Below are 72,089 nucleotides of genomic sequence, written 5' to 3' on the forward strand. Positions count from 1 at the left end.
TGTGACTGAATTGTGCGATTGATTGGTAGAATTATGCCTTGAATGGCACTTTGTATGTGGTTGTGTGGCTCGTGATGGTTGGCTGGTTTGGTGTGTGTTTCGGGCTGAATGTGGCTTGGCCGTGTGCCTCGTGTGTGTGGCCGTGAGGTGTGTGAGTATGGGAGTGTGATTGTGCAATAAATTTGTGTACCAAGAGTGTGTGGTTATGTGTGCGTGTTCGTGTGATGAGAATGAGTAATCGTGAAATGTGTGTGAGGTGTGTATGTTTGACCATACATGGTGGATTGTGTGTAAGGCGTGAGGTTGTGTATGACCGTGAGTGTTGCTGGCCATGTGTAAGTGTGGTTTGAGTGGAACGAGGGTACGGAAATGTAGGATTGGTTGGAAAGGATCCGTCCTGAGGCGTGTACGTTTACGCGGGACGATGCCGTCCCTGACGAGGTGACGATGCCTGGCCCGACGGGGTGTCGATGCCTGACGTGGTCAGAAGACCATTGGCCTGATGCGTTTTACGAGGGCGCGATAGAAGGAAAGTGTGTGTAGGATTCCGTCCTGAGGCGTGTACGTTTACGCGGGACGATGCCGTCCCTGACGAGATGACGATGCCCGGCCCGACGGGGTGACGATGCCTGACGAGGTCAGAAGACTGTTGGCCTGATGCGTTTTACGCGGGCGCGGTAGTGGTGGAAAGGTTGAAAATGAGTGGGATTTGGCAAGACAAGCGAGAGGATTGTGGAAAGTGACGCATGGTGTGAGTAGCGTGCGAGTGTGTTTGTATCACGCGATGTGATGCTTAATTATGCGGTAGAAACTGCTAGGCACGGTATGGGACGTGCCCAAGTGGTTTCTGTCTTATAATTGAGGCACGCGCGCGTCTGTGATTCCTTGCTGTGATGTGTTGGCTGTGTTATTGTCTAACGAGCAGGAACGTGCGTGATGGATTCCAGGTAGGGTCGCATGTGATTGTTAGTTTGGCCGATCGTTGTGTGTTATGGGTGTTTTCGTCTGGCGGTACGTGAGTGCCTACGTGGGGTTTGGGGTTGTACACTTATTGAGATTCGTCTCACGGTTATATAACCGCCACTTTCAGACCCCCGGCCCTAAATTCGGGAAGTGTGCCTTTTCTTTTTGGAAGTCCGGGGAGCTACTGTTGGTGCCCAGTAGAGCTGCAGGTGAGTTCCAGAAATTCAAGCTAGAGATTCAGAAGCAGACTGGAGGAGGGCGATCCTTAGGTTTTTCCTTAAGGTTTTGGGGGTTGTGTAAATCGGGTTGACCCATAGGGAAGTTAAGTTAACCAGACCCTGATATTTTGCTGACGGTGATTTCGGATGCTAGTTTGTAAATTATGCCTGTAATATGATGTATGTATATTTGGTGTTGTATGAATATGTGGTTGCTGGATTATTCCGTTGTTCTACCCCGTTGTCGTCATTATTTGTCCGGGGTTTTATTATTCGCTTCCGCATGTGGCTCTGATGTTTGGGTTGGGTCGGCGACGTTCCTGGGACGTCGCATCATTTCGACCGGAGCAGGGGATGTCGCGAGCTCGATGGGGTTCAGGGCGTGACATCCCCGTTTGAATTGGTATCAGAGCAAGGTTAGCTCGATATCAGTAAGGTCGAGACCTGGAGTGATAAGGAGCGACGACTTCAGGGTAGCCAGTTAGGGAGCCCTTTGTAGATGCGTGTTTATGTTAATTGTGCGTGTTTTGTGAGTACGCGCCTGTAATTGCTGAGTGGTTTGTTGTAGTTATATTGATGGTTGAGACGAAGGTGCGGCAGGACTTGAGGAGAGTACGAGAACCCTGTTGAGTGTTTAGTGGTGTTGGCTTGATGTTAGGTGATCGGTTTGATGGTGGTTTGTTGGTTGTTGAATGCTAGTTGTCGAGTGTTGTGCCTAGGGTTTAGACTAGTGTAGTTGGCCTAGACCTCTGATACCCGTGTGGACTTATAGCAGGTAAGAGAGTAGTAGGAAGCTGATATAATGAGCAGCGAAGGAAGAGGTACAAGAAGGGGTGCAGGAATAGGAGTACGGGGTCGAGGTCGTGCTAGAGCTAGAGCCGTAGAGGATCTGGGTATGGATGCTAGGGTAGTAAGAAATCCTGGAGTGGGTGTTAGAGCTGCAAGGGACCCCAGAGCTGATGCTAGGCCTGCGGAAGATCCGCGAATGGAAGGAGTTCTCAGGGTATTAGAAAGGATTGGGAATATGTTGGATCGGCAAGCCCAAGAGCGAGATAATGCGACCGCCCAAGCTGCTGAGGCTGCAGCTGCTGCAGTTAATGAAAATGCTGGTATTGGAGGGAATCAAGCCCAGCAAGGGCAGGTTCAACCAGCCGGGGTTAGGCAAATGCCCCAGTTAGTAGAGCAATTTATGAAATTGAAGCCGCCTAAATTTCATGGTCGTGGTGACCCCGAGGCTGCGCCAAGGTGAGTAGAAGAACTGGAGAAAACTTTTAAGGTTTTGGGGTGCACCGAGGAGGAGAAAGTGACATTGGCGGTTTATCAGTTACAAGAGGGTGCAAATGATTGGTGGAATGCTGTGGAAGGTAGAGTGTTTCCTGTAGGAACGGCCCCGACTTGGGCTGTGTTTGTGGAGAATTTTTATGAAAAATATTTCTCGGAAAATGCGCAAGAGAAGAAGTTGATGGAATTTATGCGCTTGCACCAGGGACAAATGACTGTGGATCAGTATGAGGCCGAGTTCGCGAGATTGGCTAAGTTCGCACCGACCATGGTGGAGAACCCGAGAGATAGAGCGCGAAGATTCCGGGATGGACTGAAGCCGGATCTTCGGAGTCTGATATTATCGCATGACATTAAGGATTATGGAGAAATGTATAGGCGGGCTCAGATTATTGAGCAGGATATGATGGAAAGAACCGTCGCATCTGGATCACCACATATCTCAACCGGGGACGATCGTCAACTGGGGAAAAGGCCAATGATGGAAAACCGACGTTTTGTCCCTCCGGCAAGAAGGAATATTGGAAAGTCGGTATATTCGTCTAGTTCAGCCTATAGACGGTGTGGGAGATACCATGGGAATGGTCCCTGTCCAAGTGTGACTGGGGCATATTTTGGATGCGGTGGAATGGGACACCACATAAGGAATTGCCCGAATCTTCAAGTTCGACCACCCCCGTCAGTGCAGGCACCTCGGATTGGGAATCCGACTAGTGCAGCCCCGCCGGCTAATTCGAGCAGACCGCCGGCACAAGGACGTGTGTACGCCTTGACGCGAGAGGGAGTTGAGGATGCGCCAGGCGTAACCCCAGGTATGGTTTCTCTGTATAATCATGTGGCATTTGTTTTATAGATTCGGGGGCGTTGCACTTGGTTGCGTTTGTTTGATTTGTTATCGGGCTAGATTGAATGGTTTTCAGAAGTATCAGCGTGTGTGATTATGCCATTGATGAATAAGATGTGCATGCTGTTGGGATGTTCAGGCTGTGAAATGGTGTTTGGTGGTGTAGAAAGCGGAATAGATTTGGCTTTGTTAGTTATGTGTGATTTCGGTTTGATTGTGGGCTTGGATTGGTTAGTTAAACAGAATGCTGTAATGGATTGCAGCAATAGGGTGATTCAGTTTAGTCTGGCTGGACACCTTAGATTTGAGATTGCAAGGAGTCGAGAAGGAACCTTGATAGTTGCGCTGTTGATAGGATTTAAGTAAGAGATCTTATTGGATGACCAGTTTGGAAGGACTATACGGACTGTAGAGGATATGTTGGGAATATGTATATTGGATTTTAGAGGCAAATGGGAAGGAACAAGTTTTAAGGAATAAGACGGTCCCATTGATCAAAGATGTTTAAGATTATTACGGGACAGAAGGTACCATTTGGGAGAAAGGAATAATGAGACGTCATCACCCCCACCTGTTTGGATAGCAGGTATAGTTGTAAATTTCGAGGACGAAATTTTTATTAGTGGGGAAGAATTGTAACAGTCTGAATTTTCGATCCTTTTCCCGGGATTTAAGAAATGAATGTTTTGGCCAATGCACTTATAGTGAGATCTCACCCGGGACCCGCGCATTCTCGAGATGCTAACCTTAGGGGTAGGGCTATTACGGGATTGACTTCGCACGACCAAAGAACTCGACTTGAGTTCGATCTTCGACCATATGGATTGACGAGGGAATGTTTTGAGCCAACCGAGACCGGTCTACTTGATTGATCGTGTCCGAAGGGAACTAGCGACAGACCCTCGCAATTATATGACAACCGAGGTCGTCCCGGGTGGAGTAAACTTAAACGTGATTTGACTTAGTGTCGGTCACGGGTCGAGAGCGCGTAATTCCAGAGAGCCACCCGTTAGCCAGAGATAAGCTAAAGTCGCGATTATCCAATTTTAGTCATTTCTTGGAATTTGGGCCCGGGAATCGAGAATTTTTAAAGTGATAATTTTGAGCAACCGATGACGTTTTTGGCTTGGCCAACCTTGGGGCCACCCATTTCTGCAAAAAAATGGATTTCGGTCCGGGACCCGAAAAATGACGATTTTGCCCCTCTGGTCACCGATGGCGATTCTGAAGTCGTTTGAGGTTATTTTTCGAGGCTAGTGTCATTTTGGGGTGGCCACGCATACCAGGAGTCGTTTTGGCCAAAAATTGGAATTTCGACAAAAATTGGAAAAATAATATTATTTTATTCTCGAAACTTTGACGTGGATTTTCGAGGGCTTGCGCGATGAATTTCGCGATTCCGACGTCATATTATGTTGGCCACGCACATATGGAACGCGTATGTGCGAAAATTGAAATTTCGGTTCGGGATCGGAAAATTACGAAAATGCCCCTAAGACCATTTTATTTAATTCCGAAAATTGGTCAAAATTTTCGGGTTAACCAAGGTTAATTGGGACTAAACCAGGTCTGGTCAACCATGGTTAGGGACAAAAGACCATTTCACCCCTAAATTATTGGATTTGATCAAATCTTGTCCTTTGGATCAAGGGCAAAAGTGTCCAATGGGCTTAGATAATGACACTTGGACTCCACTTAAACCATCTTTGACCCATTTGACCAGATAGTCTTCTCTCTCTCTCTCTCTCGTGCAGACCCATTCGGCCATTTTCCCATTTTTTTCCTCTTCTTCCTCAACGTTTTCTCTACCGTGGGCACATTTCGCATTTCCTGGTAATCTGTTCACGCCGGAGCAGCACAAACTGAGCCGCCCCCGCCGAGCTAGCACCACCAAAGAACCATTTCCACCTCTGTGCAGTCACCACAGGCCCCGGTTTCAGTCCAGAAACAGCCCTCTCTCTCCTTTTTCCCTCTTTTCTCATTTTTCTGTTTTACAAACAAGATGCACGGAGCTTCGCCGGAGCTCCGATCGCTGTTCCGTCGACACCGGCCGTCGCCCAAAGACGCTCCATACGTCGTCGCCAAAGACCGTCCGTACTGTGTCCGTACTGTTACTGTTCATCGTCTGTACGGATCACTGTTCATGCCGGACCGCACGGACGCCGCGGCTGTCACCGGCACCTCGCCGGCCACCGTCCTAGCCCTGTCCGTACGGTGTCCGTACGAAAAGTACTGTTCACGCCGTCCGTACATCGCCGGCGACGCTGCTCACTGCTTTCTTGTCCCGGCCCGTTACTGCCCCGTTCTGTCTCGCCTTTTTGGGTAAGTGTTTTCCCCAAATGTCATTTAGGAGTTCGGGTATCGTAGGGCATGTTTAGGGTTTAGTTCGGGTAGTTTATGTGGCTATTTTAGGACTAAATTGAAGGCTAATTGTGTGGTTGTTGTGGGCTGAATCGGAGACTGAGTTGGCAAGGAAATTTGCGAGGTTTAGGAGGCTCGATGATGGCTGAGGTGTTGTGGATTGATTGTGACTGAATTGTGCGATTGATTGGTAGAATTATGCCTTGAATGGCACTTTGTATGTGGTTGTGTGGCTCGTGATGGTTGGCTGGTTTGGTGTGTGTTTCGGGCTGAATGTGGCTTGGCCGTGTGCCTCGTGTGTGTGGCCGTGAGGTGTGTGAGTATGGGAGTGTGATTGTGCAATAAATTTGTGTACCAAGAGTGTGTGGTTATGTGTGCGTGTTCGTGTGATGAGAATGAGTAATCGTGAAATGTGTGTGAGGTGTGTATGTTTGACCATACATGGTGGATTGTGTGTAAGGCGTGAGGTTGTGTATGACCGTGAGTGTTGCTGGCCATGTGTAAGTGTGGTTTGAGTGGAACGAGGGTACGGAAATGTAGGATTGGTTGGAAAGGATCCGTCCTGAGGCGTGTACGTTTACGCGGGACGATGCCGTCCCTGACGAGGTGACGATGCCTGGCCCGATGGGGTGTCGATGCCTGACGTGGTCAGAAGACCGTTGGCCTGATGCGTTTTACGCGGGCGCGATAGAAGGAAAGTGTGTGTAGGATTCCGTCCTGAGGCGTGTACGTTTACGCGGGACGATGCCGTCCCTGACGAGGTGACGATGCCCGGCCCGACGGGGTGACGATGCCTGACGAGGTCAGAAGACCGTTGGCCTGATGCGTTTTACGCGGGCGCGGTAGTGGTGGAAAGGTTGAAAATGAGTGGGATTTGGCAAGACAAGGGAGAGGATTGTGGAGAGTGACGCATGGTGTGAGTAGCGTGCGAGTGTGTTTGTATCGCGCGATGTGATGCTTAATTATGGGGTAGAAACCGCTAGGCACGGTATGGGACGTGCCCAAGTGGTTTCGTCTTATAATTGAGGCACGCGCGTCTGTGATTCCTTGCTGTGATGTGTTGGCTGTGTTATTGTCTAACGTGCAGGAACGTGCGTGATGGATTCCAGGTAGGGTCGCATGTGATTGTTAGTTTGGCTGATCGTTGTGTGTTATGGGTGTTTTCGTCTGGCGGTACGTGAGTGCCTACGTGGGGTTTGGGGTTGTACACTTATTGAGATTCGTCTCACGGTTGTATAACCGCCACTTTCAGACCTCCGGCCCTAAACCCGGGAAGTGTGCCTTTTCTTTTTGGAAGTCCGGGGAGCTACTGTTGGTGCCAAGTGGAGCTGCAGGTGAGTTCCAGAAATTCAAGCCAGAGATTCAGAAGCAGACTGGAGGAGAGCGATCCTTAGGTTTTTCCTTAAGGTTTTGGGGGTTGTGTAAATCGGGTTGATCCATAGGGAAGTTAAGTTAACCAGACCCTGATATTTTGTTGACGGTGATTTCGGATGCTAGTTTGTAAATTATGCCTGTAATATGATGTATGTATATTTGGTGTTGTATGAATATGTGGTTGCTGGATTGTTCTGTTGTTTTATCCCGTTGTCGTCATTATTTGTCTGGGGTTTTATTATTCGCTTCCGCATGTGGCTCTGATGTTTGGGTTGGGTCGGCGACGTTCCTGGGACGTCGCATCATTTCGATCGGAGCAAGGGATGTCGCGAGCTCGATGGGGTTCGGGGCGTGACACTAGGGATGAATACAACTTGGCGAAAAATGAATGCGCCATGGAGAAAGCCTAAGGGATACCCGACAGTCTTTTCTTGGTTGCCAAAGAAGAAGATTGAATTTTCTAAGAAATTTGATAAATCTTTCTCTGTGTATAGGAAATTGATAAACCGTTGATTTTATTTTATTTTAGTTTGGTTTTAGATATCCTAGGTGGATATTACTATTCATGTTGGTATTCATGTTTCTTTCCTATGATGGATTTGTTCCTCATGTAAATAGTTTTTTAATGAATAGATGTTGATGGATATTTTCTTTTATGAATAGTTTATGGTACTATTATATTATAATATCTGTCTTATTAATATCATGTGGTTGAGTGTGAGTTCTAAAAGTTTTAGTAACTTTAAAGAACGTAATTTTACCTTAATGATTATATTAACGATAATTTCACATTAGGATTTTAGATGATGATTGGGAACATACTGAACTTTCGAATCTAAAAACTATGTGAAATTACTCATTAATATAATCAATTTGTATACAATTGATGCATAAATGAATGGCATTAATAATTCATGCTATATGTATGAAATGTTCAGATACCATGGCTTTAGCAACTAAGAACATAGTGGCTGAATTGAACAAAGGAGAGAAATTGAATGGCAAAAATTATGAAATATGAAACATAAAAATCCAATATGTGCTAGAAGAACAAGAAGCACTAGAAGCTTTGAACCAACTTATGGAAGAACCTGAGGATGGGAACACTGCACAGCATAAGAGATATAGAGATGCATTTGCTGCATGGAAGAAGAAGAACTCGATTGCTCACATCACGTTGCTGAGTAGCATGAAGAATGATATCATGCGAGAGTTCAGGCATTTTGAGAATGCCGAGGAAATGTGGGAAGCATTAGCAGCAAGATTTGGTCATACATCGGTGACCAAGTTGAGACAGCTCACTATAAGGTTTGACTCGTATAAGAAGTCTCATGGTCAGTCCATGAAACAACACCTGAGAAAGATGTCGAACATGACCATTGAGCTAAAGGATGCTGGACACATTTTGACTAATGAACAGCAAGTGCAAGCAGTGACCGTTCCTTGCCTCAAAGCTGGGAGCACATGAAGGTGCACTTGACCCATAATGAGAACATCAAGACCTTTGAAGATGCCATGCGCCATCTTGAGTTAGAAGAGGATCGCCTCATGGCGGCGAAACCAGAAACCGACATCTATTATGCTGGTACTAGCTCACATGGGGCTTCGGGCTCCAAGCGCAAGCGCATCAAAAGGTTCATGAAGTGGAAAGGCAAGGGAGCAAGTTCTTCGGGTAAGAAACCAAAATTTAATCAACATGACAAAGGAAAGCGTTCTTTTGTTAAGAAGATGTCGAGGGTGAAATGCTACAACTGTAGCAAGAAAGGCCACTTCGCTCGCGATTGTGGCGAGCCAAAGAAGTTAAACTCCCCTTACATTTTTAAGAACTTTTTCTATGTGTCAAGTTCTGTATTTTTAACTGAGTCTAATCCTTTGTGGACTATAGATTCGGGAGCAACAGACCATGTAGCGAAGGACAGAGATGCCTTCGTGGAGTTCCGACGGGTTCCGACCGGAACAAAATGGATCTATATAGGGACCTGTCAGTTGATGATGCATGGTGGACGCACATTGTTCCTACATGACGTATTATATGCTCCGGAGATTCGTCGAAATTTAGTGTCTGTATTAGCGTTGGTTAAACTTGGTTTTAATTTGAACTTCCATAATAGTGGTGTTGATTTGTATTTGAATACGAATTACTATGGTTGTGGATACTTTTTGAATGGTTTTATTGTATTAAATGTTAACTGTGGTGATGTTAATGTTTGTTATTCCCTATTTGCATCTTCCAATTCCTATGAAAATGATGTGAATGTGTGGCATGCTAGACTTGGTCATATTGGCCAACAATGAATGCAAAGATTAGCCAAAGAGGGCTTATTAGGCAATATTGAAAAAGTTGATTTGCCTATTTGTGAGCATTGCCTGGCCGGGAAAACAACAAGGAAAACATTCGGAAAGGGCACAAGAGCTGAGTTTCCTTTGCAACTAATCCATTCTGACATCTGTGGTCCAATGAATGTAAGAGCAAGGCATGGGGCTGTGTATTTCATCACATTCATAGATGATTATACTCGATTTGGATATGTCTATTTGATTTCCCATAAATTTGAGGCATTAAGTTGCTTCAAGAAATTTATGAACTTGGTAGAAAATCAATTAGATAAGAAAATAAAAATGTTTAGATCCGATCAAGGTCGAGAATATTTATCTGATGAGTTCAGAAATTTATGTGATGAAAAAGAAATAGAAAGACAGTTGTTTATTCCATATACTCCTCAATAAAATGGTGTTGCCGAGAGGAGAAATAGAACCCTATTGGAAATGGTTAGGTCATGATGGCACAAGCTAACTTACCTATCACTTTTTGGGGTGATGCTTTATTAACTGCTGCCTATGTACTTAACTGTGTGCCTTCTAAATTAGTTACTTCCACTCCGTATGAGTTATGGACAGGTAGAAAACCCGATTTAAGTTTTCTTAAACCTTGGGGTTGTGCTGCTTATACTCACGAGCCCTCTTATAAATATGGGAAACTGGGTCCCAAAGGCAAGAAGAGTATTTTCATAAGATACTCAGAGCACTCAAAAGGGTATGTGTTTATAGGTGAGCAAGAAAGTGAGAGTATAACTGAATTTGAATCATGAGACGTCACATTCTTAGAGAACGAGTTTCCTAAGAAGGGCGAAATAGGTGAGGACTACTCACTATTTGAAATCTTGGATCCTGATAATGAAATTGATAAAGTTCGTCCAAGTGGGAGCAATGTGAGAAGTGAGGAATTAAATTCGACTCAATCTCAATTGCAACCGTTTGATGAGACGATACCGTCATTATCTAATCCAAGTGGGAGTGGAATGGAGAATGATGTACCACGTGTACAATCTCCCGTACGGCGAACAAATCACAAAAGTGTTCCCCGACGACGTTTTAACATTGAAGGGGAAACTTTCATGGTCGCTCCACAAGATGAAGATGAGCCAAGGAATATAAATGAGGCTCTAAGTTGCCCTAATAAGGAAAAATGGATAAATGCAATGGAAGAAGAAATGGAGTCAATGAAGTCAAACCATGATTGGGAACTGGTTAATCTTCCAAAAGGACACAAAGCTATTAGGAACAAATGGGTTTTCAAAATAAAGCGAAAAGCTTATGGCTCAATAGAACGATATAAGGCTCGCCTCGTGGCGAAAGGGTATAATCAACAGGAAGGAATTGATTATGAGGAAACTTTTTCTCCTGTAGTGAGATTTACCTCAATTCGCCTTATTCTGGCAATAGTGGCAAGTATGGATCTTAAATTACATCAAATGGATGTAAAAACTGCTTTTCTAAATGGAGAATTAGAAAAAGAAATTTACATGGAGCAACCCGTTGGCTTCATTGTGAAAGGCCAAGAACAAAAAGTATGTCGACTTTTGAGATCGATATATGGCCTTAAGCAGTCTTCAAGACAATGGTATACACGTTTTCATAATGTCATAGTGGCCTATGATTTTACAATGATTGATGAAGATCATTGCGTATATATCAAAGGATCCAAAGATCAATTTGTGATCTTATCATTATATGTTGATGACATACTGATTGCCGGAAGCAATATGGAGTTGGTTAATACTGTTAAGAGTTGGTTATCGTCCAATTTTGAGATGAAAGATATGGGTGAAGCTGCATATATTCTTGGAGTTAAGATTTCAAGAGATCGTTCCAAGAGATTATTGTCTCTTTCGCAAGAGACTTATATCAACAAAGTTCTTGAACGATTTTGTATGCATGACTGTGAACCCATGGATACTGCTATTGCAAAAGGTGAAGGATTGAGCCGTAGGTTGTGTTCTAAGACTCCACAAGAGAAGGAACAAATGAAACATGTTCCTTATGCTAGTGCTGTTGGGAGTTTAATGTACGCTATGATGTGTACAAGACCTGACATATTTTTGCAGTTGGAATGGTAAGTATATACCAATCCAATCCAGGTCAAGCACATTGGAAAGCCGTCAAAAGAATCATGAGGTATCTAAAGGGTACTACTGATTATTCTCTAAGTTATAAAGGAAAGGATCTGCGACTTGAAGGCTACTCAGATGCTGACTGGGGATGAGATTTATATGAAAGGAAATCTACCTCTGGATTTGCATTCTTACCGAATAATGGCGTCATATCTTGGAGCAGTAAGAAACAAACATGTATAGCATTATCCACCATGGAAGCCGAGTTCGTGGCATTGTCAGCAGTAGTACAAGAGGGAGTTTGGCTTAAGAGATTTTTGGATGATTTAGGTGTTGTTGAGCATGCTGCAAGCTCATTGTTAGTCAATTGTGATAGCCAAGCAGCGATAGCATACACCAAGGATCCGAAATATCATGGCAAGACCAAACATATAGATACCAAGTACAATTTTGTTAAAGATATGGTAGCACGAAAGGATGTGAACTTGCAGTACATATCTATGCATAGAATGATAGCAGATCCTATGACGAATCCAATTCCTAGAGATGTTTTCAATGGTCATGTAAAATCTCTAGGACTGCGTAGATGCTGATGTACTTAATATCGTAATTTCCCTGAATGTTCACATTTAAATGAAATTGTTATATCATTATTAATGCCTATGAATTTTTTTTTGATATTTATGCATCTTAATACTTAGTGTATTATATCAGGAAAGTATGTCGGACAAATAAGATTAACCCACTCACACGAGTAATCGCCTCTATTTACTGTGTGATAAATAGAGATGAGATAATTTTAAACTTACTATCTAGATGATAATCGAGAGCTCAAGCTTAAAATATAAATATCGCCTTAGCTAAGTGCTAAGATAAGGACATAACATTTACTATGTCCGAAAGTAAAATAGTCCACACATTTTACTTTATCTGTCTTTGATGCCAGATGTGAGTTCTGATGGATTCTTTAGAAGAGTAGATACGTGAACTCAAGTTTAGACATTGAGTATACCTGAACTATCATCTGTACGGTATTGAATGTAAAGACATACGCTCCACGGGAAAGGAGTTAATACCGTAATACGTATTTCATACTACGTATGCACGAGACGACCGATAAGAGTGGCAAAAGTTTTTGATCTCAACTTTATGCCGTGTGAGACTCATGAGGATATGAGTTCCTCATTTAGTGCCCTCACGATTCTGACTTATTCTCAAAGTTTCTATTAAGTGTTCGCTATCTTAGGGTGTTGCCAATGGTTATGAATGATTCGCTCTAATTGGGCATTTCTAGAAAAGCGAGTTGGACTGAAGTAGAGAGGTTTAAGGAAAGAGGAAGATCAATTTATTTATAATGTCACATCCTATTTTTGTATTCACAGGTTGACCAATTATAATTTTGAGTAAATCATAGTTGTGAATACAATATACGAGACACTAAAAGAGATCAAAAGAGATATAAATGTGACTGATTGATCTAGGGTACTGCATACTATATCTACTCGAAAACGTTATGCCCAATTTGAGCTACTATGTATTCCTAACAGATGCATGGCAACGAGCTCTCGAAGTATGCTGGTCGCACGGATTATTTGCTAGTATGAACATTGCAAAGAAGAGAGAGTTATGTTTAGCCCACCATGTGCGAGTGGGAGATGATGGGTTTTGTGAATAAATGGGCCACCCATGATGGGCTAACCCAGCCCATGAAAGAAAATAACCGCAAATGGCAGTTATTTTGCGGGAATAAAAGTGAGAAGAAGAAAAACTTACGTTAGTTCTGCAAGTGCTTGTTGTTCACTATCAAAAACTCTCACTCACTTGAAAACAAAGAGAAAAAGCGACTTTGCTTGACAATCGAAGGATCGCTCTCTTTCTCGAGGCTGCAATAGGTGCATTTAATCTATGGCAAAGAGGTATGTTCGTTTACGTAATATGCTTCGTTCGATCGGTGATTCAAGTATAGAATGGGCACGTTTTCCGCGTTTTTGCATTATATTTAGGAATCTGTTTCCGTCACAAAGATATGGACATGTAGGAGAGCAGTAATCAAAACTCAGACTCCAGCAAGATTGATTTGGACAGCAGCAAGCATATTTATTCTTCATCACAATAGAACGTAATAGAGTAGTAAGCACGACTCTACCGGATCAATAGAGCTAACGTCAGTCACAGTTGACATTAACTTACATTTCTCTTTAAGAAGATGAAGATGAAAATCTAGATCAGAGATTCGCCAAAGCAAGGAAGTGATTTCAGTCAAATCATGTGTGAAAATTGGAAAGTCCCAGCCACTTTTTGTGCATATCGGCAAGGGTGACTCTTGCTCGAGGCCAACGATGGTGGCCCTCACCCATATCGGCGAGGGCGGCCCTCCCAAATTTGCGACTCAGCATATCTGCGATAAAATCCGCAATTTCACTCATCTCGAAGTCACTTGATTCGATGATGGTGGTGAAGAAGACTGTTGATCTCAATCAGGCCCATGCTCTGCTTGTGAAGAAGACGTCTTCTCTTAGTTTGTGTTGAGGGTGTAAAGACGAGCATTATTTTACATTGAGCTTGTTTCTCTAAAATGACCTATTTTCTCTTTTTGTTCTCGGGAACAAAAAAGTAGATTTTTTTAACTTTTTGTTTCTGTTTCAAATCTATTCACCAGCCATTGATCTATTACAGGGAATATAAAAATTAACTGATGTACACAAACGAATTTCTGTTCTTTTTTTGTTTCAGGGAACAAAAGAACAAAAAAACAGAAATTGACCATTTACTAAATAGAGGAAAATTACCAAAAAAGTCCTAAACCAATTGCAATTGTACTAATTCAGTTTTAAACCTTTTTTGTATCAATTGAGTCATAAACCCTTTGTATTTGTGCCAATTCAGTTCATTCGACCAATTTTGGCAGCTCAATGCCGACATAGATAATTTTTAATATTTTTCAAATTTTTAATTATTTTTTTATTTCTCTTTCTTCTTCTTTTTTTTTCCTTTCTTCTTCCTCCGGCCGGCAAGGGCATGCCTCGCCATTGGCTGGGCGAGGCCAACCTCGCCAAGCAACGACAAGCTCGACCTCACCCAACCACTAGCAAGGCGTGCCCTTGCCGAATCTGGCGACCTCGCCCAGCCAATAGCGAGAAAAGCCCCTGCCAGATCCGGCGAAGGCGAGCCTTGCAAGTGGCCGGTGAGGTCAACCTTGCCAGCCCTTGCCTCTAGCTAGTTGCCTCAGTCCGGCAATTGGCCAGAGGAAGAAGGAAGGAAAGAAAAGAGAAAGAGAAAGAAAAGAAAATAAGAAAAAGAAAAAGAGAAAGTAAAGAAAATAAGAAAAAGAAAAAAATTAAAAATTTTCCACGTCAACGTCGGCCAGGTGGCATCCACATCAGTAATGACCAGCCAAAATTGGCCGAATGGAACTGAATTGGCATAAATGCAAAAGGTTTAAGATTGAATTGGCTTAAAAAAAATGTTCAGGACTGAATTGACACAATTACAATAGGTTTATGACTTTTTAAATAATTTTCCCAACTAAATAGGCCCTAAAAAGAGGTGCGCACTCCTCAAGCCTTATGTTGAGGCATGCCACCTCTTGAGGCTTTTTCAAGCTTGTCTCCTCCATCCAAGAAATTTCCAACAAGCCCAATATTTTAATTCGAAATTGCGAAATGACAGATCTCATATTTCAACCCATATCGATGTTAAGGGCTCAAGTCTATGAATCGGGTGTTGTTTCGATAACTTAACATTTTTCAAAAATAATCATTTATCGTATTAGGGTCTGAAAAATTTCATTTGATTATAAGGCCTCTAGGTTCTTGGGCTGTGAGATCTTTCTTTTGAGGCATAGGGCACGGGTACCAGGGCTTTGGGCCCGGCCTCAATGGACCCAGGCGTGGGCATCGGGGGCTTGGGCCCAACCTCGATGGCGCCGGACCTAGTCCTAAGTGCCAGGGATCCGAGAACCAGGGTTAAGGTTTCCATGTCTAAGCGTAGAGTGTTGAGTCCAAGTACATTATAATACTTGTATGCTTATAGCCGGAATTTTATTAAAAATGGGAGCATATGGGTTGGTTCGGATCAATATGGAATTATTACCTCATGCTCATTCTATATTTTCTCTCTAGTTGATTATAGTAGGCGCAATCCAAATAATCTATGCAGCATTAACATCTCCTGGTCAACATAATTAAAAAAAAAAAAAGCCTATTCCTCTGTATCTCATATGGGTTTCATAATTATTGGAATTGGCTCGATAATTGATACAAGACTCACTGGAGCCATTTTACAAATAGTCTCTCATGGATTTATCGGCGCTGCTCTTTTTTACTTAGCAAGAACGAGTTATGATAGAATACGTCTTGTTTATCTCGACGAAATGGGTGGTCATATTTTTAGAAAATGTTTTCTAATTTTTCAAATAGGAAATCATTTTCTCGAATTTAAGCTTTGGGAGGAAATATTTTTCGCTGACAAGGAAAACATTTTCCTAAGCAAACCAAATGCTGGAAAATGAGGAAAATGTTTTCCACGAAATAAACGGAGCCTAAGAACACGTACCAATTTACTCCATTTTCAATCACTTTTATAAATAAAGAACAACAGTTTCTCAAAAAGACTATTTTGGAATCAGTTTAAGAAAAACGTAGTCACATGTTGGGGTATCAAAAACCAAACCGAAATTTCGTGCATTTTCAGTTTGGGTCGGATTTCGATTCGGATTATGGAAAAATAACCATTTCAAAATTGCCATGAAAAACCCTAATATTCGATTTTCTCATCGAAACCGAAATCCGAACCAAACCGATCATTTTTGGTGTAGCACGAGGTTCGGTTCTAATTTTCAAAAAATCCGAACCGAACCATTGACACCCCTAATCACATACAGAGGCATCCGTTCATGCACCGTAGAGGAATATCACAGCCACCACATTCTTCCTTCTTGGATACGATTCCTCTAGTGTTGGTCCTAGGTGTTGGCTGAGATGCACTTATACGGACATAATAATGTCTAGAGGAAATTCAGTATTGTAGTGGCTTAGGCAAGATAATGTGTCACGCCCCGGACCCCAACGGGCTCGCGACACCCCTTCAACGGTCGTATTGAATGCGACGTCCCAGGATGCGTTGCCGACCCCAAACGAAACACCCAACGATAAAGGCAAACGGAAGCGAATTTAAAACAGCCCAGACAATAAAATATGACAAAAGGGATAGTACAAAACAATAATTGCAAATACACAACATCAAAAGGGAACAATGGTTGGATATCCTACTTCGCTATACAAAGGAGGGGCACATAAAATATAGGGTAACTTGACCCGTCCTCCACTCCCGAGGTACCCTGGTGGCGTCTCCAATCAATCACGGTCGCGGATCTGAAAGTGGTTATATAATAACCGTGAGAACGAGTCTCAATAAGCAACACCCTAAACCCTACAAAGGCCAATGCGTACCCAGACAAGTCGTACAAACAATCTAACCAACAACTTAACGAGCTCACAACAATGTACTTACCTTTGCCATCAGAACGCGTACTAACTCTGCACGTTAGTCAAATCGCGACAAGACAATAATACTAACTCAATAACGTATCACAATCAATCAAACGCCAACCACACTGGCACTCAATCAATCCCACCAATTTAATCACACATTCAATCAGCCAGTCCAATCAGTTCAATCAATTCAATCACACTCAATTCGCATGCGTGGTCGAACAACTTTCCCCGACCTCCCAGGTCCTTTCACACTGCCCGCGCCACTGCGCCTCAGGCCCAATCTCACAGCCCGCGCTACTGCGCCTCAGGCTCAGCCCTCAGATCAAGCCGGGCTCGGTCCCGCGTAACCACGCCTCAGGACATTTTTCCCCTTCCAATGACCCGCGTAACCTACGCCTCAGGTCTGGTCATGCCTTTCTCGCCACACCCGCGTAACCACGCCTCAGGTTGGCAGCCCTCCGATCAATCCGGGCTTTTCTCATGCACATGCACCACCACAACACAATTCGCCATTCTCACAAGTCATACCAATCAAACTCAAGGCATGCTCACCACAATATTCCACCAACCCGACCTTCAAGTCGGTTACATTCATCTATCAATTTCACTCACAAACGCCACGATAAGCCAATCATTGACCCACTAGCAATAGCCACAAATATCACTCACAATCATCCCAATTCCAAATCACAAGCTCACGATTTCGACATTCAAGCCGGTCACAATCACACGTCAATTTTCCCCACATACGCCACTACAATACGGATATTTAACCCACCATAATTAACCACTAATTAAGCCCCACAATTATCACAATTTAATTTAACAAATACGCACATACGAATATTGACCATAATCCACGCTTAGCCCTTAAACCGATACTAATCACGTCCTAAACAAGTCTAAAAATACCCATAGTCCTAAATAAGGATTAGGTGGTCACTTACTTCAATTTGGCCAGGGAAAAACTCGCGCGGGCTCAAAACGGGCCGGATGAACAGTAACAACGAGGGCACGATGGGCGCGGGGCTCAGCCACGGCTCGGTACACGGCCACGGCCCGGGGCAGTCCGGCCACGCCCGGGCAAGCGGCCGGCTGGTCAAGGCCGGCTAGGTGAGCTTGGCCACGGCCCGAGACGCTCGGGCGACGGCGACGACAACGGCGGTTGGGCTGTCCCGGCGAGTACGGCGGCTACAAGTGGCTGAGCAAGGTTGCTGGGGGCTGGGTGGTGGCGAACGGAGCAGCGGCGGCGGCCGGAACAGCGGCGCGCGGCGGCTGGACGAGGCGAGGCCGGGGAAGAGGAAAACAGGGGAGACGTCGGGGAGGAAGGAAAAAGCAAGGGAAAGGGGGGTGAGTGGCGGCCAAGAGGCAAAGGCGGCGGAGGTGACCGAGGGGAAAGACGGGGCGAGCAGGCGGAGCGGCGGTGGCCTGAACGGCGTCAGGCAGCGGCGGCGAAGCCTAGAGCCCGAACAGGGGAAAGCACCGGGGAAGAGAGAAACAGGGGAAGAGGAGGTCGCGCGGCGGCCGGAGGCGGTACGACGGCGTCTCGAGTGGCCGGGCGGCGGAGAACAGAGCCGGCGGACGGGGCCGGGCGACCGGATCGCGGCGGATGCTGGCAGCGAAGCCTTGCTGCTCGCGTGCAACGCGGCAGGACGGGGCGCAGAGCAAGGGGGGCGGTGAGCGGCGGTCAAGGGCGACGAGCGGCGGCGCGGCTCGGTCGGGCAATGGCGGCGCGAGGCGAACGGCGGACGGTGGCTGGGCTGGTCCTGGTGAGCAGCAAGCAGGAGGCCAGAGCAGTCGCGGCCGGAAGAGAAGACCCACGGAGAAGAAGAAGAAGAGAGGAAGAAAAGAAAAGAAGAAAGAAAGAAAAGGAAGAGAGAGAGAGAGGAGTGGATGGGTCTGACAAGGGGGGGACAGACGTGCGAAGGGGGGGAAAGTGACCGGAGAGAGAGAGAGAGAGAGAGAAATAAATAAACATTCAAATAATAATTGCGATCCGATGGCCTATATTTAAAACCGAAAGCGATCTATCGGTCCAAATTAATCCTAGAATATAATAAGGGACAAAGGCCAAATTAATTAAATTAAATTACCTCGAGGGAGGTCTACTAGTCCAAATCTGCACCCGGTCAAAAATTCACTTTTCACATATCCCGGGCAATATCGAGGCTGGCCACAATTATATCGACACCGTCCAATTAAATTCGTCCCAAAACTCCGAGAAATTCAATACCAAAGTTTGGGCTCTAATTAACGGCAAAAATTCGATCGAATGCGATTCTAGCGAAATCTCAAATTTAAAACAATAACCGGGAGTGATCAGTTCCCGGGCGAGATTTTACTATAAGCACATTGACGAATTACACGTTTTATAAATCCCAAAAATGGGCCGAAATTCGGAATGTCACATAATGATTACTCTAGAGAAAATTCGTCATTTCGACGGCCTAGATTTCATGAAATTTCAATTATTGTCGTGACCTTCCCGAACGGTGCACCACCTAGGGGTTTTCTCAAATGGATTACTAAGCATGAACCTAGCTTGGCTCTCCCAATCCCATAGGAATTCTTAACTTAGGTTCAAGTTTTTAATCTGCAAATGATTCTTATTTTGGAGTCGCCACTAATCGATTTTTGGTAAGTCGATTAGATACCCAAGTAAAGTGTGGGAGAATTACTTTACTTCATAAATTAAATGAGTTCAGAAACTTAATTAGGCTAGATTACTCTAACGCCCTTTCAGTACCATTTCATTTATTTTGCAAATATTTATGTAGATAGCTTGGATTGATTTTAACCTAAGATACTAATATGTAGGGAGTGATTATGCAGGTGCACAACTATTAAAAATAACATTAAATTAACAAAGCAATCAAATAAGTTGCAAGGAAGTTAAGCAAATAAACACACTAAAAGCAATCTAATTTTTTTGGGGGTTTTCTTTTATCTTAAAAATAAGACTAATCGATATGACATGCAATTACCTAACATGTGAAACTTATATGACATGCATATGATGTTTTTGGTATTTTTGTTAAAATTCGAAATTAAAATTTTTTAAAATAAAAACTACTCTAAATAAAGGTTATCCTATCCATTCTAGGAAATAATTTAGATTAAATCTTATTTCAATTAGGAGGAACCTTATCCTATCTACTAAATATTATTTAAATATGTCAAGCTATCTAGATTATCCTAATCTTTTAAGGAAAATTCTATCTAGCATCTATTCTAATCTATTGCAGAGCCTATCTTAAGATGTAATCTAATTTAAACTAATCGATATTATCTAGAAATCCTATCTATTTCTGACATGCAATCCTTTTGTGATTTTTATAGATAAGGCAATCAATCAAAGATAAGGAAAATATCATCCACAAAAAATAACGGCAATACAAATTAGAAACATTATCTCAACTTGATATTTTCGCAAATATATAATCAATATCCTAAATTTAAGGTTTAAAGATCAAGATAAATTTTCTAACCGGGCAATCTAATAATCCAATCTAAGGGCTTAAATATAAAATCAAAAGATTATATCGGATTGCGAATTATGAGATAAATCCTAATCGATATATGTCTATCACTCAAAATATTCATGTTAGATATTGACAAACATATATTAGGCAATAAAATATCCAAAATCAAATTCGGATGAGATTTTACCTAATTTTGCTGGTAATGTTGCCAAATTTGAACTTCAACTAAATCGCTGGAGGTTCACGGAAAGGTGGGACCCACGGATGGTGCCTTGGCCAAGGGGCGCACGGTCAAGGTTTGCTCACGGTGGTGCTCGATGATCATTGACGGAGGTATGGCTCCGCCCCTACCGGTGGTACGGCTCGGGTTGAGAGCAGATCATCGATGGGGTCTCTGGTCGCGGCTGCTTTACAGTGAGATAGCGCGATATTGTATTATCTATTCTTCCCCTCAAAATCTGTAGTCGCCACGCATCCAAGCTCTTCACGATTCCCCGTGGACTTCAGGTTCGCAAGCAGCGATCACAAAAATCTGGCGTGATATTCACCTTGGCAGAGAGATGTTGGCTTTGCTAGATCTCGGCGAAACCTGCAAAAGAGAGTAAGAACGAAGCCGCAATAACTCGTTGGCTGAGCGTCGGTGCAAAGGACTGTGGCGGGACGCTACGGCACGCCGGATGTTTCACTGGGTGCAGTTGGAGATGTCGCCGATAGTGGCTGAACCGGTATTGAGGACGTCGGGCTTGCTGAATTTTGACGGAGCTCAATCACCTCACTGGAGTTCGCGGGCAACGCGGGATAGGGCAATGCGGAATATTAGCGGCGCGACTCGGCTAGGCAAAGAGGAGCAAACTCGAGGATCGAACTGGTTCGGGTGGGCAACACGGGCCGTGGCTAAAGCCCCCCAATAATTTGTGATAATATGATGTTATCCTTTAAGAATTGAATGATGATATCAAGTCGCCCTCGCTCCATATTTTCCACGCTCGGCATTTTCCGATGAAAATTTCAGCTATTTTAATGTCCGTGGGCTTGGCCAAGAATTTCCTTCATTGTGGGCTTAGTTTGATTTCACCAAGTTCAGAGCCATCCATTTAAGTCCATTCGCAGCCAGTCCAATGCAAATACAATAATTAAACTACATGATGGATGCTCCGAAATTATATGTCATGCGATTTAATTATAATATTTTTGTTTAGGTGTTAAATAATAACCCTTAATTTTTTATGCAATTTATTGCTAAATGAATGATCAAAATTTAGGTGTGAACAATTATTATAATTAATTAAATCATTAAATGAGAGAGATAAGAGAGGGAGAGAGAGAGAGTTCACCTTGTCTGTCGAAGCCCCAGCAGTCAAAGAGGGCATATTGTACTTGAGTCAACGAACTGATGTGTGGAGAACTGATGATCTGCGCCGAAGGCCATGGGCTGTGCAGAATACTGTTGAAGATTGTCGGTCAAGCCTGACCCAACTAAAACAATTGCGAATCGTCCACTGTCCTCGTGAGGCCGACCTTCTTGCGGATTGGGTTGCCAAAGCCCGTCGAAAAAAATTTCCTTCCTCCTTATTGGTTAACTTGACACCCCCCAAAGCCCATCTGAAATTTCTTGTGTTCGGAAACTTGTTTTGACCGTTCTGCTAGTATTCCTTCATGAACGAAGAAGTTTCGTTTTGACCAAAAAAACAATACACTTTTTGAAAAATGAGGGGCCAATATGTATTGAGTTTTTGAATGCTCCTTAGGCTGAGGAGGGCGCACCTCAGCCTAATGCGCTAAAGCCTGAGGCTCGGGCGCTACACCATGGGGCGCATGCTCCTCCGGATGCGATTCCATAATCTTTCTAGGCCCAATTATCACAAGTTCGAAGTCTGATTTGTGTGATCTTTATGTTGTTGGTATGCACGTAACGAGAGATATGCAACAAGCCCACAATTGAAAGGGTAAATCCAAAAGATCATGGCGCGAATTTCGGGCTCCAAAGTGGGGTTAAAGGCTCGAGTCTATGAATTCAGCATTGATTCAACGGTTCAAGGTTATAAAAACCCATTGTTTACCATGACTTAGAGGTTTGGCAATTCTATTCAATTTGGAATCCTCTCAAGTATTGTTTTAGGTATAGGGACGATGTTCAGGTACAAAGAAAGTATAACCGAGATTTGATGGGCAATAACTTTTTCATCCGAGGTCTGGCTGAACATATTTTTTATTGAGTTGAAATGGTTGATGCCTCTACTTCCTTAACGTTTTCTTGAAATCGCAGGCTTTGCAACACCACGAAAAAAGGGGTGATTGCTCTCGGACTGTCACAAAATGACTGTCATCTTCAAATGGCAATACAAATATGAGATGTCTCACTTTAACGAGAATAACCAATTTTTGAGTTTGAAAAATTGTTTTGCACCTTGTAGCTCATCGATCAAATCTTGGTCGACTCTAGGTCAATTACTTGATTTTGGGAAAAAGCAAGGTAACATTTGAAGTGTCAACAATTCTTATCTCGTCCACTTTTTTAGAACCGATTGGATTTCGACAAGAGTAATGGCAACAAGGACTCTAGGCAAACTAACACATTTTTCGAAAGTATAGAGGCAAAGTGTTAAGACATAAATTTTGATAACCCAAATAGTATGAAGTGCAAATATCAAATGCAAAAGTGGTTTTTTTCCTCCTCTTTTTTGTTTTTTTTTTTTTTGTTTTTGAGGGATAGGGCTCGCTGGATAGCATGTGTTGCATGACAAGAACACAGTATGAGATCAAAAAACAAATTACAGAGAGAAATCCAAATCCGACACGACATTATACGCATAACCCATATGTATACTTGAATGACACTATTTCATCGTAATTCAATTATTTGGTAAATAAAATCTAACTTATGAGGGTTTATACATACCCCAATATGAGAAATCAATTCGAATTGTTGAGCCCTACATAGCAAGAATTCGTGTTTCGTCTAGTGCCAAACATAACAAGTCACATGTTTCTCCATTATTGTCTTAATACCAGAGGGCCATTATCCGAATCCTAGGGCCGAGACAACTCCAACTCAGCTTCACAGGGATAAGGGTCAATAATGTTACGTGAATTGAATTGAAGTGTTCCAAAATGGCCTTCAAAGTCCAAATAGCATCATGATTCATGCAAAGCTGGACCACAATTCAGTCTGGAATATGCATCAATGATTTTTTAAGATCTTGTTGAAGGGAAAACGACACAAATGGTCCCTGAGTTCTGATTCAATGTGAAATTAGGTCCCCGAACTTTAAATTTATTCAATATAGTCCCTGAAGTTTAGCTTAATATGTAATATGGTCCTTGAATTTTTAAATTGTTCAATTTAGTCCACTGACTATATGAAAATGTTTAATATTGTCCTTGCACTTTAATAAATGGAATGACAACATTGAACATTTTTGTATAGTTCAAGAACTAAATTGAACATGTACAAAAAATTCAATAATCATATTGAACAAATTAAAAGTTTAGGGATCACATTACACATTATGCCAAATTTTAGTGACTATTTGTGTTGTTATCACTTTGTTGAAATATCTTTAATGCAGAAAGTGTCCTCAGACCTGTCGGATGCAACACTTAGTTGCAATCTTAAGGATTCATTGATTGTCATCGATGATAGAACTTGTAATTAGCCTCAATCGAATGATTCCTGTTGATTTCAATTTGGGTGATCGACGTTGATTATCAATGCCCGAGAAAACGATAGATAGGAGCAGTACTGGCAATGCAAACTACTGTCCACGATGACATGGGTCATCCATGTCAATCTCCGATTTTCAGTCAAGAGGTGAATTTTCCAATTAATCCAAGACAGTTGAGATGTAAGACATTACGCATCAAGGAGGCAAACTTGGTGCATGTAAATCTTCGAAAAGCTAGTGACGACGTCTGGAAATATCTATTTTACAAAGGAGCAAAACCCTCCAAAAGACAATCTATGTGATTGGTGTGATCATCAAGAAAATCACAAATGAAGAACCACAAAGGGTGCCCATCATGTGTCATGGCCCACGCAAATTTGAAACGTTAGGAGCATCATTTCATGGAGATAAGCCAGCGTAGTTTGATTTTCCAAATCGCAAATCGTTGAACCTAATGAGCTCAACGTATGATGGTCACCCACCACACAGGGTAACGGCGAAAGGCACCAAGAAACAAAGCTGATGGAAGACGCTCCCCCAGGCCCCCACCAACCAATAAAGAGCAGGCCACGTCAGCCGTGGGAATCTGAGATGCCCACTAAGGTTTCGCCACGTCATCGGATAAGAAACCTTTGCTAGAACATCCTGAAGAGTCACTTGCTAACGTGACGTTGGCGACGTAATTGGGAGTAATTCCATGCCTTATAATTTTCTTTTTCGTTGGCAAAGGGATTAGAAAAGGCAACCAGCACTAACAATCTGGTTTACGATAAAGCCCCACACTCGTTATTGAATAGGGTTAATATCACAAAAAATTTCAAATTGATATATCTGTGATAAATTATCCTAAACTAGTAAAATCACAAACTGGTACACCCGTAACAAATTTACCCTCAATTAGTATCCGTTAAATTTTACTGTCAAATTACTAAGTTAAATGACACTTGACAATTGATAGATGTACTAATTTTGGGATTTTACCATCCGTTTGTCACAAATGGACTAGTTTATGGTTTTTTTTGTATTAATCAAATTTAACCGAAGGTAAATTTATCATAAATATACCAATTTAGGGTTTTTGGTGGTCAAAAAATTAGTTTGAGATAAATTTATCATATATGCACCAGTTTGGAGTTTTTCGTGGTATTAACACTATTGAATACTTGGTCCAAGACATAATGACTTTGCACGATCGGGGACAACCTTTTTTGAGTTTTCGATGCATAGGCCTTGCATTTGTGACTTGAATACCACATTAAGATGTTTCACATCACAGATTTAAGATTTCTAAAACTTTAAGTTTTGTAATAAGCCTGTATGGAGTTATCTCACAAGAAAAGAAAATTAGTAAGATTTTCGAAAAGTTTTGGTATAGAGGGAATGTTGCACTAACTCTTGATTTTCAAAGGTTGATTGACGGAAACATTGATATAAAATCCGACAGATCTCGGACTCCAATCATGGCATCTCTCACTTAAGTTATTTGCGTTCCACGCTTGCACCCAGTAAAAGAATTTTATTTTCCATGTTACATTGATAAAGCAGTTTACATTCACTTGTGAAGATTAATTGAGATGAGATTTAAATAAGAAATATTATTTGAAAAATAATAAGAAACCTCGCTAACTTTTTCCCATTTGCAACATGGTCCGCATATTTTTTTTTCTGTAAGTAAAACGAGGTGAGGAGGGTTGACCAGCAGTTGTGATCCCCTTTTGCCGTTAACATAAGAATCTCATACTTGCTATAGAATATTTAGATTGAGCTATAACTATCCTGCATCACTTGTCACCCAAAAATTCAAGATTAACGAGTACGTCCCAAGCCCTACCGAGGTGCTATCTGTGAGAAGATCTCTCCATACAAATTATGTCGCAGTTAGGCAAGCTAGTACGACTAATTCCAAGATTCGATCACGACGTGATAAGAACCCGTAAATGTATCGAACTTGTAACTTTACAAACGACAGCCGATCCCTTTGCTACTGGTCGGTCAATCCGGTGGTACGGGGTAGCAACTTTTAGTCAGGGCCGAAGTATTCCTAGTACTCAAGTCAATAAAGCATATATAATCTAGCACACCAAAATAATTATTCTCCTGGGTGGCTTGAGCCCCTAGGTGCCACGGTAGGTTTTCATAATTCTTTTTACAGAATTAGCACTACTTGCAAAATAAGGTTCAAATATCGATACATAAATTCACATATATTAATTCAAATGTTCTGAATTTCGACCGAAGAATACAAAAATAAGTTTTGCTCTTACTTGACAAACACAGCATCATTATTTTTTCCTCTTTAATTCTCAGCAAAAACAGCATCAGTTTTTCTGTACCAGCGACAAAGTCGGGGCATGATGGACTTAATAATCTAGTAGATGAGGACGATAAAATTATTGAACGGTGTGGTCCACACCGTGGGAGCCACTGAAGCAGAGCCTTGTCCCTTCCTCTGTCCTCATCTCCAAAGACTCGAAAGAACATTCAAATCGCACTACGTTCGTATGCTCCAAAAACTCTCTGATTTTCCTCACTCCTCCTGCTCTGTGTATCTTGTGTCTCTGTCTGTATGTGCTCGTGTCCTCATCAGATCAGTAAGGGGAGTCATGAGAATGATGATGGTGATGAGAACAAGAACACCCAATTTGTGAATTTACCTTGGGAGGGCCATAAGTTCTCCATTTCGACTGATCTTTCAGCCGGCTCCTTCTCCCTTTCGTCTGCTCTCCCCTCGTGACCATTTCTGCATAAACTCTCTCTCTCACGCGCCAGCGCGCCCACATCTTTGTTTGCGCTCTAGATTTCGACCGGCTCGCTGTCTCAAGTTCCATGTGGGTGTGCCCTCCCTCCAATTATAGAATTTATGCAGGGTGAAGTTGCATGCTCTTCGTTCATTTTGTATAAGCCTTGCCTTTATTAGCAAGTGGCACTCTCATTAAAGTTGTTTGGTTCTAGGCTCCCCCCTCCTTGTTCTTGCCAACCAAGTATGTTTTTGTCTTGTACTTCTTGTTGGCTATTCTTTCTGGGTTTAGGGTTTTAGGGGCCTCTCATTCCCAAACTTGTCATGCCTTTCTCATAGCCATAGCCAAAGCCGAGAACCAAGAACCAACCAGAGACCCAACCAATTCAAAGTCAGCCTCAGTTTTTCCGACCGACCCAATTCAAAGTTCTCACATGCAGATTAAGAATTCTTGCTCTTCTGTAACTCAGACATAGCAAGCAACAGTTTTTGGGATTCCTGTTCTGACCTCACCGGCCGCCGCGATGTCTTCGTGCTTGAGCGGAGGTGGCAGGACGTACCAGTTCGATCTGGAAATCATCAGCAAGTCCCGTTGGGTATCGGCGTCTCGAGCATCGTCGCCTCCTTCTTCTTCGTCTTCGCCTGCTTCGACTCTCTCGGAATCAAGCAATTCTCCAATCTCAATCTCCACCAGAAGAACACGCACGCCACGAAAACGGCCGAATCAGATTTACAACGAAGCGGCCGCTCTGCTCTCCACCGTCTACCCCAACATCTTCTCCGCTAAGCATCTCGAGAAGCCCCGGAAATTCGCCAATTTCGAGGACTACTTCTCCGATGAATCCTCCGATTTGCTGTTACCTCTTCCGGGCTTTGAGGCGGCCAGCTTCTTACTCCGCCAGCCGGTTCCGGCCAAATCGGATCCCCGAATCGAGCCGAAGTGTTCCCCACGGTTTCCTGAAAATCAATGCGGCAACATCAAGAGCATATCGAAGTCGCCCCAATTGGACGATGAGTTCAACGACGGCGACGAATTCGATGCGGAATCAATCCTCGACGAAGAGACCGGCGAAGGAATCGACAGCATCTTGGGGAACCTGAGCGCGAGCGCCGCCGCGAGCGACGAAGCCGAAGCGACGGCGAGCTACGGGATTCCAGTTGGGTTGGGGTTCGGGACGAGGAAGGGGATCAGGCCGCTGAAGCGCGTCGGCGAAGCAAGCTGGTGGAATTTCTCCACTGTCGACGTCGTCGAGATCTCTCCAAAACTCAACAACAGAGCATCGGATTCGAATTTGGTGGATAAGAAGCAGAAGAACAAGAACAAGAAGAAAGCTGTAAAGACTCCGCCGCAACCGAAAACCCCTACGTCGGCGGCCGCCTCCGCCACCGCCGCAGCGAGGGAGCAGCCGAAGTCCGGCGGCTTGATGCTGAAATTGAATTACGACAGCGTGTTAGATGCTTGGTCCCGCTGTGGCCGGTCTTTTTCCGGCGAGAGCCCCGTCCCCGACGTGCCGGTGAGTGTCTCTCTCCTCTCCCTCCCGCCGGGAAGTCGTTGAAAATTAGGTGGGATTAGTTCGTTGAAACAGTGGAAATTACTTACTATCTTTGGTATTCAAGTTTGGTAGCGCGTGTGTCGAAATTAGTAAGTACAACTCTAATTAAAGTTACTGACATTTGTTTGTTCATTTTATTACACATTGTGTCACGTGAATTTGGTGGTTTCGTTCTAGTTTGAAATGCAAATCGCTTCACATTTTCGAATGTGGGCGCCGAAGAAAAACTGGTGGAACTATCAAATTTGGGGAGGTAGTCCTATATTCATTTCCTTATGCTTCAATTTAAATTTTGTTATCAACGTATACATTTTTTTTACTTTGACGAGAAAATAAAAAGTTATATTTTTGTTGTTTCGAAGTGCAAGCATACGAATCCGAATTTTAAAGGATTAATGACATAATTGATCCTTGAATTTTGGGTCAAATGTGCAATGGGGTCTCTGAACTTTTAATTTATTCAATATGGTCCCTAAAATGTAACCCAATGGGTAATGTAATCCCTGAACTTTTAATTTGTTTAATATGGTCCTTAGACTTTTGGTACATGTTTAACTTAGTCCCTGAGCTATATGAAAATATTCGATATTGTCCTTCCATTTATTCAAATTCCGAGACTATATCGAACATTTTTATATAGTTCATGGACTCAATTGAACATATACCGAAAGTCGAAGGACCGTATTGAACAAATTAAAAGTTCAGAGACCGCATTGCAAATTGGGCTACGGTTCAAGGATCACATTGAACGAATAAAAAGTTCAATGACCACATTATATATTGACCTAAAGTTCATGAACTTTTCGTGTGGTTTTCCCAATTTTAATAGTCATAGCGTCCTCTGGCTTCACCTCCATGGCTTTTGCTTCCACGTGGTAACCCAAGTTAGCCGGTTTCGGCTTTTCCTTTGTTTAGTTTGGACCTAATCGTGCCGGCTCCTCTCCAATCCGACGGCCTAAGACTAGCTTGGTCCTTAAACAAATTGGCTCCTATTCTTACATAGATAAGGGCCACCCGTACAAACTTAATTTCACGCATGCAAATAATTTCATGTTTGTGTCATCCATCGGAATTTCGGCTTGGGTTGTCCTTGAAATGGAGTTACTTCTAAGACGGAATTTCACGTCGAAAGAAGTATCACAACGAATGTGTTTTGTGCCCGATGCTGGTGATGCCGAACGATTGCCGAGCCAATGTTCTTCATGCTCGAATTATTTTCGGGACAGGCCGGGCTGGCGGATTTCGATTCGTTTGCGAAGAATGGAACGGAGAGGGAAGGCACGGGGCCGCGCTGCAAGGAAAAGCGTCCTGCACGCCTCTTCTCCAAGAAGGTCGAGTTCCAGGTCAAGAAAGCACACGCCAATGAAAGGCCGAGAGTGAAGGTATGTTTACATATGTTAGGCATATGTTAGGCATCTTGACGGCTTTATCGGCTTCGGTTTCTTCGTTTACATATGTCGTGGTTAGGTTACAACTTCTCTAACAATCTATAACACGCTATGCGTGCGTTTTCTATTTTCGTCAAGTCTATGGATGCGTTTATTTCGCGGAAAACGAATGATTTCAAAAATATTATCAAAAAAATAATCATTTGAATCGTTTATAAAAATAAATGAATGAACAATATTTTCATCATTAATGAAATTGTTTAGACATAATTTGTTGTCGACATTTTACATTGGCTAATCATTTCAAGTGATTCGAGAAATCATCTTTTTGGAAAATGTTTTCCAAACCATTCATTTTCCACTTAACAAACAAAACATACTTATCATCACAGACCCGCAATTCTTTTTCCTATCAAAGAGAAGTGCTTTAGTACAAAAAAACCCAACGATCAAATAATTAATGCTATTTTTTTTAAATGAATTATAATTGACCACTTTCGAGGACGACAAAGATATATTGCATTCATTCATTTTGTAAGCGATTATTTCTATAAAAAATATGTTTCAAATCACTCATCTCGTGCTTCGTCGCTTTACAGGGGCGTTTCGTGAGAAGGCCAGATTCAAGCGGTAGCGACCCAAAATGATGGACAAGTCCAGTTTGGCTGAGAATCATCAACAGTTTTGGGCCCTCTTCACATCCCATACTCTCTTTTTTCTTATAGTTGTCATTGAGGGTTCGGGAGTACATTCGATGAGTTCAAAACGAGATACAAATTTGGTCGAGCAATTTCAATTTGAAGCTCGTGATGTTTCATGATGTCCCCTATCACCATCCCCTTGGATTTGAGATGAAGCTCAAATTTTGATACTCCGCCTACAGAAAAAAAAATAATCTGGTCTACGGTGCCGGAGCAGTTCGTCGCCGTAGCTGTAGGTCGGAAAATCCATGGCCAAAAGCAATGGCGAATGCTTCATCGAGTTAGCCTATGGTGACGAATACATACATTTCGTTGCCGCATATTGCGACAGCGGCGATGAAAGATTTATTTCGTCGCTGTTGATACCCGACTTTCGACGGAACGGTAACAACATTAGCAACTGTCCAGCTTATTCGATGCGGTTGTCGACTGAGTTTCCGCTGTTGCCAAGCTATTCTTCGTAGTCGCAAGTTCCTCCTTCGCACCCCCTAACTCCACCGTTAGCAACTGCTCCCCCTGAGTTGCGCAATTGAGATGAGCCATCTACCCCGATCTTCTGAGGAGCCTTGATGCTGTGTCCGACCCCGCAAACGTATCCAGACTCGCGATCCGACACGGCCTGCATGATCCCTCCTCTGCTAGGGGCCATCTCGAGATCGGTGGTCAGTTGTCACTGAAGAACTACTGAAGCGACGAAACTTCTATGTTGTCGCCTTAGAGCGGATAAGAACAGACTTTAGTCGACGAAACTTACGTTTCATCAGGAGTGCAGCAATGGCTACGAAACCAAAAGTTCGTTGCTTTTGGTATGAGCATTGGCGACGGAAAAACAAAGTTTTCGCTGCTTTTGGTTCGATTAACAACGACGCACGTTCGTTCTCGTTGCCTTTGATAAGACGGGGGACCTAATCGAAAGCGGTGAAACTCGTCGCCGTTGCTCCATCGTGGAGCGACGAAATATCAATTTGCGATTGAGATCCCTTAAGATAGGAGGTCCTCTTTGCTTTAACTAATAGTATAGATCATGTATTCGTTTTTCACTATTGCAAACGACCAAATTATGCATCTACATTTTGGCACTCCATGAGATCTCTTTAGGGACACAAAAGTTGTGCCATGCATACAAAAGAATGCACAAGGTGTCAACTTTCATAATTAATGGAACGAAGAATATATGTTGCATAATGATAATAATATAGAGCCATACGAATCCATTGCTCTCTTCAATGATACATACATACAAACATAACAAGAAAAAAGTTTAGCTCTCTTATTAGCTTTCGCTACAATGAAATTGATGCCCTGCCCATCTGACGCGCCACCTCCGTTTACCTGGAGAAATAATTTCGAGGAGAGAAGAGGCGCCGCGGTGAGAACATTCCCGCGTGCCTCGGCGTGGCAATGCCGTCGATGGATTGAAAATTGGGCATGGCGAACCCTTCCCTATCTTCTCCGTTAGCCCGCCTGCTGCTATTCCCATTAAACGTGCCGTACCTCACCAACTTTCCAATCCACGATTTCTTCTTTGGTGGGCTTTCGTAGCCGGCACTCATCCGTTCGCCCAGGTACTCCTTCACCGCATGCAAGCCTTGCTCCATGACCTCGGCCGGGGGCGAGACGAGAGGGTTCCCATCGACGCAGAGCTTCTGGAGCTTCCTGAGGCACCCCATGGAGTCAGGCAGGGCCGCGATCCTGTTGTAGCTGATGTCAAGCTCTACGAGGGAGAGTAGGAGCCCGATGGAGTAAGGCAAGGCTTGGAGGTGGTGGAAGTTCTGGCTGATGTTGAGGGTTTGAAGGTTGATCAAGTTCTCAAGGTCGTCCGGAAGCGTGCGGAGGCAGTTAAGGCGGGCGTCGAGGACACGGAGAGAGGTGAGGCGGGAGGTGGAGCGAGGTAGGTGCGTGAGCTTGTTCGAGTTGACGGAGAGCTTCTTGAGGTTGACGAGCTCGAAGCCGATGGAGTCAGGTAGCTTGCTCAGCTGGTTGAAGTTGGCATTCAGCTCTTCTAAGGATCTAGGGAAAAAGCGTTTTTATAAATGAGTCATTAACGAGTCAATCAAAATGTCAATGATGCGGACCGAGTCCATCTAAACCGTTCATCGTGTAAGCCCCACGATGTCAACCACGTAGTTAACAGATAAGATGAGGTCGGTCCACACGGCCCGAAGACGATGAAAATGATTGGTGGAGAGAGACGACGAACCTGCAATTCAGAATAGTGGCCGGGAGGGAGACAAGGAGGTTTCCGGCGACGTTCAAGAGCTTGAGCTTAGAGAGGCATCCGACTGAGTTCGGGAGGGCCTTCAGCTGATTTGAGTGCACATCCAACACCGCCACGTTCACCAGCCTCGCCGCCAGCGGCTCCGGTATCGTCTGTGTGTCCATATATGCAAAGCAATCCCCTATTACTGACCTCAGCTTTTAGCAGGGTCTTGTGAATCCAGCTTATTTGACAAACGGCGAAGATTACACAAGACAATGCAATATGAGCTACGCTCGCATGTACCGAGAATGCTCAAGTCGTATCTTTTTTCCAAATTATGAGGATTCACTTATATCAAATGTTGTCTGATTGGCTTTCCTGGGTCTAACCATGTTTAGTTGGAGGAATTATATGAAGTCCACATAACTTTAGGCGGTCACCCTTTTGACGATCGATAAGTGATTAAATCTACTTACTAGTTCAAAGTACATATATCATTCACTCAAGGAGAATCGATAATAGTTGCCTTTTTCCAGTACCGCCATAGTCGAGTCGAATCTAGTATAAGTGAATATGAGCATTATGTTTGGCCAAAGAAAGTATGCTAGAGCCGCCTCTCAAAAACCAACTCATAGTGGGAATGGCCGTTAGGACCATCACGGCTAGTCGGCCCGGGCCACCATCGAGGCCTTGGAAGATCTCACGATGGCTCGCGACCTCTGATTGCGGGCCGGAAGCCACAGTCAGATCACGTGCCTCAGCCTTGCCGATGGATCGAGGTCGTCCATCGCAGCTCGAGGTCATGAGGTGTAGTGGAGGCCATGGCCATGGATTGGAATTATTAAGTGTTGGGGCTCGGTCCAGGGTGCAAAGATGCATATCTAAAGACAGAGGATGCAAAGTTGTAGAACGATAGACTGGAATAATTAGAAATGGCATGGAAATGGAACGACAGATGGATGAATTTACGTTTTTTGTTGAATCTTTTACTTAGGTCCACCATAAAACAATTGTCCAAATCCAATGAAAATATCATCATGATGTACTAGGATAATTCTCTATAACATATACCCTATTATCTAAAGCGCAAAATCGACGAAGATATTGACCCTAAGGTTTACTAAAAAGTCCCATTAAAGTCTAGGCATGCTATCGAAGAACAAAAGATAACGATTCAATATTGTTTGACGAACGAAATAGTAATTTGAAATCGTCAAAAAGATGATGTCATCGCTACAAATTATTCCCATTTCAATTTAAATGCATAGGTTCTCATATCTTTCAAACATTTAGGTAAATTGGTAAACATTTAAAACTTTTCACTTTCAAATTTACACGCATGCATGTATCGAGAAAATATTGGGTAGGCCGGTCTCTCCACTTCAGTGTCGGGGCCGGCCCGATCTTTTTTGTTTCTTTTTTTGGAGGTGGGCATGAGAGAGAGAGAGATAGAGATATGCTAGTGTTATCGTTGACCTGAAGATTGTTGTTGGAGAGGTCCAACTTGCAGATGATCCCCAGATCGAGAGAAGGGCTTGGAAGAGAATCCAGCGACAATCCGCTCAAATCCACGATTTCCAACCTCTCTTCATCCACCGCCGCCATCTTCCGCCTCGCCGCTGCCTCCCGCTCATCCCTTGCCGTCTCGATTCTCGCGGGCTGTTGCTGCTCGTAGTACATCATCTTCACACGATCTCTTTCTCTTCTTCCCTTGTCTTCCAAACAAAATAAAGCTCGATGCGTCTCTGCGTGCGAAAACTGCCTTCGGCATTGAAGGCAATGATATAGATAGATACGATACATGCGATCTAGTGGAGTGGAGGGATGTACGGAGATAACCCACCACGTGTACTTCAGGTACGAGCCCTCCTGAATGACGTCAACCACAATCCAAATTTGCAATTTCCTTTTTGTGGATAGATTGAATTATATTGGCCGTTGCGTCGTCCAATTGCATTAGAAATTTTAGATGCTCTCAAAGCACGATGGTCGTATCCAGTCGAATGAATTTTTCTCAATTAAGAAAAAGTAAATCATATGCGCCTATGTGGCAATTGATTTTAAGTGCAAAACAAAGTAAAAGATGTTTTCTAAAGACAGATAAAATTATAAACATGTGTGAACTCATGTGACGTAATATTAAGATGCAAATGTTAGATAATTTGTATTTTAATTTATGGTTGCAAGCATTCCTTCCCCAAATGTGTATGCTTGTTGATTCTGTTAAAACTTTTTCTCTACTTTATTGTTGGCTTCCAATTTGTATATGAGGAACGCTAGGAATGATAGAGTCGACATTTAAAAAATTGATTTACAAAGTGGCGTCATAAATTCGTATTGGGTATTTAATGGGCTCACTTGCTTAGACTTTCACTTATAATTTGACACACCACTTAATAAGTCGATTTGTGTAACAATCTTCGCTAAAATCTTCTGCACGCATCCACGATTACTTTCGTCTCGTATATCTCTTGTAAAAACTTGCTACCATACTGATGCAAAACAGCTTTTTCATCATGCTTGTGACAGTATTACATGAATTGGGACAAGCCCTCTACAAAAGCAAACAAATAATGGAAAGAAATGGATAACTTACAATTAAAAAATTGGGCTTAATCGAAAATTAGTCCAAAAAGTCATAAATCTATTGTACTTTTGCTAAATCAGTTATAAACCTTTTAATTTTACCAATTAAGTCCATCCCGCCAATTTACCTCGGAAAATGCTTGCATGGATACCTAATCAGCGCCAGCCATCCTACGTGACCGGACCGGCACTGACGTGGATGTTGGAACTCAAAATGATTTTTTTCTATTTCAATGCAGAAAAGATCAAAACCCTCTTTGCCCCAAATAAAAACCTGAAAACGGTATACATCAAAACATCCCAAATCAGTTGCTCGCCCCTAAAAAAGCCATGATTCAGATCCCCAAATCGATCAATCATGTTTAGGACTCATTAATCTCGCGCGATGCCTGACGACAAACGCTCGACGCTTGGGAGGAACAGGGGGATTTCTGTGCGCAACTCGCGAGGGACCTCGACTGCAATGACTTGGTGGAGCAAGAGGAGGACAACCCCAATTTGCTTGTGTTGTCGGCAATAAGTGAACTTGAAATAAAGGTATGCTTCCTTTTGGACTCTCCCACTTTGCAATGTAGTCTATCTCAGCTCTTGTATTCGCAAGTAGAGCCCAATATATGTAGTTTTGTTTGTGCGAAAATCAATCACGAACAAGGCCGCTTTGATAAATTGAGCTAGTGTTATTCATGATAGTGATACTCTGAACTGAAGTATCACTCTAGTATCGCATATAGGATCATTATCGGAGTAATATTCAACCCGTTCGATAAAATGCCTCAGTGATGTTAGAATGCCTGTTTGCAAGAGAAAGTGAGTATAAAGAAGGCAATGAAAGATGGTAAGCTGATTATTATTGAGGGAATACATCTAGACCCAAGCATTTATTTAATGGATGATGAGAACAAATTGCCTACTGATGATCTAGCAAAGAGCAAAGAGGCAAATGTCACGATCGCGAGGTTTTTATGCACCGAGGACTGTGCATTATCGACAAAGGCTTGTCCAAACCCTAATGGAGCTTCTGGAACATTCCCAGAGACGAACGATTCGGTAATTACACCGTGTTCTAGAGAGTTCTCGGCATAAATGCCTGTGGTTGGTGGACGGGAAGGTGTGATCTCGGCCACTCATTCAAGAATCGATCAACGCATGTAATCTGAGACCCTCTATTATATAAAGGGGTGTCCTCCTTCTCATTTGTATCATTCAAATCAATTGAAGTATTTCCATTCTCTCCCAGAGCTTCTCTCTCTAGATTCTCTCTCTACGATCCAGGTGAGTGAGTGAGTGTGTTGAGCAAAATCCCTAATGAGTTTTGAGGAATGACAAAATAATCTATTACTGACCATAATTACACTTAAGTTATTTGATGTAGGTAAATGCTGAGTCATCGACTTAGTCGATGAAAGGACTTTGTCATCAGACTCAAAATTACTCGTCAGATTCAATGAGTGTTATTTTTGGCATGTTTATGCAGGATAATCAAATTGATATTTTAAGATATCCTAATTGGTAATCACAAGATCGTTCCTCAAACACGAAGAACTACACTTATGAAAACCTTGATTTGATTGTATGGGCGATCAAATCACTCGGAGATAATGATTCTTTTTCTAATGGCTATGCATCCTATTTTGGGAAGAATCTCCAACGGGTTGATTTGGAGATCAATCCTCTGAAGACTGTCCAACGGATAGATTGGAAGTAGAGGAGTATAAAAAGGAGTGCAAACATCGTACAAGAGAGAAAAACCAGAATCGAGAATTCCAAAGTCTGAATAGAGCTTTGATCTTACACACTTGTGATTACTGTTTTCCACGTTGTGTTTTTAGAAAGAAAATTACTTGAGTGAAGAGTGTACGTGATAGTGTAGTCTATCATCTGAGAAGCACTGCTCTTATAATCTTCTGGTGATTCAATAGTGAAATACAGCCAACAGGCTGCCAGCGTGGAGAGTGGACGTAGGCTTGATAAAGCCGAACCACTATAAAGATCTGTATGCAGTATTCTCTATCCCTAAACTTTTATTTATCATTGCTAACATTATACTGCATACATATCTGTGAAATAAGTTCGTCAGAACATCGTCTTAGTCATCAGACGCAATCATCTGACGACAATTTATATACAAGTTTGTCATACGCATCCATCTGATATTAATCATATAAGTTGTTGACCTCGACTATATTCATTCCGCTCGTTTAAATCATTTAATTTGTAAAATCACCTATTCACCCCCTCTAGGTGATAGCACTAGCCCTAACAATTGGTATCAGAGCCTAGTGCTCATTTTTTTTTGAAGTGTTATTTTACTTCTGAGCTAACGATTCTTGATGGCTAGGAATGTTGAGTCAAGTCACAACAACAGACAACCTTATTTCAATGGAACTGAGTACAGTGTCTGGGAAAACAAGATAAAGACATTCATCTTGGGAATAGATCAAGACATATGGGACATCGTTGAACATGGAATCATTCCAAACGAAACAAAATCCCCGGAAACTTCAGAAGGGAAAAATGAGACACCTTCTTCTAAAGGAGTTAGAGAGCAAATCAAACCTCAAGCCTTACCTCTCTCTGCCAAGGAAATTTCGAAAAGAATCCATCTGGATGCAAAGATCAGAACGGCCGTATACAATGGTCTAGCAAGTTTTGAATACAAACGAATTGCAAATCTCAAAACTGCGAAAAAAATTTGGGATCGTCTCAAGCTTGTTCATGAAGGAACAGAGAGAGTCAAGGAGACAAATCTCAACATTCTCCTTGCGCAGTATGAGTCCTTCACTCAGAAACCAAATGAAACAATTTCTAAGATGCAGAGCAGATTCACTGAGATTGTAAATGGGCTTGAATTCCAAAACAATCCCACCTCAGAACCTATGAAGGTGAACAAGTTGCTGAGAGCTTTTTTAAAAGAGTGGAACAACATTAAAGTTTCTATTCGAGAAACTCAGGGATCAGACCACTCACGGTGGATGAACTTATCGGAACTCTTCAATTCTATGAAACTGAAAAGTTCTTAGAAATTGAAGAACCTAAAGGTAAAAAGTGCATTGCTTTAAAAACTAACATTGATTATGATGACACAGATATAGATTCAGATTCAGATGAAGATGAAGATGAAGAATTGGCTCTAATGGTCAAGAAACTGAGAAAGATGGCAAAGAAGGTGAAGATGAATAAGTCAAAGAAGCAATTCAAGAAATCTGAGCCATCAAAAGCCAAGAAGCTAAATTTTCAGAAGAAATCTAGTATCGAATATGAAGAAAACAGAGATGTGATATGTTTCCACTGCAAAAAGAACGAACACATAAAGCCCAAATGTCCTCTTCTAAAAAAGAACAAAGGAAAATATGAACGATATAAGAAGGCTTTCAAAGCTGAAACATGGAGTGATTCAGAAGATGATGAAAGCGAACAAGAGTTTGCCAATATTTGTTTGATGGCAAAATCAGACTCGTAATCAAGTTCTGCTGAAGAAGATGAGGTAAGTAATTCAAATATTCCTGAAGTAGTTGCAAATTATATTGATGAATTAATCTCTGTTAATAAAACTGCCTTCAAAAAGATTTTTGTATTGAAGAAGGAAATTATGTCTCTAAGAAGTACGACTCAAAATAAGAAAATTGATGAGTCAATTAAATGTTTAAAAAAGGAAAACAATCTTTTAAAACAGCAAGATATTTCGCAAAAGGAGAAGATTGATTTCTTGCAAAAAGAGTTTAATCTTATCAAGAAGAGTAAAGACTTTCTTGAAAGGAAAATGATTCACTAAAAAAGGAAATTTCTGATCTGAAAAATATTTCTAAGGAAAATTTTGATCGCATCTCTAATGAAAAACAACTTTTGAAAAACGACATTTCTAATATAACCAAGAAATTCTCAATGGGTTCGAAAAATTTTCAACATATTTTGTCAATTCAAGTTCCTTATTATAATAAATCAGGTCTAGGTTTTGAGAAAAATACTGAATTGAAAAATTGTTTTCCGAATGTCAAATAAAGACTTAAGAAAAGACCTTCTAAATTTGATTATAAAAATCACTTTCAAAAGTAGTTTGTAAAATACAATGGTCAAACTTCCCAAAAATGTTCAAATTGCGGTGATTCAAATCACATTAAGAGTGACTGTCCTAAGGTTTGGAGACCTATTCAGAGAGATATTCTGAGAATGACTGATCCTAACCAAAATGGACCTAAGAAAATATGGGTACCAAAGAAAGAGTGAGTTACTTATCTTTTATAGGTACCAAAGAAAAGTAAGAACAAGTGGTAGCTTGACAGTTGTTGCTCAAAACACATGACCGGAGATCCTCTGAAATTCATTAAGTTAGAAAGAATTAAAGGAGGAAGTGTATCATTTGGAGGCAATAACAAAGGAAAAATAACTGGCAAGGGAACTGTCACGATCGACAATCTCATCATCAATGAAGTGTCACTTGTTAAAGGTTTGAATTTTAATTTAATTAGCATCAGTCAATTATTTGATATTGGTTACAGAATTACTTTCCAAGAAAACAAATGCTCTAGGATAAGTAAAGACAACAAGCAATCATTTATGGGTAGAAGACATGGAAACATCTACCTACTAGACACAAAGTCTGATGACTTGCAATGTCTCGTTTCCATAAAAGAAGAAACTGATCAGTGGCACAGAAAGCTTGGACACGTCAGTGTCAAGTTAATTTCCAAAAATAGCTTCCAAGAAACTTGTCAAAGGATTGCCAGAACGAAATTTTAAAAGCATAGAATTATGTTCAGCTTGCTCTAAAGGTAAGCAGGTAAGAAGTTCATTTAAATCAATAAATTATGTAAGCACTAACCGAGCTTTGCAGTTGCTTCATATGGACATTTTCAGACTTACTCAAACTCTAAGTCTTGGAGGTAAGAAATACTGTTTAGTTATTGTAGACGATTATTCAAGATATACTTGGGTATTCTTTTTGGCTCATAAAAGTGAAACATATGAATATTTCTCAAAATTTGCCAAAAAGGTACAAAATGAAAAGGGTTACACTATTTTGAGCATTAAATCTGATCATGGAAGAGAATTTGAAAATCAAAATTTTTCTTATTTCTGTGATGAAAATGGTATTCAACATATTTTTTTCTTCACCTTATACTCCTGAACAAAATGGAGTAGTTGAAAGAAAGAATAGAACTTTGCAAGAAATGGCTAGAACTCTTCTATTTGAAAACAAAACTCCAGCACATTTTTGGGCTGAAGCTGTTTCAACAGCTTGTTATATTTCAAATAGAATTTTTCCAAGACAAATTCTTGAAAAGACCCCTTATGAATTGTTCAAAGGTAAAATTCCAAATGTTTCATACTTTCAGATTTTTGGATGTAAATGTTTCATTCTTAAAAATCCTAATGATCGTGTTGGTAAGTTTGATGAAAAGTCAGATAAAAGAATATTTCTTGGATACTCAACAACAAGCAAAGCCTACAGAGTATATAATAAAAATACTCAAATAGTGGAAGAATCATTAAATGTCAAGTTTGAAGACTCAATTCAGACTCAACAAGATGATTCTGACACTGAAAACCCAGTATCTGAAGAACTGGACATAGCATCTGATGAATTGACGGTAAGCGAAAATGATTAGAATCAAAGATCTGATGAAACTCAGGAATCATCAAACCAACAAGATAATGAAGAATCATCATATCTCAATGATGAAAATGATGAAAGACTCAACAGAAACTGGAAGCAAAAATCCAATCATCTCAAAGACCTCATCATTGGAAATTTAGATGAAGGAATCAAAAACAGAGCAAAGGCAAAAGAAGTCATAAATACAATGGCTCTCATCTTTGAAGTTGAACCAAAGAATATTGAAGATGCATTGAAAGATGAAAGCTGGATTGAAGCTATGCAAGAGGAACTTTTACAATTCCATATCAATCAAGTATGGGAACTTGTTCCCAAACCCAAAAATCATTCAGTTATTGGAACAAAATGGGTATTGCGTAATAAACTGGATGATCAAGGAAAAGTCGTCAGAAACAAAGCAAGACTTGTGGCCAAAGGATATTCACAAGAGGAAGGAATAGATTATGATGAAACCTATGCTCCGGTGGCCAGGTTAGATGCAATAAGAATTTTACTGGCTTATGCTTCTTTCTGTGATTTTAAACTGTTTTAGATGGACGTAAAAAGCATATTCTTAAATGGCTAGATCAAAGAGGAAGTATATGTAGAATAACCTCCAGGTTTTGAAGATCATCACAAGCCTGATCAGGTATATACTCTCAAGAAAGCATTATACAGTCTCAAACAAGCACCATGTGCTTGGTACGAAAGACTGAGCAGCTTTCTGGAACAAAAATGGATTCACAAAAGGTAATGTAGACACTACCCTATTCATCAAAAGAAAAGGTAAAGATATTTTAATTGTTCAAGTCTATGTAGACGATATCATTTTTGGTTCTACAGATGAAAAATTGTGTAAGAATTTCTCTAAAATAATGCAAAGTGAATTTGAAATGAGCATGATGGGAGAGTTAACTTTCTTCCTTGGATTACAGATTAAACAAACCAAAAATGGCACCTTTCTCTGTCAAGAAAAGTATGCCAAGGAAATTACGAAAAAGTTTGGTTTGGTAAATTACAAAAAGACAGATACTCCAATGCCATATTCCATTAAATTAGACAAGGATAAAAAAGGAAAACCAGTAGATAAAAAATTATATAGAAGCATGATTGGTTCTCTCTTATATTTAACTACTTCACGACCAGATATTCTGTTCAGTGTTTGTTTGTGTGCAAGATTTCAATCAGAACCAAAAGAATCTCATCTTATTGCAGTCAAAATAATTATCAAATATGTCAGCACCAATCCTACACTTGGGTTGTGGTATCCTAAGGGATCAAATTTTACTCTTATTGGATATTCTGATGCTGATTATGCTGGTTGTAAGATAGACAGGAAAAGTACTTCAGGAACGTGTCAATTGTTAGAATACATGCTTGTTTCATGGTATTCAAAGAAGCAACAAACTGTAGCTCTTTCAACAGCAGAAGCAGAATACGTCTCACTTGGTAGTTGCTGTGCTCAAATTCTTTGGATGAAACAACAATTAAGAGACTTCAACATCCAAGACTCAACTGTGGAGATCAAGTGTGACAATACCAGTGCCATCAATCTGACCAAAAATCCTATTCTGCATTCTAGAGCTAAGCATATTGATATTAAGCATCATTTTATCCGTGATCATGTTTTAAAAGAAGATATTTATGTGCAATTTATTGACACTAAATAACAATTAGCTGACATTTTTTACAAAATATTTAGAAAAGAAAAGTTTTGAGCTTATTAGAGATAAACTAAACATCATTAAAGTCGGGCATCACCGCTGGTTTGAGCCCTAGCTCGCCGGCCGCGCGGACACCTCGGTTATCAAAAAAAAAAAAAAACTAAACATCATTAACCCACTTTATTGAGCTATGCAGCATAAAGTCACATTGCATCTGATGACTTATTTGATCAAGCATATATTTGAAGTGTCTGATTTTGGTGCACAACTCATCTTATAAAAGATATGTATATATCATATATTTTAAATATCATGATTGTTTGAAATTAGTTGCTTTGATTGATACCGTTTGAGAATTGTAATCCCAAAATTTTCGGAATATAATTTTCAAAATTTCCCATAACTGTCAATTGACAGTTTCCAAAAAGGGTTTTATAAAAAACGATATATAGTACTTCACGATTTAAAACCTTTTTCATCTTTTCTCTCACTCTCATACTTTCTTCGAACACACATTCCACTCTCTGAAATCATAAAGATCTCCAAACACACGTTTTACCCTAAAAAGATCTTACCTTTGTCTTCGGAAACTCAAAAATCTCTTCAATGGCACCGAAATCGACCACTAAATCAAAGAAAGGAATCAAGGGTTCCAAACGATCAAACAGAATCGCGGGAATGTTCACCAGAGCAGACAAAGATAGAGAAGCAGAGAAAATCGATATCTCTGACTCGGGCTCTGAGCAAGAGTCGTCTGCAGGTAATAAATCTCTATGTATCCCTGTTCAAGAACGTGATCATTTTGTTATGGCAAGACGACTGATAAAAACCATTAGAGTACTTCGAGAAAATCGGAGTGACCAGAGTACTGTAAATGCCGTGTGTAAAACCTTAGGTTTTTTGTCTGAGCGTGAAGTTATGGAGGAATATGAGAAAGGTATAAGGCTTAGAAGATCGCCTGTTGCTGAAAAGGGGAAAGTTCTTAGAGATCCTCTAATGTTCAGGAAACCCCTGTGACCATAAAGAAAGGTGTTTCTTGGAAAGGAAAAGAGAAAGTAGGAGAACATTCGAATATTGAAAGAGAAGAATTCGTTGGTGAGGAGGAACGGCAGACTTTGGAGAAAAGCAAAAATATTGATAATAGGAAGGAGGATAATGATGAAAAACTATTTGCTGAGTTTATGCCCACTTCTGGAATTCCTCCTGATGACAAGAAAAGTGACAGCTTGTTTAGAAACAAAATTCATCAAGTTGCTTACAACTCTCTTCTAGCAAGAGGAATAATGAATAACAGAGTTGTAGACTTTAGCTTCTTTGAAAATTTCAATATCAAAATTCAGAGTCTGATTGAAAATCTTGATTTTCAAAGAATGTGCTCTCTCCCTCACAAAGTCTACCCAGTACTCACGGCTTACTTTTATTCAAATCTTTCATTCATTTCTCCTTCTGAAATTGAATTCTCTATTTTTCAACAAGATTACCAGTTATCAGCCTTTGATCTCGCTGCCATTCTAGGAGTAAAACATACAGAATTTTCTCTTATTCCTATCACTTCAGATTTGGCATATCGATCTCTATCTGGTAACTCTTCTTTCATCAGAGGCTCCACATCTCATGTATCTCACTCTCTTTTCCCTCTAAATTCAATTGTCCTACACAAAATCATCATCAATTGTCTCAGACCCAAAGGCTCTTCCAAAACTGATGTCTCTTGATATAAGGAAAAGTTGATTTGGGCAATTCAAACCACCTTTCCCATTTCTCTATCACATATGATTCTCCTTCAAATGAATAGAACTGTTAAAAAGAGTAAAGGTCAACTCCTTTATGGAGCTTTGATCACCGCTATCTTTGAGTATCTGAAAATCTCCATTTTTGAAAAACTCAAAGGTAAACCTCTTCAAACTATGACTGTTGGAGAACTCATGATGACTAAGATGGGATACAAATTTGATGGTGAAAATTGGAATGATAAGAAGGGTAAGATTACTCCTGTAGAAGTGATGAGTGCACAGAACAAGGGCTCTGTTAACATCTTCCATGATTTTGATGAGGAGGAATCAATTGAACCCTTAGTAAGAAAGAGGAAAGTGTAGCCGACAGCCTCCAGAACTGAAAGACCAGCCAAAAGAACTCAAGCCGTGGCCAGTGATTCTGATGAGATGCAGATATCAGATGACCAATCTGCTGAACAATCTCCAGCTGATGCAAGAAGCCTTGAGGAGTCAAGGTTTATGCAATGGCTAATTATTCAAGATGCCAAGTATAAAGCTCGTGCAGACAGACATGCTGTCACTCAGCTTGAAATTCAGAAACTGCGAGATGAGGAGGACCACTTGATTAATTCACTTAGTGACATCATCAACAAAGTAGTCATGGAAAATCAGTAAGAGACAATGGCCACTGCCGAGAAAGAAGCTGAGGAAGAACCCTCTAGGAGATAGGGGGAGTTTGAACATGATCATGAAGCTGAAATACATGAGGAGTTTGGGCAAGAAAATTCTCACAATGATGAGGAAAATAACATGCAGGAGGAGTTTGAAGAAGAAAATGCTCAAGATGTTGAGGACAATTATTTTAATCTGCCTGACATACATGAGGATCACAATCAGAATGCACAAGAAGCAGCTCCTTCAGCAGCAACTTCTGCAGACTTTCCCCTTGAAGGAGATGATTGTGAAAACAGTCCTTCTAAAGATCAACAAAGAGGCAAAGGGAATGAAGCAGATTCTATTGACATTCAGACCACTCATTCTCCTTCTGGATACAACATCTCCTCATCCATTTCAGACCATACAGCCATTACCTATCTAAGATGGAGACAAGCTGCAATTCAGAATGAAGTCCGAGAACTATGCAATGAACTTAAAGAAGGAATTCAGGAAATCAAGGACTTGATAGCAGCAAGATTCAACAATTTGAAGGCTCAAGTTAGAACTGATGTACAAATTGCAGCAATTAACACTGCAGGCCAGATTCATCAGCTCTCATCACATATTGAGCAACAATTGAACCAAATTTCTAGTTTACATCTTGTCCAAGTGCCTTTCCTATCTGCACCTTTTGGAACTTCTTCATCTGAATCCGCAGGACCCTCAGCCCCTCCAGAAAATCAACAAAATTGATCGTATCTCTTCGCATCTTATCATTTCTGAACTATCTATTTCAAATTTCCATATTGATTTTTGTTCTGTTTTTGACTTGGTGTTACCTTTGAATGTTGACTTATGATTCGACAATGATAGTTTGACTTTTATACTGAACTCTTATTGCATTTTTATTGATTATGATATTTATCCTTTCTGCTGATGTCAAAAAGGGAGAGAAGTATTATAAAGGATGGTTGTGAAGGCAAGTGTTATGAATATGAAGTATGGGAGCGGCAGAATATAAACTGATATATTTCAGAGCTTAACAATGTTTTATATGCTTAGAAAGTTATATCATTCGAATAGACTATATTTTGTTTACATCACGTATAGATAGTTTTGTCATCATACAAAAGGGGGAGATTGTTGAGCAAAGCCCTAATGAGTTTTGAGGAATGACAAAACAATCTATTATTAACCATAATTACACTTAAGTTATTTGATGCAGGTAAATGCCGAGTCATTAGACTTAGTCGATGAAAGGACTTTGTCATCAAACTCAAAATTACTCTTCAGATTCAATGAGTGTTATTTTTGGCATGTTTATGCAGGATAATCAAATTGATATTTTAAGATATCCTAATTGGTAATCACAAGATTGTTCCTCAAACACGAAGAACTACACTTATGGAAACCTTGATTTGATTGTATGGGCGATTAAATCACTCGGAGATAATGGTTATTTTTCTAACGGCTATGCATCCTATTTTGGGAAGAATCTCCAACGGGTTGATTTGGAGATCAATCCTCTGAAGACTGTCCAACGGATAGATTGGAAGTAGAGGAGTATAAAAAAAGTGCAAACGTTGTACAAGAGAGAAAAACCAGAATCGAGAATTCCAAAGTCTAAATAGAGCTTCGATCTTACACACTTGTGATTACTTTTTTTCACGTTATGTTTTTAGAAAGAAAATTACTTGAGTGAAGAGTGTACGTGATGGTGTAGTCTATCATCTGAGAAGCACTACTCTTGTAATCTTCTGGTGATTCAATAGTGAAATATAGCCAACAGGCTATCAGCGTGGAGAGTGGACGTAGGCTTGATAAAGCCGAACCACTATAAAGATCTGTATGTAGTATTCTCTATCCCTAAACTTTTATTTATTATTGCTGACATTATACTGCATACATATCTGTCAAATAAGTTCGTCAGAACATCGTCTTAGTCATCAGACGCAATCATCTGACGACAATTTATATACAAGTTTGTCATATGCATCCATTTGATATTAATCATACAAGTTGTTGACCTCGACTATATTCATTCCGCACGTTTAAATCATTTAATTTGTAAAATCACCTATTCACCCCCCATCTAGGTGATAGCACTAGCCCTAACAGAGTGAACGAGAAAAGGCTTGGCCTAGGCGCTCCAACGATCCAAGGAAGCTTAAGTCGCCGCACATATTGTTCCCAAACTATTGACCCGTGACAAGTGGTATCAGAGCAAGTAGAGAGTCCGTTCAAGGAGATTGAGGAGCACACCAACTGGTCGAGAGAATGTCGAACCAAGAACAACTCGCTTCAGTTGTTGTAGATGAAAGGGCTCCCTAAGAGTAGGTTGCCCAAGATAAAACCCGTGGGAAATCCAAGAAAAGGGATGTCTCGTCGGACGCCATGGCTGTAGTTGATGATAAGCTCATGACGATCAGAACGACTATGTTGGAGTTCATTGAAGAACTCGACAAATTCAAAGGACAGATCAACAAGGTCGAAGGAACTCTCCGCCACGAATTCACAAACGTCGTCAATTGCACGACGGCCCCTTTGTTCAAGAAGGACGAAGCCCTCAAAGCATCAATCTAGACTCTAAAGCTTGAAGTTGTGGAGCTCAAAGAAGGCAGCTCCAAAGTCAAGGTTAAACCCTTGAAGATGGAGATGCAATAGCTTAAGACCGAGCTCGTCCTATGCAAGGCAAGAATTGTGAACGGTGCATTGCCCATTCGAGTGGCACACAAGTTAAATGTACCAAAACCGAAAGAATTCAAAGGCAACCGATCCGCCAAAGAGGTGGACAACTTCATATGGAGCATGGAGCAATACTTCGACGCCGTTGGAATCCAAAACGAATTGGCCAAGGTATAAACCGCTTCGATGTTCCTAGTTGATAATACAATACTTTGGGTGGTAATAGTTGTGATGAGACGAAGCGAGATGCCAATCCCATCAATACTTGGGATGGATTTGTCAAGGAGTTTCAGGATTATTTCTTCCCCGAGTTTGCTCAACAAGAAGCCCGTAGCAAGTTCCATTGCCTTGAGCAACGAGGCATGGTTCGAGAGTACGTGAAGGAATTCACCGAGCTCAAGCTCCAAATTCCCAACCTTGGGGAGGAGGAGGCTCTCGGGGCCTTCATGGATGGACTAAAGCCATGGGCACTACTCGAGCTCAAGCGAAGGGACGTCTAAAGCCTCTCACGAGTGCTAACCGTGGCCGAGTCTCTCGCTGACTTCACCAAGGAGACCCCAAAGTCAAGAGGGAGTGGGTGGAGGTCGGATCGCCACCACGACAAAGAAGAAGACCAAGCTACCTGTGGACGAAAGGACTCGGATAGTGATCACAACCGTGGCCAAAGAGACAATGGAGGGTGTGAGAAGTCATGAGGAGAAGGATCGTCCAAGCAAAGCGATCCCAAGTGGAATCTACCTCAAGGGGACTATAAGAACAAGTTTGAGACTCCACCACCATCCCCGTGCTTCATTGGCAACGGTCCCCATTGGACTAAAAAATGCCCGAAGAAGAGCAAAATCAATGCGCTTCTCGCCATAACAGAGGATGAGGAGCCGAATCAAGACAAAGAGAAACGTTAAGTGCGGCTCGGAACCGTGAAGGTTCTCAACTCAATCAACTCCGTGAAGGACAAAGCTTCGCCAAAGAAGAAGTCGACAAGTTTGCACCTATCATTCGTTAAAGTCAAGGTATGTGGTGAATCCCTTTTTGCCTTGGTCAATACGGGTGCTACAGACTTGTTCATGTCGAATGAAGCGGCCAAAAGCTTGGGACTTCACGTGGAGCCTACCGGTCATCGATACAAGATTGTCAACTCCGAAGATGTACCGGCCGTGGGCGTAGCCGAAGACGTGGAACTCCAAGTTGGTGGATGGAAAGACAAACTCTCATTCTAGGTAATTCCACTCGATGATTATGATCTCATTCTAGATATAGAATTCTTCGATGCTGTGAGAGCCATGATAGATTTGAGGACCAAAATGATCGTCATCACCAACCCGGAGTGCCCGTCCATAGTGCCAATTATCCATGGATTGATCGAGCACGATCCGACGCGTGGACGATGCACCAAGAGTTGAGAAGTCCGTGACCAAGTTTCGCATGGAGCCAAAGCCGAGGGTGGATCATGCTCTTCAACATAACATGCCGATCCATGTACTATTCCCAGAGGTGGCAAACTTGCCGAACAACATGGAGGAGGCCAAACCAAAGGAGCTAAATGCCCGACAAGCCGAGAAGCCAAATACAGAGAAGCCTCGGAAGAATCGGAAGTGTTCCAAGAAGCCAACAAGCAACCCTGAGTCAAGAGCGCCAAGGGCGTCGCTCAAATGGGTGGGGGAGAATGTCACGGTCGTGAGGTTTTCATGCGCCGGGGATCGTGCATTATCGACGAAGGCTCGTCCAAACCCCAATGGAGCTTTCGGAACATTCTCAGGGACGGGCGATACGGTAATTGCACCATGTTCTAGAGAGTTCTCGGCATAAATGCCAATGGTTGGTGGACGGGAAGATGCGGACTTGGCCACTCGTTTAAGAATCGATCAACAGATATAATCTGAGGCCCTCTACTATATAAAGGGATATCCTCCTTCTCATTTGTATCATTCAAATCAATTGAAACATTTCCATTCTCTCTTAGAGCTTCTCTCTCTAGATTCTCTCTCTCTGATCTTGGTGAGTGAGTGAGTGAACGAGAAAAGGCTTGGCCTAGGTGTAACATCCTGAATTTCGACCCATTTCCGGGATCAATGAAATTGATATTATTCCCATTTAATTTTAGTAAGTTTCGCCCGGAACTGATCACTCTCGAGATACTAACCGGAAGGGAATGGCTGACTAGGAAAACGGTACGTGGACCAGGGACCCGATCGCGAATTGAGCACCGATTCCGAGAAACGACGAGGAGATATTTTGGGCTAATGTGGGCTGGACCTAGGAAGGTGACGGATTTGGTTTGGCCAACGACGTACGATCGGATCGCGGGTGATTCCGCATGACCGAGAGTGCGCATGGCGAACAAATCCCGAACTTAATCCGAACGATCGCGACCTCTGGAACTAGCGATAAATCCTCGCGTTCTCCCGGTAATCGAGACCGTCATGACTCGAGTAACCCTAGGTCAATATGTGTAACCCCTAAACAGCCGCCTATTAGTGAGAAACCCTAAAATTATAATTGAGCAATTTTGATCGCGAAATTGGATCCGGACTTGGACGTCGAATTTCGTGGACGTACGCGACTATTTTGAGAGGACGACGTCATTTTAGTGTGGCCAACTATATTTGGGATCAGTACGGTCGAAAAATGGAAATTCGGCCCGGAATCAGAAAATTACGATTTTGCCCCTAAGCCTATGCCTTGTATTCCGAATTTTGGGAAATTATGGGAGGTCATTTTGGGGATTTAATTGGATAATATCAGCCCCCAATAATTCAGAATTTTGAGTCTAATTTGCCCTTGGATATTTTGTCAAAATTCAATCTTGTTCATTGGATGAAGGGTAAGATGGGCATTATTGGAATTAGACCAATAATTTAGTTCTCCACTAACTCTCTCTCCTCTCATTTCCCTCCCATCATCTCCGGCCAACTCCCTCCTCCCTCTCAATCTCGCCACTCTCCCTCTCCTTCCCGGCCGCGTGAGGTTCGGTCACCGCCGCTCGCCGGAGCAAGCCACCGTCCGCCCACCTCGCCTCTTCACCACCACCAGACCGTCCCATCCTCTCCTCCCTCTTCCTTCGTCCCTTCGGCCGTGAGGAACACCGCCGATCAGCCTCGCCGGAACCGTCATCGTCCGTTCGAGTACCGCCGCGGACCGTAGCCGCTCGCCGTCCGCCATCGTCTCACCTCACCATCACCACCCTCATTTCCCACTTGTTCCGTCAAGCCATCACCGCCGACCAGCTCTCCTTCCCCTTCGGCCGCGTGAAGACCGCCTTGGACCGCCGGTCGCCGCATGCCGCCGTGGAAGTCACCGCTCGTCGCCGTCGCTAGGCCGCCGTGAAACCAGCTCAGCCGGCCCGTTTTTCTCTCCCGATCAGCTAGTTGGAGCTTAGGAGCTTAAGTGAGTATTAGTCCCTAAACCCTAATTAGGCTAATTAAGCATTTTTAGATAGGATTAGGGTTAATTAAGGTATTTTAAGGTTGATTAGTGGCATGTGGATTAGTGGCTGTTTTGGTAATGATTTGAGAAGCCTAATGAGGTATTTTGAGGCTGATTTATTACCCTTGATGGACCGGTTTAGTGGCTGTCCTTATAGGATTTAATTGACCTAAGTTTGGTCAAATTGGGGTTTAATTGGGCATTTGTCGAGGGTGCTTGGATTGGTCGATTGGTGATTGAGTTGTGTTCGGTTGTTATCAATTTCATGATGCCATATCGTGTGCTTATAGTAGCCGAGTATGAGGTGGCATAGCGGGCCTCGAATGTGCGAATTTGTGTTGTGCTAATTGCATGAATTATATGCCAATTGTGTGCCGGAGCCTAATTGTATTGAATTGTTTAAATTGGGCATGTTAATGAGTTAATTGGGCATGTTGAGATGTGAGTTGAATTGGCATAAATTGTTAACGTGCCTAAGTGAAATTGAGTGCTCATTGTGCATGGTGTTGTTGCCTGAATGCTGGATTGCATGGCCACGTATTTCGCATGCTGAGCATTGGCTTGAACTGAGATTTGTGCGAGTATGCGTGCCTAACATGAGCATGTAATCACCTAATTGCCCTGATGCGTTTTACGCGGGGTTCAGATAAAATTGGTTGTGCCCATGTGATCATTATAAGTCCTGATGCGTTTTACGCGGGACAATGCCCGGTTCTACCGGAAGACGGCCAGCCTGATGCGTTTTACGCGATTTTTGGTCAGTATATGGAGATCGGTGTTGCGCCTGATGCGTTTTACGAGGGCTAGAGACACCGGGCCTGATGCGTTTTAAGCGGGCCATGAAGTGTTGGTATTGATTGTGAGACCTGATGCGTTTTACGAGAGTCGAATTCTAATTGAGAAGTGAACAGTGTGCGAGTGTGCATTATTAATCCAGGTCATGAGCATGGCATAGTGATGGCATATGTGTGCAAGAGTGCATGGGCAAGTGTGCGGGCATGTGCGTACCGGTAACTCGTATATGAGGCAGGCACTAATAAGTATGAGCATGCGTATGGCGTACGTTTGACTAAGTGTGATCGCATATGTGCCATGAGTATTATTATGAACTGTCTAACCTGCAGGGTCAATTGTGTGCTCGATCTAGGCCTGAGGGCCTAGGTCAATTGATTGTCGATTATTGCTAGTTGTATGTGATTTGTTGCCTGTCAAGAGGTGCGTGCTAGCCTAGTTTAGGTTTAGGGGGTTTTACTCGCTGAGATTCGTCTTATTGTTGTTAAAACCCAACTTTCAGACCCCCGGCCTTGAAGATTTCAGAAGTTCCTGTAGGTTTTGGGATCCCGCATCATATAAGAGAGCGGTGACCGAGTACCCCTTAGGGAACGGGGATACGTATATTAGGCATTATAAGATAGTATGGGTTGATGTGAGGAAAACGTATTACGAGACCCACGAGTACGTAGCCTGGTGCTTTAGAGACCACTCCGGAGAGTTTGGGCCTCTTCGGACTTTTGATGTCCCGTTCAACGGGCTGGGTAAGATGGATCCGCGGTGTCCTGACGGAGACCTGGCGAGCCCCAAAGCTTCAGCCGAGGGGAGTTCGAGTTCTGGTGCAGGACTTGTCGTCTGGGAGGTGGATGAGCTAGACTCGATGGACGAGAAGCCGGTGGATTGGGACTCTGACCCGGAGCCGATGGAGGCAGATGAGGAGCCAGGGCCCATGGAGCAGGACCTCGAGCAGGAGGGCGAGCCTGAGGAGATAGACTCTGAGGAGGAGCTAGCAGAGGCCGAGTCCGAGCTGGATTCCCTAGACTCCTAGGTCGAGTAGTCTGATAGCTCTTCCGAGTCCTCGGGATCCGACCCGGACTGGGTTCCATAGGGTTTAGCTGTACCCCTAGTTAGGTCGGGCCAGCACCTTTTGATCGGAGCCCCACCTTAGGTAGTAATCTCACCGCCTGGCCACCTACCCCTTTTTGCAGTTAGTGGCCGTCGACTTGTTTTTGGTTCGTGGTGTGTATTTTGGTGTAAATGGATAATGTATATGTTTCCCTGGTTAATACAAGTGTATATTTGTTATCTTGTTGGTTGTTGTTTGTGCTATCCTTGGTCTCGTGGTGTTTTGTTTGTACGGGTGTTTGGTGTTACTTTCGCATGTGCAATGATCTCTGTGTTGGGTGTTGGGTTGGCGACGCGTCCTGGGACGTCGAACACTTTCGACCTCGGTTGGAATGCTCGCGCGCCGTGGGGTTCGGGGCGTGACACTAGGTGCTCCAATGATCTAAGGAAGCCTAAGTCACCGCACGGATCGTTCCCAAACTATCGACCCATGACACAAAACCCTTACCTGTTACGTCATATGGTTATACTACCACTCAAATGGAAAACAAGCCTTCAACTATCTGTAGTGGTCATGATGAGAATAGCAATAGCTCTCTTAGGCAATCAAACTTTGAAGTGGTTTATGTTGACCAGTTACCTAAAAGGTTAGTTTCTCTGGAATCTATGGACCCATCTGGAAAAGTCACCGAATGTCAAAAATGTCAAGGATGCAAAGGAAAATAAAACTATGGTGACTAGGAAAGAAAAGTCCAGTGCTTTAAACAGGTAAAATTCTGATCTGAAACTCACACTCAAAGCGCACACTACCTATTCGATGATTTGTTCATGAGATGTATTGAACAAATTTTTGTATAATCAATCCTTCAACAATGTTTAGATTTAAGTTGATTTACTAATTTGTTGAGTTGAAACTGAATCATCATTCTTTTTCTTTGTTTTATGTCATGTTCTTGTGATTCCCAGCGCCGGCCATTGATGTACATATGTGCTGGAGTCGTTTGTTCTCAATCTTCATTTTCCGAAGATGATTGTGACTGAGACCGCGACTGTGTTAGCTTTCTATACCTTCCTCTTTAGCATGTGTACGTTTTGTTTAATGTGGATTGTCATATATGTTTGGGGATTGTTGATGGCCGATCGTGGATGAGTTTGTTTCAGTGATTGAAGTTGTCGCCAGGAATGGTTTGACGATAGCCGAATTAGCAAGACTTTGGAAGTATTCCGGTGATGGTCGGTGATGCTAGTGGCCAACGTTAAGTCGAGTGGAGTCCTGGTGAGAGCATGTCTGAAAATGTTGAAGGTCTCAATAAGGTGTGAAGAAGGAAGCACTCGGGAAGAAGAAGATGATATGAAGAAAAGAAAAAGAAAAGTAAAAAAAATAGAAAAGAAATTTTAAAAAAACTCAGATACAATAGGAACCGGGTCGGATCCGGAAATTGGTCAGATTGTGATCTGGTCGGGTTGGATCGGATCAAGAGAATAGGTCAGGCAGAGCAAATAGGCTAAATAAGGATTTGGGCTTATGCTAGACTTGGGCTTAATTTGATCAAAGGGAATTGACTATTCATATCAGGCCCAAAGACCAATCCGAATTTAGACCCAACTTGGACCTTTTTGGGTCCGGGTCAGACCGGCTATTGGACTGGTTCCCTGACCCGGTCTGAAGTCCCTTTCTCAATAATAAAAATAAAAAAAATTCAGAAAAATAAGCAATGTGGAAAAAAGCTAAAAAAATTAGAATTCACCTAGTTTAGGGCTTTTTTAATAAACATTTTAGGCTTAAACAAAATTTGACCTAGAATTGAATAAGCCTTTAAGGCTTTATCTTAAGGACTTTTGATTGTTTTTTTTAGAGACAACGCTAGGTCGCTACTTGTGCATTTTCATTTTGATTTCACTTAATTGCGCACTTTAAATACATTGATTGTTATTTTTTCCTTTTAGAATGGTTAGGACGAAATTTAAAATTGTCAATTAAGGAAAGACTACCTCGACATGCTGGTTAACAAATAGTCAAGTTTAAGTATCAAAAGGGCATTAGTTGAAAAACTAGTGTAATCAAGTTTTCGATCCCTAAAAATCTTTGGTTGCATATGCATCGAAATGATATTCCTGCATTTCGATTTTAGGGTTTCTAGCCGACCCTTAGTCATGGCTAGTGACGACTCTTAACGAATACATAGATTTAAACAACCAATGCCACGTGAGGCATGGACTTAGGGAGTGTCCCGTAAAATACCTCTAAATCTACTTCTCGAGGCGGCACTCGAGGGATTGGTCGTGACACACATGATAGTTGACTGGTGTACCAGTTTAGGGTTTTACCCCTCCGTTTGTCACAAGTTTACCAATTTGTGATTGTTCGTGGTATTAATTCAATTTAACGGAGAGTAAATTTATCACAAGTGTATCAGTTTGAGATTTTTGGTAGTCAAAAATTAGTTAGGGATAAATTTGTCACGAGTGTACCGGTTTGGGATTTTTGGTGGTCAAAAAATTAGTTTTGGATAAATTTACCACAGATATACTAATTTGAGATTTTCATGGTATTAACCCTAGTTTTAAAGATGGCTGAATTTGGTCATAAGGCATTACTGGAGGATCTGAACACGGACATTTAGTGGTAAACGTCTTATCGAGGACAAAAAGCTTGAGGCTGAGGGAAGAGGCGCTAGAAGAGGTGCACATGTAAGCAGTAGAACCGCATTTGCCTCCATCGACCTTCAATCGATTCCTTGCATCAATGTCAGAGAGAGAGAGAGAGGGGGAAAAAGGGCTTAAGTGAGGTTTTACTTGGGTTCAGAAAGAAGAGACAAACAATTCTCACCGGAGGAAATAAACAGGAAAAAGTCAAGAAAAAAAATTCAAATTATGTTCAATGTGACTTATTTACCCTAAACTTTTTCTTGTGACCTAAAAAATCTCAAACTTGTACCTATGCGAAACATTTACCATTCGTCAAGGTTCCATAAGATGATTTTTCAGCCAAAAAAATTTCACATAAACCACGTGGGTGTCATGTAAACACTGTTTGCTTTTTTTGTATCCATGTTGGCAGATTTTTAATGGTTGTCATTGATCGAACTTTGAAGGAGGGTAAATATGTCACATGGGCACAAGTTTGTGATTTTTTGTATCACAGAAAAAAGTTTAAAGTAAATGTGTAAAAAGTGGGCATAAGTTAGGGTATTTGGTGGCTTTTGCCCGAGATAAAATTCTGGATTTTAGAAAATAGTGTGATTTTATTATTTAAAACAAAAAAGAAAAAAGAAAGAATATTGAAATTGGAGGCTTTAGTCAAGGAAATGTCATCTCCTAGTCCTCTACGGCGCTTGTTTTGGCAAAACCCATTATTACATTCCCTTGGCTTAGTATAATAGGTAGAATAGTTTTGATTAATCTCGGGTTCGGACGCCCCATAGTAACTGCTCACAGTTCCATATCGTGTTTACAATTTTGCAGCAATCGTCCATTTTTAAATAGGCAAATAAGAAGTTATGTCCGTTTAGTGATCGGATCTGTATCCAACTATCAAGATACCATGTTAAAATTGTCCATTCAACTTATAAGCTAGGTCACAAACGTTGATGGCGGTTAAAACTCAATCTGCACATAAAAAGAGAAGTGTATTGTGCCTAACATTGCTAGACTTGGTTGTGTGTGGCAATGCGGGACAACCAGCAATATGAAGTGTTCTTTTACTTCTTGGAGAAAAGGAACAAATCCTAATTAAGGAGGCATTGTAGGTCGCCAAGTTTATTCCTTTTGAAAAGCTTATGCAAGTTCAATTAAATTAAGTCATTAGTTATCCAAAAAGAAGAAACTGAGTTAAGTTGCCATCGAAAGAGCTTCCTGTGTTAGTTCAGAGTAAGGTGAAGACTGCAGAGAGAGAGAACTGGATTGCTCATGCATATGTAGTGTCTATACAATTGAAATTCTCGGCTGGGGTTGTAATCGAGAATGAACTATTCATGTCTCGTATAAATGCATGTCAATTAGGTTTGTGCACATGATTGAATTGGTGGCTTGACAAATATTCTATGGTCTTTGTTCGATCAGGACATAGTAAGACAGAGAGATTGAATTACACTCTAGCCAAAGTGGACACGTTCATTATGTTCTTAAAGCATTCACACTGTCTGGGTAGCCATGACATAGTGCGAGATGTCAATCATGGCTTGTAGGAGATGGAGGTTGATTGGGACAATCAATTCTCTTGGGAGTACTAATGTGTTAGTGCAAGTCTTACTACTAGCTCAGTGATGAACCTAGGAATGTCACATACCATAACCAATTCAGGATGACGTTGAACGAGAGAGATAATATTGCAAATATGTTTGCAATCATAGCAATCGATTAGTCAGGCTGAAATTAAATTAAATGAGATTTAATTTAATTTAATTTTTTGGTCATGGGTATACATGCATATGATGCACGCACAAACCTAAAGTGGACACATATTAATGTGCCCAAAAATGGTCGTGCACTCTTATGTTTGTGTATATATATATATATGTATGTATATATATGTATATATTTATTATAAATTAAAAGTGCACACCATGTGCGTTTTAATTATTAAAAGAAAAAAGGTAAAGTGCACACACATGGTCAGAAACTATTGATCGTGTGTCTTGTTATTCGTGCATCTTAAGCGATTAGCAACTGTTGATGATCGCATATACTAGAGTGATTAGCAATAGTTGCTGAATTAGAGTGTGTTGGGAAAATCATCAATGTGGTGATTGTTAGGAAAATCCCCTATGTTGTTTTGAAGATGACAAAGACAATCAAAGGCTACTAATATGTATATTGGTTGAGTATTACCAGGTGATATATGAACAAGCCGAAATGCAGATGTTGTTATAAACAGCACCTAAACATTATGATATGAGAAGTGCTATGCCACATCAAGATGCTCTGTTGATATCTAAGGTAAATAAGATATTGGGTAATTGAAAATGTCTACAAGCTGAAAGGATCTTCAAATATGATGAACATATGGAAGGACCTTGATCAAGGGTGATCAAGGGTGAATAAGCCGAGAAGAACGGGAATGTTCGTGATGGCTTGAAGGTACAAAGATCGGGTAAACAGTTGGATTAACCTGATGATGGTGAACAAGCCTAAAACGAAGATGTTTGGTAAAGTTTGGAAAGACCATGAAGATGAATAGTTTGGCAGAGTCAAAAGTGTCAATATACTCGGAAGGACAAAAAAGATCAGCATCAATATCGGATGAGAGTAGCTACATTATATAGATGAGGTGGAAGATTGTGATAATCTTTAAGGACTACGAGATATCCATGGTGTGATCCATTGGGAGAAGATCGCAAGATGTCCTTCTACGTTTTTAGTAAACAGCACCAACAAACCTAAATATCAGCTGATTGTTGATGTTTGTATCAATGCTGAGACATCATGTCATTGGTGATATTTGAATAACGAATATGTAAGGATGTTCGGGACTATGGCTGTTGAAGGGTGGAAATGCGCAACGAAAAGATCAAGAAGTCTATCAGGGAACGGAAGCAGGCGTCTGTCAGAAATGTCAGAGCAGTCAGCATTGGGACAGAAGCTGTAGGACCTATTTCCTGGTAGCTTGCAAATGTTTAGGATAAAGGGCTATATGGGCAGCTCTATCTCTGTACAGCAGTACTAACATATCTCTAACGGCTAGTTGATGTTCTGAGCATCTCCGACGGGAAGATTGAAGATGTATATTTAAGAGAAGAACTTCTAGGCCAAAATGTTAGAGAGCATAATATAGAATTCGAATATTACTCTCAGCTGCTTTCCTTATTGATATTGTTCTGTTCTCTCGAAAGATCTTCACTGTGATAATCTTGCCGTATAGTAATCGTGTGAAAGATCAAGTGTATAAGAGTAAGTGTAGTAGCTGAGTCCTGATAGTGTGATATATCATTTGTAAAGGATCAACACTTGCCAATTGTAACTTATTGAGCAGATTACTAGTGTAATCAAGCTCGCGTTGCAGCTGTTAGTCCAGAGAGTGGATATAGGCTTGGAGATAAAATCGAACCGCTATATATCTGCTTGTGAATCTTCTATCTCTTCACTAATGGCATTACTTAATATTTATTATCACGATTTGTCAAACAGCAGCACGCACCTGATTTCCACAAACTGTTTCTGCTAATGTTTAAAGTTGAACTTGTTATATTCCACAAAAAAAATTTCATGGTTCTCAAACAACCTATTCATCCCCCTCTAGGTTGTATTGTTAGCCCCAACAATTGATATCAGAGTCTCGTTATTTGTTATTTGAAGCGTTACGTTTTAGAGCGTAAAGATCTTGTTATGGTTAACTTTACAAGAGGTGGTTTTGGTTTTTGCAAATTTTTTTTTGTTGATGTTTTATTCTTTCAAGCGTTATATTTTAGAATTAGTTCGATGCTTTTAAGAAATTTCTTGTTTTAAATCAAAGTTTTCTAGGTTTGTATTTTATTAAAGGCTTTTCAATATCTTCAAAATTTCACGAACTCTCCTTCTTGGCTTTGAATTTTTTTTGTGGTTACTTCTGATTAAGTTCTTTGAACAGAAGATTATCCCAATCCAAATGTGTAGTCTTTTTCTAGTATTACTACTTACTTGGATTCTTCTGAGCAAATGAATTTGTTTCTCAACCGACATGATCTTTACAAGCAAGAGGAAAGGTAACCTGATTTCAAGCTCATCAATTCGTTCATCTACGACATTTAGCACATCTATTTCTTATGGAATGAAAGGTGCAACAAAAGCAATGGTCGTGATGAATAAGCAAATGGTTGATGTGATCAACATGGACTAGCAACTCAAACATCGACAAGACCTCCTGTTCGAGTAGTTACAGAAGAACAACAACCAGCTCCTCTAGCTCCTGCTCTTGACAATATCCATAGAAGACTTGCACTAATTGCTTAAAGCTTATACATTGTCTTATCTTAAATTTATGAGCATTTCTTCTTGTGTGATAGTTAAAAAGATTTGAGATCAACTCCAAAATCCCATTTCAAGGAATCGATGGAGTGTGAGAAATGAAGTGGAACATCTTACTTAGAGATTATGAGACATTCAAGATGGAGCCACATGAAGATATCAAGGAAATGATCATGCGCTACAACAACATCATGAGTGGACTTGCTTAACATGACAATGTCTACACAAATGAGGAATATGCAATCAAGATTCTTTGAGCACTATCACAAGAATGAGTTCATGCGAAAATCGTCAATTCATGAAGCTCAAAGATCTCGACACTTGACATTGGATCTGCTTATTGGAATTCTCGTGACTTATGAAATCAAATCCAACATTGAGCCGAGGAAATCCAAAGGTAAAAAATCTATTGCTTATAAAGCTAACACCTTTTATATAGGTTTCGAAGGATCACCTCCAACAACAATAACAACGATGATAATGATGATGATATGGCCTCATGGATTCAAGAGCTCCTAAGGTCTAGGAAGAAAATAAAAGAATCCAAAGGAAATCATATCGTCTATCTGAAGTTCAGAAAGAGGAAGGAAATCTGGAAAGAAAATGCGTTGAGCAAATCGAATTGGAAATTAGCTGATATCAGCAATGAGCTCAAAGATCACTAGAAGCAAATATCAGCACATGCTGTTTTTCTACAAAAGATCACCGAATCTGATCCTGTCCAAATCCTAATGCTATCAATGAAAGATTTCAAGTAAGTTTTGATAAAAATTAGATTCAAAGGTATGGTATTTGTTAAATTTCTACCTTAGGTAAGAGTATCAAATCTTTTGAGAGATTTATTATGATTCTTGATGATTTTTGCTGAATTGTCGATGATTATATATGAATTATATCTATAAGGTTTCTTGTCATAAGTATAAGGCATTACATGCATTTATTGTAAGACACGACATGTGCAATGCTTATATATGATGGAAGCATCAACATCTCCTTTTGCAAATGATGTTAGTGGTACATTTTATATTCTCATTGCATTTGAGATTCTTTTTGCTTGAGGAAAATCCCCTTGATGATTGAAAGCAACCTTTGCATGCTTTTGTGTACTTAGTAGCAAGTGTTATATTGTCAACAATATTGATGACAATGTTGGTTAGTTCGAACCAAATGCTTATGAAGGCATATTTCTTGATTATTCTACTTATAGTAAAACATATCGTGTGTTTAACAAAGTTTTGCAGGAAGTGGAAAAAATAATAAATATCAGGTTCAAAGATCAGCCGAAAGATGCAAGAGCTGATGATGTTGAAGAATGAGTGCTACTGGCCATACCAACTGATGATATCTATCAAGATCAGAAATCTAAAGCACCAAATTTGAAATCTGCACATTATCAAATGATTGAAAATACAACTCAAGTCATCCTAAAGATCAAATCATCGAAGATATTGGCAAAGGGGTACATATCAGATGATGATTCAATGAGCAAATGTTTGTAGAGCAACTATGCAAAGATCCAAACATGATCAATAACGTGTACCAACTCAAGAAAGCACTTTACGAACTCAAACAAGCACCAAAAGTGTGATATGAAAGGTTAAGTACTTTTTTTTATTGAAAATGAGTTTAAGAAAGTAAAGTTGACATATTGCTATTCATATAGAGAAATGATTATCATATTCTGTTGATTCAAATATATATCATCTTTGGATCTACTAATAATGTATTGTGTAAGGAATTTGCAAATATCACAAAGAGCAAACTTGAAATGAGCATGATGAAAGAATTGAACTTGCTCCTTGGTAACAAACCAAAGCTGGCACTTCACATTCCAAGAAAAATATTCTATAGAATTTGTAAAGTAATCCACTTCACATTCCAAGAAAAATATTCTAGAGAATTTGTAAAGTAATTTGAGATGGAAAGTTGTAAGAAATGTGATATGCCAATGGCACCATCAAGCAAACGTGACAAGAATGAGAAGGTATGTTCTTGATATACTCGTTATCTTGCAAAGATCATGATGTAATCTACAAGAAAATGTCGATGGTACAAGAATCCATCCATGTGAAGTTTGGCAAGTCTCCAAGAACAGAACCAATAGCAACAACCTTCGCATACATCAGCAAATTTTGTTGATATCAGTGTCGCGCTGCGCTTTTTGGACTTTCGGAATTTGCACGCTAAGGAGGTATTTCTGTGTAAGGGTCTCTCCCAGACCATACCTCATGTGACAGCGAATGGTAATTTCCTATTTAGTCTAAGTTTTTGATTTTGGAGTCACCACTAGTCATTATTGGTAGGTAGACTAGAAACCTAATCGGGGTATGGGAGAAATACCACAATTCTACGAACCAGAGATTCTGAGTACGGGGACTTGGTTACGGTAATGATCCCGAATGGAGATCCTTAACGCCCTTTCGGTACCTAAGAACGATACGATGTCTAACGTGTCATGCAAGTTTCCAAGATTTGCCCACTAATTCTATCAATTCTAATCGCTGGAAAATCAATCAAGAATTAACTGCGCAATCAATGTCAATCATATCAATCAATCCTAAATGGTCTCTAAAAATGAAAATCAATCAAAACATCCAAACCCTAATGAAGCTCTAAAAGCTTATTCATTTCATGATTTACACTTTTTTAGGGTTTTAGGGTTTTTTAGGGGTTATAACCCCTGAATTTGAGATTTTCTAAAAATGCCACTTGGGCACTTCCAAAAATTCAAATTTCACTTTCTAAGGTTGGCCACAGTGTTTTTGAATCATTCTGTGAATTTTTGAAATTTTTAATTTTTTTTTCGGAAACTGAATTTCTGAGAATTTCATTCACCGAGAATTCATTTTTATGATTTTCTGAAAAATTTTATGATATTTCGAATTTTCCAATTTTTTTTGAATTTTTACATTTTTTTATTTGTATTTTCTGAATTTTCTGAATTTTTTTGAATTTTCTGAAAATTTTTATTTTTCTGTGAATTTCCTATTTTTCTGAATTTTTTCCGATTTTCCAAAAATTTTCTGAATTTTTATTTTTTTTTGAATTTTTTAGATTTTTAGATTTTTATTATTATTTTTTAAATTTCCAGCCAGGAAAATGAACCGGACCGGCCCGGTTCAACCCGATTCAGCTTGACCGAACTGGGCCTCGCCGGCGTTGGTCGCCGGTCGTCTTCTCCGGCGGGCACGGTGCCAAAAATGGCATAGTTTCGGTCTTCTGCTCTTTGAGGCATTAGGTCGAGCATTTGCTCAACTTATCATTTTCAAGGCCGCCACTTTAAGCTCTTCTCCGGCGACCTTCCGGCGATGTTTCGGCACTAATTTTTGGTTCTGTGTCATCCTCGTATCACTGACTATTAACCCGACCTACTCAGTTCGTCGCCGGACCTCTGCCGGCCGGCGAGATTCAAGTCCAAAGAACCTAAACCATTTCTGACTAAAACTTGCATTTCCAGAACTCGAACCATTACCATACTCGCCCTAGCCGTCTAGATCGCTTTTAATCAACATCAAATCATCAAAAAAGTTAAAGAAAGCCTACTTGAACAGCTTAGGACCACAAGAGATTCTCTGGCAAGGGGTATCCGAACTCCAGCGAAGGGGTTTTATGCACGGCCAACTTGGTTCATACTCGTTTAACGCCCAAAATGCAATCAAATAACACAAAACATGATCAGAAACAAGTTTTGAACATCTAGAAAGCCAAAATTACAACTAAAACGGCATGAACAACAAGATAGAACCAAATCATATTTTCTGGAATTTCGTCTAAACCGTGAAAAGGATCGAAGTTTACCTTCTCCAAATATGATCAAATATGTGTTTCCGAGCTAATCGATCGCCGCAGAACTCTTCCTTGATCTAAGAACTTCGAGCTGGAGGTCTCGGCTTTGACAAAACACCTCTGAATCGATTGGCCGAGCTCACGTTTCAAGCCTTCGTGGTTGACCGTACCGAACCAATGGCCAGAAGGGAGATCACGACCAGACCCTGATTTGCCGGCGCTCCGCCGTCTAGGGTGGCACCGATCGCTCAGGTAGGGGACCTCTAACCTCTTCTCTCTCTAGCTTTCTCTCTTTTTCCTTTGTTTCTCTCTCCTCTCTCTCTCTCTCTCTCTCTCTGGCATTTCCCCGAACAGCTCTTGTTCTCAATGTTCAGCTTTTCTTGGTTTTTGTTGATCAAAATTCTCGCCAGCCGGAGATTCTCCAACTGTTTGTGTGATTTTTCACGTGCTAAATTGGTTGGAAAAGATCGACCAAGCAGCGGGTTTGAAATGTTTTTTTCGGGTTTAGTGTACGTTTTGGGTGAGTCGGGTAAGGAAGATGAACAACCCGGGTCGGGTCGGGTTGGGTCGGGTTGACCCGGTCGACCCGGCAGACCGGGTTGGTCTAAATTCGCAAATTAAGCTCAATTTTGACCCAATTTTCAAAATTAAACCTCAAAATTGAATTCCTAATCACATTTTGAATCCAAATATGTGATTTTCCCCAATTTTTGTTATAATAATGTCCAAGATTTTCACATTTTTGTATTCGGGTTAATAGGTTTTTGTTCAATTTGATGTCCTAATGACCTGATTAGGCACAATTGATGCTAAAATTGAATTACTCACATCTGATTAACCCTAAAAACAATGGTCTCATGGTTCGACAATTTCATATTGGGCACAATTCCCAATTTGGGCTCAAAATTCCTAATTTTCAATTGAATTTTGGGGATTTCTGATTTCTATGATAAATTGTGCAATTGGACCAACCATTATGTAATTCAAGGTCCCAGAATCATTTGCTGTGAAGACACTATGACTTAAAAATGACTAGAAAAGATTTAATTGCATTTTTAGTTCAATTCGGGTTTGATTTTGCTCAATTTTGGGAAAAACACATACCCGATTGAGATTTTTCAAAATTGATGATGCATTAATGAAATTGAATTTAAAATAAGACTAATGACTATTTTTATGGAATTTTCTGATTTCATTTGCTATTTTTCTTGATTTTCTCACTTATTTTGATTAAAAGAAATTAAGGAAAAATGCAGGAAAATGCTAAAAAATTTATTTTTGGTTTAGAAGTAGGTTTCTAAGCTTGACCAAGATTCCTAGTCTTAATTTTGAGATTTTTGAAAATATAAAAAAAAATGAGCTAAAAATCAGGTGTCAACAATCAGCAATTGTCTCCGATAGTAGCAAATTTCACAAACAGCAGCATCTGCTCCTATTTAGCCTACAGATTGTGCTATCTTTAAAGGTCTGAAAATTCTGCTCCATGCATTCAAATCACAAATTATTGGACATATCAAAATGCTTTGAATGGTATGAGCAATCCCTTGATAGCTCTATATGAAAGGTTGAGTAGCCTCTTGATTGAAATGTTTGAAATGCCTATTAATGCTACTCTTATTTATTCATAGGTAAGGGCACATGATATATGACTTGAGATATTTTGTTATTAACATTTTTTGTGCAAGAGTTTGTTGAAATTATGTAGATTGAAATTGAGATGAACTAGATTGAAGAACTTGAATCTTGTTCTTGAATTTCAAAGGCAAAGATCATGAAGATGATGCTATTACAAAGGAAATAGAAGAAGAAACTTATGTTCAGCACCTCAAAGAAGTGATATCAGCACTGAAAGTGGAGACATTAGCTATAACACCCTAGGTTTATGCTGTGTAATATTGTCCGCTTTGAGCCTACTGACCCTCACAGCTTTAATATACGTTACACAGATATAGAACCCCAAGCCTTATAAGCTAGTCTAAGACTCTCCCCCTAGGCGATATGGGACAAGAGAGGCTCCCCCTCCCTTCCTTGTGCACGTCCGAAGGTCGACGTACGAACGCACCGCCATCCCTCCTCCCCACACACCGCCGCCTGGGTCGTCACACTCTCTACCCCTTAGAAGCACAGTATCCTCACTGTGGCCCCACACACGATCGGAAGTCGGCTCTGATACTACCTGTAATGCCCCAAGTCTAATTGTTCGCTTTGAGCTCACTGACCCTCACGGCTTTAAAACGCGTTACATCAATATAGAACCCCAAGCCTTATAAGCCAATATAGGACTCTCCCCCCTAGGCGATGTGGGACAAGAAGGCTCCCCCTCCCTTCGCTGCGCACGCCCGAAGATCCAAGCACGGACGCACCGCCATCCCTCCTCCCCATGCATCGCCGCCTAGGCCGTCACATTAGCACAGAAATCATGACAACAGCAATGAAAGTCGGGACAGGAGTTGATGTAGAAGATGTTCTAAATGTTGAAAATTTCCGAACTCTAATGAAGGCTATTTGTAAAAACTATCATGATAACAGGGGGAGGAAAACAAAAGAATAAAGAGCAACAATAGGAAAAATGCAAAAGAAAAGGAAAATCATGAGCATATCAAAGAAGCAATACATGAGGAAAACCAAAGATCAAGTATGGGCAAATCTTGATATATGTGAGCTAATTTTAGCCCGGATCTTGATTATCATTTTGAGGATAGAAGAAAATGTGAATGCATGTATAGAACTTGAGTTCTACGTAGTACGGTAGTACATCTTCTATATCTCTTACTTTTGGTCATTATGCTAGTATTGATGATCATGAAGTAAGATGATTGTTCATGATATGTGTAAATAATGATGTTTATCTCTGCATGCTGATATTGATTGCATGCTGGTGATGATGATCTTAAAATGTGATAGCACGTAGACAAAGGGAGCAACATTATTCTTGTTAATAGTTTATACCAATTGTTAACAAGTTGTCTCTCAATGCTTGTCTTTGAATAGAATTTCATGATTAAATGCTTTTATCCATGATTTCTTTGTGTTATCATGAATTCTATTTTTCTCTGTTACTCTTTGATGATCATATCATGTGGAGACGCTAAAATCTGCTCATGCAAATCGTTGAAATTATGTGAACCTGTTAAGCAGATATTTATATTCCCTTTGCAATATCATGTTTTATTATTACAAAAAAGGGAGAGAGTGATAATGATTGTTTGCATCTATGTTCCTTGATATATATATATTTGTTGATGCATATGATGTTTGATCCACCGAACATGAGTTTCATTGCATATCCTTTCTGTTCTCCTGAGCATGTCGAATATGTGGAGAGGTTAGATTGTGAGAAGTGAGCTTAATTGCATATATATATCATTAGCGCCTTTTTTATTATGACAAAAAGGGGGAGAGATTAGATGAATATGCATACATGTTTGAGGAGTATTAGTTCACATGATGAATGTTCATTCCTATTTGCAACTCAAGTGATTTAGTAACTTGCGTAGAAACATGAGCTATTGTTAATTCATGTTCTTTGCTCATAATGTTCCTACTTACCATCTCCCGTTTATATTCATTGAATATCTTGATATTTAGAGATTGCACTCTTTGCTTAGTATGCCCTGAACTAAATTTATATTTTTGGCAACATAAGCAAATGTTTTTTACTTTTCACGAACACAAAATTCAATATCTTTTATTACGTGTTAAGACATATGCATATTGAGAAGATTGTTTGGTCATCATCAAAAAGTGGGAGATTGTTGGGAAAATCACCAATGTAGTGATTGTTGGGACAATTTCCTATGTTATTTTGAAGATGACAAAGACAATCAAAGGCTACTAATATGTGTATTGGTTGAGTATTGCTAAGTGATATTGTTGACACTTGATTTTAGCTCTTTTTTTTTTCATATTTTCAAAAATCTAAAAATTAGGACTAGGAATCTTGGCCAAGCCTAGAAACCTACTTCTAAACCAAAAAGTAATTTTTTTAGCATTTTCCTGCATTTTTTCTTAATTTCTTTTAGTAAAAATACGTGAGAAAATCAAGAAAAATAGCAAATGGAATCACAAAATTCCATAAAAATAGTCATTAGTCTTATTTTAAATCCAATTTCATGAATACATCATCAATTTTGAAAAATCTCAATCGGGTATATGTTTTTCCCAAAATTGGGCAAAATCAAACCCAAATTGAACCAAAAATGCAATTAAATCTTTTCTAGTCATTTTTAAGTCATAGTGTCTTCACAATAAATGATTCTGGGACCTTGAATTACATAATGGTCGGTCCAATTGCACAATTTGTCATAAAAATAAAAAATCCTCAAAATTCGATTGAAAATTAAGAATTTTTAGACCAAATTGGGAATCGTGCCCAATATGAAATTGTCGAACCATGAGACCATCATTTCTAGGGTTAATCAGATGTGGATAATTCAATTTTGGCATCAATTTTGTCTAATCAGGTCATTAGGATAATAAATTGAATAAAACCCTATTGAATTATCCACAAAAATATGAAAATCTTGGACATGATTATCACAAAAATTGGGAAAAATCACATGTTTAGGTTCAAAATGTGATGAGGAATTCAATTTCGGGATTTATTTTGAAAAAATTAGTCGAAATTAAGCTCAATTTGAGTTTTTAATCGAAACCGGGCCTACTGGGTCGACCGGGTCAACCCGACCCGACCCGACAACCCATCTTCTTCGCCCGACTTACCAGAACGCAATAAAACCCAGGAAAAACAGTTCGCGCCCGAGACTTTGCCAACCTCCCCTGAGCAAATTAGCACGTTTTAATCGACAGGGCCAGTTGGAGAATCTCCAACTGGCACCAGTTAACCGATCTAACTGATCGGAAATCGGTTCCAACAAACTTTGGGCGGGAAAAATCGATGAACAAAAAGGAAGAAAACTGAACATTGCGAAAAAGAGGTGTTCGACGAAATTACTGAGAGGGAGAGGAGAGAGAAAGAGGCGAAACCAAAGAGAAAGATCTAGAGAGAGAGGGTCGAGAGTCCTTTCACGAGTGTTCGGTGCCGCCGTGGACGGCGGAGCACTCGCGAATCGTGGATTGGCCGTAACTCTCCCCTAGTTGTTTCAGTCAGAAGAACTGGTCGGGAAGCTCTGAAAATCAAGCTTGACCGGCGCGCTCGGAGCTCTTCCGGCGAGGCCAAGACCACCAGGGTGAAGATCAAGTGTCAAGGAACAACTCTAGGGGCGCGGATCAGTTCGGCAATTCCTCCCGATCATTGAACGAAGGAGGTAAATTTGGTTCATAATCATTTTTTTTCAAAATTTCCAGAAAATGACTTTGAACTGAAATTCTGCTGATCATGTGATTTCTCTGCGAATCTGAGTTTGTTAATGTTTGTAAAGAGTTCATGATCATGTTTTGTGTTACATGATTGCATTTTGGGTGTTAAACGAGCATGAAATATGTCAGCCATTGTCAAAACCATCTTGCTGGAGCTCGAGGACCCCCGCCTGAGCCCCATTTTGGTCTTAAAACATCCAAGTCAGTGAATCCAGGCCTTTGTTTGATGTTTTGTTGATTGTTAGAACCGAATTAGACGGCTAGGGCGAATAGGATAGTGATTTGAAATCTGGAAATGTTATTTTAGGTTAGTGTTAGGTTTGGTTTTTCTAGTCGGTTTTTCACCGGCCGGCAAAGGTCCGGCGATACTTCGGTTGGGATAAATTGGTAATGGGTAATGTGGACTTTGTAAAGGATCAATCGGAATAGCAAAATACTCGTCGGAAGGTCGTCGGAGATCGATCTAAACCGGCGGCCTCGAAAACACTGAACTTGAAATAGTGCCCACCAACCGTTCGAGGAAATGCCTAAATGAAAAATGATCAAAACGGTGCCGTTTTGGCTTTGGGTTCGCCGGAAGAGACGACCGGCGACCGGCGCTGGCGATGCCCGGTTTGGTCAAACCGAACCGGGTTGAACTGGGCCAGTCCGGTTCGTTTCCCGGAGGAAATTTAAAAAAAATAATATAAATAATAACAAAAAATGAAAAATTTCATAAAAATAATAAAAAATTTCATAAAAATATTAAAAAAATTAAAAAAAATTCACAGAAAAATAAAAAAATTAGAAATTTCATAAAAATGCAAAAATTCTCATAAAAATTCAGAAAATTAAGAAAATACAAATAAAAAATGTGAAAAATCTAGAAAATCAATAAAAAAATTGAAAAATTGGAAAATTCATAAAAATTTTCAGAAAATCATAAAAATCAATTCTCGGTTAATGAAATCTCCAAAAAAAAATCAAAAATTCAAAAAATTCAAAAAATTTTAAAATTCACAAAATGGTCCAAAAACACCGTGACCAACCATAAAAAGTGAGATTTAAATTTTTGGAATTGCCCAAGTGACATTTTTAGAAAATCCCAAATTCAGGGGTTATAACCCCTAAAAAACCCTAAAACCCTAAAAAATGTAAATCATGAAATGAATAAGCTTCTAGAGCTTCATTAGGATTTGAATGTTTTGATTGATTTTCATTTTTAGAGACCATTTAAGATTGATTGATCTGATTGACATTGATTGTACATTTAATACTTGTTTGATTCTTCCTGCGATTAGAATAGATAGAATTAGTGGGTAAGCTTCGGAAACTTGCATGACACGTTAGACATCGTATCGTTCTTAGGTACCGAAAGGGCGTTAGGGATCTCGATTAGGGATCAATAATGTAACCAAGTCCCCATACTCAGAATCTCTGGTTCGTAGAATCGTGGTATTTCTCCCGTTCCTCGATTAGGTTTCTAGTCTACCTACCAATAATGACTAGTGGCGACTCCAAAATCACAAATTTAGATTAAATAAGAAATTACCTTCCGCTATCACGTGAGATATGGTCTGGGAGAGACCCTTACACGGAAATACCTCCTTAGCGCGCAAATCCCGAAAGCCCAAAAAAATCAAGTGTAGAAGAGTAAGTGCAATAGCTGAGTCCTTATAGTGTGATCTATTATTTGTAAAGGATCGACACTAGCCAATTGTAACTTGTTGAGCATATTACTAGTGCAATCCAGCCTGCATTGCGGCTATTAGTCCGTAAAGTGGATGTAGGCTTGGGGATAAAGCCGAGCCACTATATATCTATTTGTGAATCTTCTATCTCTTCACTATTGGCATTACTTGATCTTTATTATCACGATTTGTCAAACAGCAGCACGCACCTAATTTCTACAAATTGTTTCTACCAATGTTTGAAGTTGAACTTGTTTTATTCTGTAAATGTTTTTCATGGTTCTCAAACAACCTATTCACCTCCATCTAGGTTGTATTGTTAGCCCCAACAGAGTGTAAGTGATTGTGTGATATGTGTGCGTGTAAGACTAAAAAACGTTTTGTCTGTTCTGGCGCCATGATTGAAACATCAAGGGTGCAGAGAATTGTCGCCATAAAATTGCTAGCACAATTATACTGGTGATTACCCGCAAGTTTTTTCTTCCGCGAGATGTGCGATTGATGGTGTGTTTGAACTAGAGGTTCAAACTGAAGAATATACGAACCAAATCGTTTTGGGCACACTAGACGCTTGTGAGTCTCGAACGGAAGAACATCCGAACCAAGTCGTTTGGGGCATGCTACGAGAGGTAATCCATTTAATCCCCTATGTTGTTCCGATTTTTTTATTGAAACACACAAACAACGCCTTTGGAGATACATGTATGGTTTTAATTTTCCACTGCGTTTATATTTAATTTTAACTATGCATGTTACGTAGAAAATCAATAATGGTATCAGAGCCAATCCTTAGGCATTTTCGTTCGTTTAATTGATTTGGTTCATATATATTTTTGCGATCCAATGGCCAATTTATGTTTGTTAAGAGAATTGCTTGCTCTTAAGTGGTCTATAGGAATTGATTAATTTATATGATAAATTTGATCAACTAAGCCAAAAAAAATTGGAACTAAATCAATTTTGAATCAAAAATCCGTAGCTTGTTTTATTTTGTGCTTGTTTTCTGCATAATTATTCACGACTGTGAATCTAGAGGCGACAGCACTACTACCGCTTGGAATCACGCTCATGAAATTTGTTTAACTAGCTTTGATTTCTTGATGCGGCTTACGTTGCTCGGCCATGAATTTGATTCAGTGCAGAATTTTATTTGTGCCTTCCAAAGCTTTAAATTGTGAATTTATGGCTTGCGAGGAAGGGTGGTGATAATGGAAAAACCCCTAATCATTATGATTGATGTATGGATGAATGTATGATGATTACAGATAGTTTTGGGGTTGTGATTATTAAATGGAGGCTGCGACATTCCTTTTATTTTTCGTGTATTACATTTTTAGTATAGTTTAGTATAATCAATTGTTGACGTAAACGTTACAAGAGGAGGAGCCATTAAGCCGGAAAGCTCTATGGGCCCGGTCCGTGAAGAGTTCAAGGATCCAAGAAGAAGTGAAGAGCAAATCTTGATTATTAAAACGTTCAAATGGCTAAATGAGGCTCATTGGCTCGAGAGGCGTTGAGCCATAATTCCATGATCACCATGTAGGATAAATATTTATGCAT

The 72,089-nt window shown here is 40.8% G+C and overlaps 2 protein-coding genes across 3 annotated transcripts; one reads left to right on the top strand and one right to left on the bottom strand.

Moving 5' to 3' along the window:
- Positions 1-26,533: 26,533 nt before the first annotated feature.
- LOC115687092 (protein CHLOROPLAST IMPORT APPARATUS 2) lies at positions 26,534-30,572 on the top strand. 2 transcript variants are annotated; one of them, XM_056310857.1, is made up of 4 exons: positions 26,534-26,619; positions 26,683-28,325; positions 29,591-29,746; positions 30,352-30,572. In XM_056310857.1, exons 2-4 carry the CDS (start codon positions 27,336-27,338, stop codon positions 30,397-30,399), a joined length of 1,194 nt encoding a protein of 397 aa, XP_056166832.1. In that variant the 5' UTR covers positions 26,534-26,619; positions 26,683-27,335; the 3' UTR covers positions 30,400-30,572. The 2 variants fall into 2 exon arrangements, with proteins under 2 accessions (XP_056166832.1, XP_056166833.1); XM_056310858.1 differs by lacking the exon at positions 26,534-26,619 and having other exon boundaries at positions 26,670-28,177; positions 28,223-28,325.
- Positions 30,573-31,542: 970 nt separating this feature from the next.
- LOC115687068 (plant intracellular Ras-group-related LRR protein 6) lies at positions 31,543-34,397 on the bottom strand. The gene is made up of 3 exons (XM_030612541.2): positions 34,130-34,397; positions 32,654-32,823; positions 31,543-32,463 (listed from the first exon to the last, which is right to left on the bottom strand). The coding sequence occupies exons 1-3, from the start codon at positions 34,334-34,336 to the stop codon at positions 31,782-31,784; spliced, it is 1,059 nt and encodes a 352-aa protein (XP_030468401.2). The 5' UTR covers positions 34,337-34,397; the 3' UTR covers positions 31,543-31,781.
- Between the last annotated feature and the right edge of the window lie 37,692 nt (positions 34,398-72,089).

The sequence above is a fragment of the Syzygium oleosum genome, unplaced genomic scaffold, assembly GCF_021117445.2.
Source record: "Syzygium oleosum isolate NSW1041296 unplaced genomic scaffold, Sole_v2.1 Sole_v2.04, whole genome shotgun sequence".
Classification (NCBI taxonomy): Eukaryota; Viridiplantae; Streptophyta; class Magnoliopsida; order Myrtales; family Myrtaceae; genus Syzygium; species Syzygium oleosum.

Bases quoted from the DNA above. Each gene is read 5' to 3' on its own strand.
- LOC115687092 (XM_056310857.1), top strand. From the start codon at position 27,336: ATGTCTTCGTGCTTGAGCGGAGGTGGCAGGACGTACCAGTTCGATCTG. The intron at 28,326-29,590 runs GTGAGTGTCTCT...TTTTCGGGACAG, and splicing joins GCCCCGTCCCCGACGTGCCG to GCCGGGCTGGCGGATTTCGA. The intron at 29,747-30,351 runs GTATGTTTACAT...GTCGCTTTACAG, and splicing joins ATGAAAGGCCGAGAGTGAAG to GGGCGTTTCGTGAGAAGGCC.
- LOC115687068 (XM_030612541.2), bottom strand. From the start codon at position 34,336: ATGATGTACTACGAGCAGCAACAGCCCGCGAGAATCGAGACGGCAAGG. The intron at 32,824-34,129 runs GTCAACGATAAC...ATGGACACACAG, and splicing joins TCTCCAACAACAATCTTCAG to ACGATACCGGAGCCGCTGGC. The intron at 32,464-32,653 runs GTTCGTCGTCTC...CTTTTTCCCTAG, and splicing joins GCCACTATTCTGAATTGCAG to ATCCTTAGAAGAGCTGAATG.